A 66,059-nucleotide genomic window follows, 5' to 3' on the forward strand; every position below is an offset into this window, starting at 1 on the left:
TTGGTGGAGGTGGAAGCAAGTCGGAGTTGAAACAGGCCTGAGGTGTCGCTTCCGAGTGAAGGCCCAGGTTAACACAAGTGAAAGTGACTCCCCAGTGGGGATCCCACAGCCTGAGAGGCCCGCCTGAATGTTACAGCCAGAAGAACCTCGTTAGAATTTAACTGGTGATTTCAGCACTCCACAACCTTGGAAGTTAGTCGTATTTCAGTAGAACTTTAACCCCTATCATTTGACCCCTTTCCCTTCCCCTTGTCTGTCTTGTGTTTAGGTCAACAGTAAAATGTGGAGTAATAGATTAAGTGACCGTTGTTCTATCAGAATTATCGCATGTCTTATCTCTCTTGTTACAAATAAACCGTTGTTGTGTTTTACTTACAGATCTATAAGTCATTGGAAGAGTCAAGGGTCAAAGATCACACAATCCTTGGTTAATTCCCTTCTGTTGGGAATCCGGGGCCTGTGGGACTAGAATTGACCGCCTAGGATGTCAAACAGCAGCGAGATGGGGCAAACAGAGAGAGTGAGGGAGAGAGAGAGACAGAGGACGCAAGAAAGTGAGAGAGACATGAGGGAGGGATAGAGAGATAGTGAGAGAGAGGGAGAGACAGTGAAAGAGTGTCAGTCAAACAGGTATGGAGAGGAAGAGCGAGACACAGAGAGGGAGGGAGAGTGAGACATGGGAGTGAGGCAGAGGGAGTGAGGCAGAGAGAGGGACAGAGGCAGACAGACCAATTCAGATTGAGAGAAAGACAGACTTAGTGAGAGACAGAGAACAAGACAGACATAGAGAGTGAGACAGAGGGAGAGAGAGAAAGAGATAGCGATAATAGAGAGTGAGGCAGAGAGAAGCAGTGGGACAGAGCAAGGGACAGATAGAGAGAGAGAGTGAGAGACAGAGAGAAAATGGGAGAGAGGGACAGAGAGGTCTACAGTGTGGAAAAGAGTGGGATTATGCACTTTTCCTATTTTCTAAATGGGGAAAAGACTTCGGAAATCAGAAGCACAGAGGGACTTGGGAATCCTTGTTCACGATTCTCTTGAGGTTAATGTGCAGGTTCAGTCGCCAGTTAGGAAGGCAAATGCAATGTTAGCATTCATGTCGAGAGAGCTGGAATACAAGACCGGGGTGGACTTCTGAGGCTGTATAATGCTCTGATCAGACCCCATTTGGAGTATTGTGAGCAGTTTTCGGCCCTGTATCTAAGGAAGGATGTGCTGGCCTTGGAAAGGGTCCAGAGGAGGTTCACAAGAATGATCCCTGGAATGAAGAACTTGTCTATTGAGGAACTGTTGAGGACTCTGGGTCTGTACCCGTTGGAGTTTAGAAGGATGAGGGGGGATCTTATTGAAACTTACAGGATACTGCGAGGCCTGGATAGAGTGGACGTGGAGAGGATGTTTCCACTTGTCGGAAAAACTAGAAGCAGAGGACACCATCTCAGACTAAAGGGACGATCCTTTTTTCAGCCAGAGGGTGGTGAACGAGGAAGAACGAGTGAGTAAGTGAACACAGAGAGAGGAGAGAGACAGAGAGGAGAGAGAGAAACAAGAGACAGAGACAGACAGAGAGAGAGAGACAGAGAGAGCAGCATGGTAGCACAGTGGTTAGCATAGTTGCTTCACAGCTCCAGGGTCCCAGGTTCGATTCCTGGCTTGGGTCACTGTCTGTGCGGAGTCTGCACATCCTCCCCGTGTCTGCGTGGGTTTCCTCCAGGTGCTCCGGTTTCCTACCACAGTCCAAAGATGTGCGGGTTAGGTGGATTGGCCATTATAAATTGCCCTTAGTATCCAAAAAGGTTAAGTGGGGTTACGGGGATAAAGGAGATAGCTGGAGGTGTGGGGCTTAGGTAGGGTGCTCTTTCCAAGGGCTGGTGCAGACTCGATGGGCCGAATGGCCACCTTCTGCACTGTAAATTCTATGAGAGACAGTGAGAGAGACACAGAGAGAGACAGAGAGAGAGAGCCAGAGAGAAACAGAGAGAGAGCCAGAGAGAGATAAACAGAGAGAGAGACAGAGAGAAACAGAGAGAGACAGAGAAACAGAGAGAGAGCCAGAGAGAAACAGAGAGAGAGCCAGAGAGACAGAGGGAGAGACAGGGAGATCGAAAGAGAGAGAGAATGAAAGACTGAGAGATAGTGAGAGACATAGGGAGTGAGAGGACTGAAGCAGATGGAGAGAGTGAGACACAGAAAGAGAGAGACTGTGAGAGACAGAGAGAGAAACAGAGCCAGAGAGAGAGAGAGAGAGACAGTGAGAGAGACACACACACGGAGAGGGAGACCGAGAGAGACAGACAGAGAGAGAGACAGAGAGAAAGAAATAGAGAGACAAAGAGAGAGAGACAATGAGAGAGAGACAGAGAGAAAGAAATAGAGAGACAAAGAGAGAGAGACAATGAGAGAGAGAAACAGAGACAGTGCGAGAGAGAGAGAGACAGATATAGAGAAACATATAAACACAGAGAGACAGAGCGAGAGAGAGACAAAGAGAGATCTGACGGAGAGCAGCAGAGGGGCATTATGAGGTGCATTCTGGGAGGAGTCGACACAGTCACCACGATTGAACAGCAGATGGTGGAAGAGCTCGGTGTCAAGGAATTAAACCCCAAACGTTACATTACTGTCCTTCTCTAACTGAAAAATAGAGAGAGATTGAGAGAGGCTGTGAGAAAATCTGTTGTAGCCTAGGAGGTATTGGGAACCATGATATCACGGTCTGCAAGTTAATGATTGGATGCTGTCTGGTAAGTAGTTTTATTTTTATTTTATTTTCTCTTATTCACTCTTGGCTTTGTTGTCAAGTGAACTTAAGGGTTAAGTCATGGCAGGAGATCCCAGACTCGTGTAATGCTTCTCCTGTGCGATGTGGGAGTTCAGGGACCCTTCCGGCGTCCCTGACTCCTTCACGTGCAGGAAGTGTGTCCAACTGCAGCTCCCGTCAGACCGCTTGATGGTTCTGGAACTGTCGGCGGGTTCACTCCGGAGCATCCGCACAATGCTGAGGAAATCGTGGCTGGCACGTTCAGTAAGTTGGTCACACCCCAGGTGAACATTACTAAGGGAAATAGGGAATAGGTGACGGTCAGACAGGGGAAGAGTAGGGGGGGCAGTGGCAGGGGTCCCCTGCGGCCATCTCCCTCCAAAACAAAAATACCGTTTTGGGTACTGTTCGGGGAGATGGCTCACCAGGGGGACGGCAACAGCAGCCAGGTTCATGGCACCGTGGCTGGCTCTGCTGCGCAGGAGGGCAGGGAAAAGAGTGGCAGGGCTATAGTGATAGGGCATTCGATGGTTAGGGGAATCGATTGGGCTATTCTGCGGACCCAAATGAGACTTCAGGATGGTGTGCTACCTCCTGGGTGAAATGGTCCTGGATGCCTCGGAGCGGCTGCAGGACATTCTGGGGGGAGGGGGGAGGGTGAATAGCCAGCTGTCGTGGTGCACATAGGCACCAACGATATAGGTAAAAAACGGGATGAGGTCCTACAAGCTGAATTCAGGGAGTTAGGAGTTAAACTAAAAGGTAGGACCTCAAAGGTAGTAATCTCAGGATTGTTACTAGTGCCACCAGCTAGCCAGAGTAGGAATGTCAGGATATCTAAGATGAATGCCTGGCTTGAGATTGAGAGAGGCTGTGAGAAAATCTGTTGGAGCCGAGGAGGTATTGGGAACCATGACATCACGGTCTGCAAGTTAATGATTGGATGCTGTCTGGTAAGTAGTTTTATTTTAATTTTATTTTCTCTTATTCACTCTTGGCGTTGTTGTCAAGTGATTTAAGGGTGAAGTCATGGCAGGAGATCCCAGGGCCCGTGTAATGCTCCTCCTGTGCGATGTGGGAATTCAGGGGCAAGAGGGAGGGATTCAAATTGCTGGGACATTGGAACCGGTTCTGGGGGAGGTGGGACCAGTACTAACCGGACAATCTGCACCTGGTAGGAGTTCCTGGAAAGTATAAGGGATGGTTTTCTCGACCAACTAGCAAGCAGGCCATCCTAGACTAGGTTTTGTGCAATGAGGGAGAATTAATTAGCAACGTTAAGACGTGAGATCCTTTAGGGAAGAGTGACCATAATATGGTAGAATTCTTCATTGAGATGGAGAGTGACCCAGTTAAGTCTGAGACTAGGGTGCTGAACTTAAAGAAAGCTAACTTTGTAGGTAAGAGATGTGCATTGGCTCGGATAAGCTGGCAAAGGATACTTATGGGGTTGACGGTGGATAGGCAATGGCAAATATTTAAAGAACACATGGGTGAACTTCAACCATTGTACATTCCTGTCTGGGTGCAAGAGTAAGACGGGGAAGGTGGCTCAACCATGGCTAACAAGGGCAATCAGGGATAGTGTTAAAGACAAAGAGGAGGCAAAAAATTGGCCAGAAAAAGCAGAAAGCCTAAGGCCTAGGAGAAATTTAAGATTCAGCAAAGGAGGACAAAGGGTTTAATTCAGATGGGAAAATAGAGAGTAAGCTCGCAGAAAAGATAAAAACTGATTGCAAAAGCTTCTGTAGATATGTGAAGAGAAAAAGACTGGTGAAGATAAATGTAGGTCCCGTACAGTTAGAATCGGGTGAATTCATAATGGGCAACAAAGACATGGCAGACCAGTTGAACAATTACTTTGGATCTGTCTTTACTAAGGACGGCACAAATAACCCTCCGGAAATACGAGGGGACAGAGCGTCTAGCATGAAGGAGGAACTGAAGGAAATTCTTATTTGTCAGGAAATTGCATTGGGCGAATTGATGGGATTAAAACCTGAGCTGGGTGGCAGTGTGTGCTGTGAGGAAGATGCCGAGAGGCTGCAGGGTGACTTGGACAGGCTGGCTGAGTGGGCAAATACTTGGCAAACGCAATATAATGTGGGTAAATGTGAGGCGATCCACTTTGGTGACAAAACCAGAAGGCAGATTATTATCTGAATGGTGGCAGTTTCGGAGAGCCGGGAAGTGCAACGGGACCTGGGTTTTATAGAATCACAGAATTTACAGTGCGGAATGAGGCCATTCGGCCCATCGAGTCTGCCACCGCCTCTTGGAAGGAGCACCCTACCCAAGGTCCACACCTCCACCCTCATCCCCATAATCCAGTAACCTCACTCAACCAACACTAAGGACAATTTTGGGCGGCCATCCACCTAACCTGCACCTCTTTGGACTGTGGGAGGAAACCGGAGCACCCGGAGGAAACCCACGCACACACGGGGAGAACGTGCAGACTCCGCACCGACAGTGACTCCAGCCGGGAATCCAAACTGGGGCCCTGGAGCTGTGAAGCAATTGTGGTAACCACTGTGCTACCGTGTTCATGGTGGAACAGTCGCTGAAGGTTGGCGTGCAGTTACAGCAGGCGGTGAGGAAAGCTAATGGAATGCTGGCCCCTCATAACATAAGAACTAGGAGCAGGAGTCGGCCATCGGCCCCCCCCCCCCCCCGAGCCTGCTCCGCCATTCAATTAGAACATGGCTGATCTTTTGTGGACTCAGCTCCACTTTCCGGCTCCGAACACCATAACCCTTAATCCCTTTATTCTTCAAAAACTATCTATCTTTACCTTAAAAACATTTAATGAAGGAGCCTCAACTGCTTCACTGGGCAAGGAATTCCATAGATTCACAGCCCTTTGGGTGAAGAAGTTCCTCCTAAACTCAGTCCTAAATCTACTTCCCCTTATTTTGAGGCTATGTCCCCTAGTTCTGCTGTCACCCGCCAGTGGAAACAACCTGCCCGCATCTATCCTATCTATTCCCTTCATAATGTTAAATGTTTCGATAAGATCCCCCCTCATCCTTCTAAATTCCAACGAGGTACAGTCCCAGTCTACTCAACCTCTCCTCATAAATCCAACCCCTTCACTCTGGGATTAACCTAGTGAATCTCCTCTGCACACCCTCCAGCTGCCAGTACGTCCTTTCTCAAGTAAGGAGACCAAAACTGAAACACAATACTTCAGGTGTGGCCGCACTAACACCTTATACAATTGCAGCATAAACCTCCCTAGTCCTTAAACTCCATCCCTCTAGCAATGAGGACAAAATTCCATTTGCCGCCCTTAATCACCTGTGGCACCTGTAAACCAACTTTCTGTGACTCATGCACTAGCACACCCAGGTCTCTCTACACAGCTGCATGCTTTAATATTTTATCGTTTAAATAATAACCCCTTTTCATAGCGAGAGGATTTGAGTATCGGAGTAGGGATGTCTTGCTGCAGTTATACAAGGCCTTGGTTAGGCCGCACCTTGAGTATTGTGCGCAGCTTTGGTAGCCCAGTTTGAGGGCCGGACATTCTTGCGATTGAGGATGTCCAGTGAAGGTTCACCAGGCTGACATGTGAGAACTGGATCGACTGGGATTGTTCTCATTGGAGTTCAGAAGATCTCAAAGAAACATGTACAATCCTGATAGGACTGGATAGGCTCGATGCGGGAAGAATGTTCCCGATGTTGGGGGACGTCCAGAGCTAGGCGTCGCAGCCCGAGAATAAGGGGTCAGCCATTCAGGACTGAGATGAGGAAGAACCTCTCTCTCAGAGAGTTGCGAACTTGTGGAATTCTCCACCGCAGAAAGCTGTTGGGGGCAGTCTGTTGGACATATTCAAGAGGGAGCTGGACGTGGCCGTTGGGAATCAAGGGGTATGGAGAGAAAGCGGGAGTGGGATACTGAATTTGCACGATCAGCCGCGATAAGGGCAGCACGGTAGCATTGTGGATAGCACAATCGCTTCACAGCTCCAGGGTCCCAGGTTCGATTCCGGCTTGGGTCACTGTCTGTGCGGAGTCTGCACATCCTCCCCGTGTGTGCGTGGGTTTCCTCCGGGTGCTCCGGTTTCTCCCACAGTACAAAGATGTGCAGGTCGGTGGATTGGCCCTTGCTAAATTGCCCTTAGTGTCCAAAATTGCCGCTTAGTGTTGGGTGGGGTTACTGGGTTATGGGGATAGGGTGGAGGTGTTGACCTTGGGTAGGGTGCTCTTTCCAAGAGCCGGTGCAGACTGCGATTGGGCCGAATGGCCCTCCTTCTGCACTGTAAATTCGTATGATCATATTGAATGGTGGTACAGGCTCGAAGGGCCAAATGGCCTCCTCATGCCCCTATTTTCTATGTTTCCACGTTTCTATGAGAGACAGAGAGACAAATACAGAGACAGATAGAGGCAGAGACACAGAGTGAAAGAGAGAGAAAGAGAGATAGATACACAGGCAGAGAAACAGATGGAGAGAGAGACAGAGAGAGAAACAGAAACACAGAGCGAGCTAGCGAAAGAGAGGCACAGAAACAGAAAGAGTGTGAAAGAGACACACATGGAGATAGACACAGAAGGAGACTGTGAGAGAGGGAGAGAGACAGACAGAGAACGAGGAAGTGAGTTACAGAGGGAGACACACACATGGAGAGACAGAGAGTGGGAGAGGGTCAGTGAGTGAGGGACAATGAGAGGAGACATAGAGACAGTCAAAGAGTTACAGACAGAGAGAGACACCGCACATGGAGAGAAAGACACAGAGAGACTGAGACAGTGAGAGAGCGAGATACAGGAGAGAGAGAGAGACAGTCCGCTGAAGGTGAGATGGAGGTACAGCAGGCGGTAAAGAAGGCAAATGGTACATCGGCCTTGATTGCGAGACGATTGGAGTGTGTGAACAGGGATATCTTGCTGCAATTGTACAGGGCCTTGGTGAGGTCACACCTGGAGTATTGTGCGCAGTTTGGGTCTCCTTATCTGAGGAAGAATGTTCTTGCTCTCGAGGGAGAGCAGGGAAGGTTTACCAGACCAGCTTCCTGGGATGATGTAGAAATTTCATACATATATATTGCATTTGGAGCAGGAAGAGTTAAAAGCCCTGGGCTAGTGTGTGTGCGACTGCTGCAGTCACGTTTTCTTTAAATCCTGGTTTGCATGACCAGCAGACACTTTGGCCACAAAGATTCAATTAAAGTGTTGTTTAAAAATGATCTCATCATTCATTCCAACCATGTATGTTCTTTACCTGAAGCAGGGCTAATGAAGTTTTGTTTTGCATAAAAAAGATTCCCTGGGGAGTAGATAATTTGAGATATTGGGCGGGAGTCTCCCGAATGCCCCAATGGCCCAATGCCGGCGTAGAAAAATGGCGCAAACCACTCCTGCCTCGGGCCAACGGAAGTTCCGGAATCCTCCGCGCCTCCCGGGGGCGAGGCCGGCGGAGGAGGTGTTGGCGCCGTGGCAACCATGCCGAAGGGCCGGCGCGAGTTAGCGGGGGGGGGGGGGGGGGGGCGGAGAATCCCGCTTATTTCGTTTCAGCTTTTAATAAGATGATGTAATTAAGGAGGAGCTAGGCGCTGAAGCAGTCCGCCATTGGGATTTGGAGTTCTGTATTTTCCCCTCAAAGCCGTTTAGTGAAAAAAGATTTTGGGCTGTAACAGAACAGCAGTTTCTGAAGGGCTGCAGGTTAAACAGCAGTTTGACACAGGCAAGAATCTGCAGGCTGGCTCCTGAAACACCTATCTCTCCCTCTCTCCCGCCCTCAAAAGAGGTCTATCCGAGGCATCTCTGCACAGCAAGTGTTTCTAGATTGGCTAACTGTACTCAATAGTGTATTTTAACCTGAGGTGGGTTTTGCCCGAGTGCGGATAACAAGAAAACAGTTAGGAATCTGTCTCCCATTTCATTGTTAAGAACTGGTAATTATGCGCTATTTTCTTTATGATGTTAAAATTAGTTTTAAGACTGTGTTGAAAATTAAGTTTTTTTTAAAAATCACTATTACTCCACTTGTGTGTGGAGCAAGATATACTTTTCTCTCAGTTTAACAAATTAAATTAAATATGGGGTTTTCTGTCCAGAATGTTGGGGTCGTGTCTGGGATCACGTGGATGGATTGAGGAGAGATTGAAATGAAATGAAATGAAAATGAAAAATGAAATGAAAATCGCTTATTGTCCGAGTAGGCTTCGAATGAAGTTACTGTGAAAAGCCCCTAGTCGCCACATTCCGGCGCCTGTCCGGGGAGGCTGGTACGGGAATTGAACCGCGCTGCTGGCCTGCCTGGGTCTGCTTTAAAAGCCAGCTATTTAGCCCTGTGCTAAACCAGCCCCCGATTGAATCGGTGCGGATCAATTTGCTGGGGTTCAGACGAACAAGGGGGGAAATCTCATAGAGACCGATTGAGTTCTAAGAGGACGAGACAGGGTAGATGCAGGAAGTATGGGCGCGATTCTCCCAAACCGGGGAGAAATCGTAAGGCTGGCGTCAAAACGGGCGGGTTTGACGCCAGCCTCCGCCCCCCCCCGACCGGGAACCGATTCTGGTCCCCGGTCGGGGCTAGTATGCCGCGGCCGTGAACTCCGGCATCGCGGGCTAACGAATTTCGTTAAGCCCGCTAGCCAGAGTTTGCGACGGCTGACGCGTCACATGACGTCATCGCGCATGTTGCGCGAACACCCGCGCATGCGCGGGCTGGTATGCCCCTCAGCCACCCGCGAATGGATACAGCGGGGCGGCGGAAGGATAAAGAGTGCGCCGGGAATCGGACCCGCTGACCGCGATCGGTGCCCACCGATCGCGGGCCCATGGCACCCTTGGCACGGCCGTGGTACTGCCGTGCCAATCGGTGCCATGGTTGCCAAGATCCCAACTTTACGGCCGTTTTTACTAACGGTCAGACCAGGTGTGTTTGACGTTCCTAAAAACGGTCGTAAAGGGCTGGGACTCGGCCCATCGGCCAGCTGAGAATCGCTGCTCGCGTAAAAAAACGGCGGCAGCGATTCGTGTCGGAGTCGGGCGTGGGGGGGGGGGGGGAGAGAATAGCGGGAGGGCGTCAGACTAGCGTGGCCGTAAAAATTTACGACCCCCGCTATTCTCCGCACCGTCGTGAGTGCTGAAGTTCCTGAAGAAATCTCTTCAGGAAGAGAGTGGCGTGCCTTTGGGATTGTTCACCCCAGAAAGCACTTGAGGCCAAAACCTTGTAGGTTTGTCAAGAAGGAGTTAGACGTGGGGTCCTTGGGGAGGAAAATGCGACGTGGGTGGGGGAAATCGGGGGGCAGGTTACTGAGATGCATCAAAATGAATGGCGGGGCAGCGCTCGAAGCACAGGAATGGCCTCTTTCGATTCCTATCTTTCTATGAATCATCCTGTGTGGAACCACCACAAGACTGTACAAACGGCAGCGGAGGGGGAACCTCTGAGCAAAGGGCTGCCCAGCGGATAGCACAATTACTTCACAGCTCCAGGGTCCCAGGTTCGATTCCCCGCTGGGTCACTGCCTGTGCGGAGTCTGCACGTTCTGCCCGTGTGTGCGTGGGTTTCCTCCGGGTGCTCCGGTTTCCTCCCACAGTCCAAAGATGTGCAGGTTAGGTGGATTGGCCACGATCAATTGTCCTTAGTGCCCAGGGTGTACAGGTTAGGTGGATTGACCGTGGTCAATTGTCCCTCAGTGCCCAGGATGTACAGGTTAGGTGGATTGGCCATGATCAATTGTCCCTTAGTGCCCAGGGATGTACAGGTTAGGTGGATTGACCGTGGTCAATTGTCCCTTAGTGCCCAGGGATGTACAGGTTAGGTGGATTGGCCATGATCAATTGTCCCTTAGTGCCCAGGGATGTACAGGTTAGGTGGATTGGCCACGATCAATTGTCCCTTAGTGCCCAGGGATGTACAGGTTAGGTGGATTGGCCATGATCAATTGTCCCTTAGTGCCCAGGGATGTACAGGTTAGGTGGATTGGCCACGATCAATTGTCCCTTAGTGCCCAGGGATGTACAGGTTAGGTGGATTGACCGTGGTCAATTGTCCCTTAGTGCCCAGGGATGTACAGGTTAGGTGGATTGACCGTGGTCAATTGTCCCTTAGTGCCCAGGGATGTACAGGTTAGGTGGATTGACCGTGGTCAATTGTCCCTTAGTGCCCAGGGATGTACAGGTTAGGTGGATTAGCCATGATCAATTGTCCCTTAGTGCCCAGGGATGTACAGGTTAGGTGGATTGGCCATGGTCAATTGTCCCTTAGTGCCCAGGGATGTACAGGTTAGGTGGATTAGCCATGATCAATTGTCCCTTAGTGCCCAGGGATGTACAGGTTAGGTGGATTGGCCATGGTCAATTGTCCCTTAGTGCCCAGGGATGTACAGGTTAGGTGGATTGGCCGTGGTCAATTGTCCCTTAGTGCCCAGGGATGTACAGGTTAGGTGGATTAGCCATGATCAATTGTCCCTTAGTGCCCAGGGATGTACAGGTTAGGTGGATTGGCCAGTCAATTGCCCCTTAGTGCCCAGGCACTGTACAGGTTAGGCGGATTGGCCATGACAATTGTCCCTTAGTGCCGGGATGTACAGGTTAGAGGATTGGCCATGATCAATTGTCCCTTAGTGCCCAGGGATGTACAGGTTAGGTGGATTGGCCATGGTCAATTGTCCCTTAGTGCCCAGGGATGTACAGGTTAGGTGGATTGGCCATGATCAATTGTCCCTTAGTGCCCAGGGATGTACAGGTTAGGTGGAATTGGCCATGATAAATTGCCCTTAGTGTTGGTGAGTGGGGTACTGGGTTATGGGGATGGGGTGGTGTGGGCTTGGGTAGGGTGCTCTTTCGAAGAGCCGGTGCAGACTCGATGGGCCTCCTTCTGCATTGTAAATTCTGCGATAAGACGTTGGGCGGAAACAACAAATAAAGTCACGAGATGCCATTCTTTAGACACACGGTTTTAATCTTGAATTAAGTGGACAACCCTTCAATAGAGGTATCTTGCGCCAGCGATGGCTCTGGGGAGAAATTGGACACCGGGGTGAGGGAGCAGGGGTTAATGGCGGGGTTCATGTTGCTCCACAGGGTGGAGTTGACGGTCGATCTGGCCTCTTCTGTCCTCCCGTGCTCAGAAGGTGGCCCTTCGCTGCCGTTTGTACAGGCGGAACCTCAACAGGCCCCTCGCCCGCTCCACCCCGCCGAAGTAGAAGGTGGACCAGAACTCTTTGTCCTCTTCGGGCACCTCCATCATGTCATTGTTGGAGACCACCAAGGGAGGAAGGAGGTGGGGGTACAGAATGCCGAAGAGGATGTGGTCGTAGCCATCGGGGTCGATGAGGGCAGCGGGGCTGGTGGTCGAGGGGGGGGTCCCCGCATCCCGCTCCTCCGAGGTCTCCGTGCTGGGTGCCTGGATGGGTGAAGGGCAGGGGCAGAGGCCCGAGACCGCCTCCACGCCGGGGGAATCGGTGCCCGGCCCCTCGGAGCCGGTCTTGGAGGAGGAGGTGGCACTGGAAGGGCTAGCTTTGGTCTCTCCGCTACTGGTCAGGTGAGAGAAGAGAGTGACGATGACCAGGGGGTCGCAGGAGGGAGGCGGGGCGCCGGCGGCGGCATGGGGGGCGCCCAGCCCCGAGCTGGTCGAGGAGGCCTCGCCTCCGTCTCTCCGCCCTCGTCGCCAAACGAGTCGCGCTGGCTGGGGCTCTCCGAGTCCGTGCTGGGGCCCGAGGAGGCTGTCGTCGAAGGGGTTGAAGACCGCCGGGGTCATGCCCGAGGACGGGCCCTCCTCGGGGTTGTCCGGCGTCCCGCTGCCAATCCCGCCCCGCTTCTCCAGCGTTTGACTAGCCGCCCCGGCTCCACCCAGGGGTGAACGCAGGAGCCCGATCCCCGGCGTGGCCAACTGGCGCTTGCCGCCGGGACCATACCGTGGGCCCGAGATCGAATCCGTGGTCAGCATCTCCTCGCTCGAGGGCGTCAGGCCTCCGTCCGTCTGCGTGCAATCTGAGGGCCCCGCCTCCTCTTCCCCCTCCTCTCCGTCCTCGGCCAATGTAGCCGGCTCCTCCTGCGAATCTCGTGTGGAAAGGCAGTCCCAGGGCAGCGGCCCATCGGGCACCAGAGCCGCGTGCATTGGATCAGCGGCGATGTCCGCCTCGGGCAGAGCCGTGCTCTCTGCCGGAAGGTCTCCACACCGGGCGCCGGCGATGGTGGAGGGCTCCGACGCGCTGTCTGTTCCGGTGCTCTCCGAGCTGAGCGTCCGCCCGGAATTTTGGACGAGGCTGCCTGAGACGTACCCGCCCGCAGATCGGGTTTCGGAATCGGAGCCCTCCGTGGTCAGTGTCCGCTCCGAAGCTGAATCCGAGCCGGTGGGACCTGACGAGCACCAGTGCTAATTGCTCGCCCGTGGATGGGGTCGCCACATGGCGGGGGACCGTGTCCGCAGAGGGGGTCCGCTCCGTGCCGGATGGGTCCCACGTGGTGAAGCTCAGCTCCGCGGGAGATATCTCCGCTATTGTAAGGCTCAGTTCCGGGGTGAAAAGCACACTTCCAGGAAGGGTCACGTCAGCTGGAGATATCCCACCTGTAGTGATAGTCAGCTGTGCTGAGAAATTCCCGCTATCCTCAACGTCTGCTCCGAACGCGAGAACTCTCCCACATTCGGTGTCTGCACCAAGGGAGATGTCGGCGTCTGTTCTGCGACCAAGATCCCCCAATAGTTAGGAGTCTCTTCGGAGAGTGAGAGCTCAGCTATAGTCAGCGTCGGTTCTACTAACAGTATCTCCCCTTTACTCAATTCTGAACGAGGAAGATGTGTCACCTGTAGTCAGTGTGTGACCTGCTCGCAGTGTCTCTCCTGTAGTCAGCATCTCTTCTGAGAGAGAAATCTCAGCCACAGAACGTGTCTGTTCTCCTGGTGATATCTCGCCTGTAGTCCGTGTCTCTTCGCATGGTGATCTCTCGCCTGTAGTCAGTGTCTGTTCTTGTGGTGATATCTCGCCTGTAGTCAGTGTCTGTTCTGATGGTGATATTTCACCTGTAGTCAGTGTCTGTTCTGGCGGTAATATTTCAGCTGTAGTCTGATCTGATGGTGATATCTCGCCTGTAGTCAGTGTCCTGTTCTGGTGATATCTCACCTGAAGTCAGTGTCTGTTCTGGTGGTGATATCTCACCTGAATCAGTGTCTGTTCTGGTGGTGATATCTCGCCTGTAGTCAGTGCCGTTCTGGTGACATTTCACCTGAAGTCAGTGGCCTGTTCTGGTGGTGATATCTCGCTGTAGTCAGTGCCTGTTCTGGTGGACATCTCACCTGAAGTCAGTGTCTGTTCTTGTGGTGATATCTCGCCTGTAGTCAGTGTCTGTTCTTGTGGTGATATCTCGCCTGTAGTCAGTGTCTGTTCTGATGGTGATATTTCACCTGAAGTCAGTGTCTGTTTCTGGCGGTAATATTTCAGCTGTAGTCTGATCTGATGGTGATATCTCACCTGTAGTCAGTGTCTGTTCTGGTGACATCTCACCTGAAGTCAGTGCCTGTTCTGGTGGTGATATATCGCCTGTAGTCAGTTGTCTGTTCTCCTGGTGATATCTCGCCTGTAGTCAGTGTCTGTTCTCTTGGTGATATCTCGCCTGTAGTCAGTGTCTGTTCTCCTGGTGATATCTCGCCTGTAGTCAGTGTCTGTTCTCTTGGTGATATCTCGCCTGTAGTCAGTGTCTGTTCTCTTGGTGATATCTCGCCTGTAGTCAGTGTCTGTTCTGGTGGTGATATCTCAACTGTCGTCAGTGTTGTTCTCTTGGGATATCTCGCCTATAGTCAGTGTCTGTTCTCTGGTGATATCTACGCCTGTCGTCAGTGTATGTCTCTTGGTGATATCTCGCCTGTAGTCAGTGTCTGTTCTCTGGTGATATCACGCCTGTAGCAGTGTCTGTTCTCCTGGTGAATCTCACCTGTAGACAGTGTCTGTTCTCCTGGTGATATCTCGCCTGTAGTCAGTGTTGTTCTGGTGGTGATATCTCGCCTGTAGTCAGTGTCTGTTCTCCTGGTGATATCTCGCCTGTAGTCAGTGTCTGTTCTGGTGTTGATACCTCGCCTGTAGTCAGTGTCTGTTCTCTTGGTGATATCTCGCCTGTAGTCAGTGTCTGTTCTCTTGGTGATATCTCGCCTGTAGTCAGTGTCTGTTCTCCTGGTGATATCTCGCCTGTCGTCAGTGTCTGTTCTCGTGGTGATATCTCGCTGTAGTCAGTGTCTGTTCTCCTGGTGATATCTCGCCTGTAGTCAGTGTCTGTTCTCGTGGTGATATCTCGCCTGTAGTCAGTGTCTGTTGCGGCTGCGTTAACCTCTGCTGTTGGCATCAGTTTTTGTGTCCAATGATTCACCTGCACACACAGACTGTACTGATGGAGATATCTCACCTGTAGTCAGTGTCTGTTCTCGTGGTGATATCTCACCTGTAGTCAGTGTCTGTTCCAGAGGTGATATCTCGCCTGTAGTCAGGTGTCTGTTCCGGAGGTGATATCTCGCCTGTCGTCAGTGTCTGTCCGGAGGTGATATCTCGCCTGTAGTCAGTGTCTGTTCTCGTCGTGATATCTCTCCTGTAGTTTGTGTCTTTTCAATTGGTGATATCTCGCCTGTCGTCAGTGTCTGTTCCGGAGGTGATTCTCGCCTGTCGTCAGTGTCTGTTCTGGTGGTGATCTCTCGCCTGTAGTCAGTGTCTGTTCAATTGGTGATATCTCGCCTGTAGTCAGTGTCTGTTCTCTTGGGGATATCTGACCTGTAGTCAGTGTCTGTTCTCCTGGTGATATCTCGCCTGTCGTCAGTGTCTGTTCTCGTGGTGATATCTCGCCTGTAGTCAGTGTCTGTTCTCTTGGTGATATCTCGCCTGTAGTCAGTGTCTGTTCTCTTGGTGATATCTCGCCTGTAGTCAGTGTCTGTTGCGGCTGCGTTAAACTCTGCTGTAGTTTGGCATCAGTTTTGTGTCCAATGATTTCACCTGCACACAACAGACTGTACTGAAGGAGATATCTCACCTGTAGTCAGTGTCTGTTCTCGTGGTGATATCTCACCTGTAGTCAGTGTCTGTTCCAGAGGTGATATCTCGCCTGTTGTCAGTGTCTGTTCCGGAGGTGATATCTCGCCTGTCGTCAGTGTCTGTTCCGGAGGTGATATCTCGCCTGTCGTCTGTGTCTGTTCTGGTGGTGATCTCGCCTGTAGTCAGTGTCTTTCAATGGTGATATCTCGCCTGTAGTCAGTGTCTGTTCTGGTGGTGATCTCTCGCCTGTAGTCAGTGTCTGTTCTCTTGGGGATATCTGACCTGTAGTCAGTGTCTGTTCTCTTGGTGATATCTCGTCTGTAGTCAGTGTCTGTTCTATTGGTGATATCTCACGTGGAGTCAGTGTCCATTCTGTTGGTGATACCTCACCTCTAGTCAGTGACTGTTCTATTGATGATATCTCGTCTGTAGTCAGTGTGTCTTCTGGTGTTGATATCTCATCTCGAGTCAATCTCTCTTCTCGTGGTGATATCTCGCCTGTAGTCAATGCCTGTTCTGATGGTGATATCTCACCTGGAGTCAGTGTCCATTCTGTTGGTGATATCTCACCACTAGTCAGTGTCTCTTCTCGAGGTGATATCTCGCCTGTAGTCAGTGTGTGTTCTGTAGTGATATCTCGCCTGTAATCAGTGTCTGTTCTGGTGGTGATATCTCACCTGTAGTCAGTGTCCGTTCTGTTGGTGAAAACTCGCCTGTAGTCAGTGTCTGGTCTCGTGGGATATCTCGCTTGTAGTCAGTGTCCGTTCTGTTGGTGGTATCTCGCCTGTAGTCAGTGTCGTTCTGTTGGGAGTATCTCACCTGTAGTCAGTGTGTGTTTCGTTAGTGATATCTCGCCTGTCGTCAGTGTCTGTTCTATTGGTGATATCTCGCCTGTAATCAGTGTCTGTTCTATTGGTGATATCTCGCCGTAGTCAGTGTCTGGTCTCGTGGTGATATCCGCCTGTAGTCAGTGTCCGTTCTGTTGGTGTATCTCGCCTGTAGCAGTGTCCGTTCTGTTGGTGATATCTCACCTGTAGTCAGGTGTGTTCTGTTAGTGATATCTCGCCTGTCGTCAGTGTCTGTTCTATTGGTGATATCTCGCCTGTAATCAGTGTCTGTTCTATTGGTGATATCTCGCCTGTAGTCAGTGTCTGTTCTGGTGGTGATATCTCGCCTGTAGTCAGTGTCTGTTCTGGTGGTGATATGTCGTCTGTAGTCAGTGTCTGTTCTGGTGGTGATATTCGCCTGTAGTCAGTGTCTGTTTCTGGTGGTGATATCTCGCCTGTAGTCAGTGTCTGTTCTGGTGGTGATATCTCACCTGTAGTCCCGTGACTGGTTCTGGTGGTGATATCTCACCTGTCGTCAGTGTCTGTTCTGGTGGTGATATCTCGCCTGTCGTCAGTGCCTGTTCTCCTAGTGATATCTCACCTGTTGTCAATGTGTGTGCCGATGATGATGATGATGATGATGACGAAAATGATGATGAAGATGAAGTCTCACTTAATTCAGGTTGTCTTCTGATGGTGATGTCTTGTCTGTCGCTAATGTCAATTGCATTGCATCATTGTAGAATAGTCAGTTCAAATTGTGATATCTTATCTGTCATCAGTGTATGTCTCTTGGGGATATGTGATCTATAGTGAGCGTCTGTTCTGGTGTGATATCTCACCTGTAGTCAGTGTCCATTCTGTTGGTGAACACTCGCCTGTAGTCAGTGTCCTCATCTCTTGGTGATATCTCGCCTGTAGTCAGTGTCTCATCTCTTGGTGATATCTGTCTGTAGTCAGTGTCTGTTCTATTGGTGATACCTCGCCTGTAGTCAGTGTCCTGTTTTATTGGTGATATCTCGCCTGTAGTCAGTGTCTGTTCTATTGGTGATATCTCGCCTGTAGTCAGTGTCTGTTCTATTGGTGATATCTCGCCTGTCGTCAGTGTCTGTTCTATGGTGATATCTCGCCTGTTGTCAGTGTCTGTTCTCTTGGTGATATCGCGCCTTGTAGTCAGTGTCTGTTCTGTGGTGATATCCACTATAGTCAGTGTCTGTTCTGGTGGTGATATCTCACCTGTAGTCAGTACTGTTCTCTGGTGATATCTCGCCTGTAATCAGTGTCTGTTCTGGTGGTGATATCTCACCTGTAGTCAGTGTCTGTTCTATTGGTGATATCGCGCCTGTAGTCAGTGTCTGTTCTATTGGTGATATCGCACCTGTAGTCAGTGTCTGTTCTGGTGGTGATATCTCACCTGTAGTCAGTGTCTGTTCTATTGCTGATATCGCGCCTGTAGTCAGTGTCTGTTCTGGTGGTGATATCTCACCTGTAGTCAGTGACTGTTCTATTGGTGATATCGCGCCTGTAGTCAGTGTCTGTTCTGGTGGTGATATCTCACCTGTAGTCAGTGTCTGTTCTGGTGGTGATATGTCGTCTGTAGTCAGTATCTGTTCTCTTGGTGATATCTCATCTGTAGTCCGTGCTCGTTCTGTTGGTGATATCGCGCCTGTAGTCAGTGTCTGTTCTGGTGGTGATATCTCGCCTGTCGTCAGTGTCCTGTTTTCTTGGTGATATCTCGCCTGTAGTCAGTGTCTGTTCTGGTGGTGATATCTCGTCTGTAGTCAGTGTCTGTTCTGTTGGTGATATCTCGCCTGTTGTCAGTGTCTGTTCTATGGTGATATCTCGCCTGTAGTCAGTGTCTGTTCTGGTGGTGATATCTCCGCCTGTAGTCAGTGTCTGTTCTGGTGGTGATATCTCCCCTGTAGTCAGTGTCTGTTCTCTTGGTTGTATCTCACCTTTAGTCAGTGTCTGTTCTCTTGGTGACATCTCTCTGTTGTCAGTTTCTGTTCTGGTGGTGATATCTTCCCTGTAGTCAGTGTCTGTTCTGGTGGGTGATATCTCGTCTGTAGTCAGTGTCTGTTCTCTTGGTGATATCTCGCCTGTTGTCAGTGGTCTGTTTCTGGTTGTGATATCTCACCTGTAGTCAGTGTCTGTTCTCTTGGTGATATCTCGCCTGTAGTCAGTGTCTGTTCTGGTGGTGATATCTGACCTGTGGTCAGTGTCTGTTCTATTGGTGATATCTCGCCTGTTGTCAGTGTCTGTTCTGGTGGTGATATCTCACCTGTAGTAAGTGTCTGTTCTCTTGGTGATACCTCGCCTGTAGTCAGTGTCTGTTCTGGTGGTGATATCTGACCTGTAGTCAGTGTCTGTTCTGGTGGTGATATCTGACCTGTTGTCAGTGTCTCTTCTCTTGGTGTATCTCACCTGTAGTCCAGTGTCTGTTTCTCGTGGTGATATCTCGCCTGTAGTCAGTGTCTGTTCTATTGATGATATCTCACCTGTAGCCAGTGTCTGTTCTGGTGGTGATATCTGATCTGTGGTCAGTGTCTGTTCTGGTGGTGATATCTGACCTGTTTGTCAATGTCTGTTGAGTGGTGACATCTGACCTGTAGACAGTGTCTCTTCTCTTGGTGATATCTCACCTGTAGTCCAGTGTCTGTTTGATTGGTGACATCTGGACCTGTAGTCAGTGTCTGTTCTCGTGGTGATATCTCGCCTGTAGTCAGTGTCTGTTCTGTTGGTGATATCTCACCTGTAGTCAGTGTCTGTTCTCTTGGTGATATCTCGCCTGTAGTCAGTGTATGTTCTCTTGGTAATATCTCGCCTGTTGTCAGTGTCTGTTCTGGTGGTGATATCTCACCTGTAGTCAGTGTCTGTTCTCTTGGTGATATCTCGCCTGTCGTCAGTGTTATCTCGCCTGTCGTCAGTGTATGTTCTGGTGGTGATATCTGACCTGTAGTCAGTGTCTGTTCTATTGGTGATATCTCACCTGTTGTCAGTGTCTGTTCTGGTGGTGATATCGCCTGTAGTCAGTGTATGATCTGGTGGTGATATCTGCCTGTGTCAGTGTCTGTTCTCTTGGTGATATCTCACCTGTAGTCAGTGTCTGTTCTCTTGGTAATATCTCGCCTGTGTCAGTGTTGTTCTGGTGGTGATATATCACCTGTAGTCAGTGTCTGTTCTCTTGGTGATATCTCGCCTGTAGTCAGTGTATGTTCTGGTGGTGATATCTGACCTGTAGTCAGTGTCTGTTCTATTGGTGATATCTCGCCTGTTGTCAGTGTCTGTTCTGGCAGTGATATCTCGCCTGTAGTCAGTGTCTGTTCTGGTGGTGATATCTCGCCTGTAGTCAGTGTCTGTTCTCTTGGTGATATCTCGCCTGTTGTCAGTGTCTGTTCTGGTGGTGATATATGACCTGTAGTCAGTGTCTGTTCTCGTGGTGATATCTCGCCTGTAGTCAGTGTCTGTTCTGTTGGTGACATCTTGTCTGTTGTCAGTTTCTGTTCTGGTGCTGATATCTGACCTGCAGCCAGTGTCTGTTCTATTGGTGATATCTCACCTGTAGCCAGTGACTGTTCTGGTGGTGATATCTCGCCTGTAGTCAGTGTCTGTTCTATTGATGATATCTCACCTGTAGTCAGTGTCTGTTCTATTGATGATATCTCTCCTGTAGTCAGTGTCTGTTCTATTGATGATATCTCACCTGTAGTCAGTGTCTCTTCTATTGATGATATCTCTCCTGTAGTCAGTGTCTGTTCTATTGATGATATCTCACCTGTAGCCAGTGACTGTTCTGGTGGTGATATCTCGCCTGTAGTCAGTGTCTGTTCTATTGATGATATCTCACCTGTAGTCAGTGTCTGTTTCTATGATGATATCTCACCTGTAGCCAGTGACTGTTCTGGTGGTGATCTCTCGCCTGTAGTCAGTGTCTGTTCTATTGGTGATCTCTCGCCTGTAGTCAGTGTCTGTTCTATTGGTGATCTCTCGCCTGTAGTCAGTGTCTGTTCTATTGGTGATATCTAGCACTGTAGTCAGTGTCTGTTCTATTGGTGATCTCTCGCCTGTAGTCAGTGTCTGTTCTATTGGTGATCTCTCGCCTGTAGTCAGTGTCTGTTCTATTGGTGATCTCTCGCCTGTAGTCAGTGTCTGTTCTATTGGTGATCTCTCGCCTGTATTCAGTGTCTGTTCTATTGTGGATCTCCTCGCCTGTAGGTCAGTGTCGTTCTGGTGGTGATCTCTCACCTGTCGTCAGTGTCTGTTCTATTGGTGATCTCTCGCTGTAGTCAGGTGTCTGTTTCTGGTGGTGATATCTGACCTGTAGGTCAGTGTCTGTTCTATGGTGACTATCGCCTGTTGTCCGTGTCTGTTCTGGTGGTGATATCTAGCCTGTAGTCAGTGTCTGTTCTGGTGGTGATATCTCGCCCTGTAGTAAGTGTCTGTTCTCTGGTTGATATCGGTCTGTAGTCCGTGTCTGTTATTTGGTGATATCTGACCTGTTGTCAGTGTATGTTCTGGTGGGATATCTGACCTGTAGTCAGTGTCTGTTCTATGGTGATATCTTGCTGTAGCCAGGTCTGTTCCTCTTGGTGATCTCTCGCCTGTAGTCAGTGTCTGTTCTATGGGTGATCTTCTCGCCTGTAGTCAGTGTCTGTTCTATTGGTGATCTCTCGCTGTAGTCAGTTTTTGTCTATTGGTGACTCTCGCTGTAGTCAGTGTTGTCTATGGTGATCTTCTGCCTGTAGTCCGTGCTGTCTATTGGTGATCTCTGCGTAGTCAGTGTCTGTTTATTGGTGATCTCTCGCCTGTAGTCAGTGTATGTTATATTGGTGATCTCTCGCCTGTGGTCAGTGTCGTTCTGCTGGGATTTTGAATGCCATCTCCATCTGATGTTTGGCTGGTATTTGATCCTCTGTCAGCGTGGGTGCCGACTTTGAGACCCGGCCGTCGGTTCGAGTTGGTGCGCCAAGGCTCCTCCCCGTCATCAGAATGAGTTTGGGCAGAGCACAGGTCCCGGGGAGCCAGCAGGGCCGTTTGGAGGGGCTGAACTGCGCCCACTGGAGGGCCTGGTCTGAGTGGACAGCGCCTCGATTGTGAGGGCACTCATCTGAGGGTGTGAGAGCACCCGCGGGCTGGACGGCCCGGCCGAAGGTCCCACCAGCATGGCCGCCAGGTCAGCGTCGGAGGCGTCACCCCCTCTATCGTCAGGGCCTGATCGGAGGGCAGAAGGACTCCATTGACAGGGTCTTGTCCGAGGCAGTGAGCTCATCGAGGGGCAGTTTCGGGGTGGCGATCCATGCTGAGCTGTTGTGCCTCTTGCCCGGGTCTCTTCCTCACCCGGCTTCTCCTTCGCAGGTGGGCGGCCACCGGGAGAGGCGAGGCCCTCAGCCGCCAGTCGTCCGCGTCACGGATTTCCCAAGCGGGGTTCTCTTCTTCCCGGCGCCGGACCCTGACGTCCCAATCATCCGGGGCCGAGCGGGGTCCGTACAGAAGATGCGCGTCCCAAGGGGGCCGGGACCGTACTCCTGCTCCTGTGGCCTCAGGCCGGGGGTCCCCCCGCCAGGCCTCAGCCCGCCCTCCGACGCCACTTCCCCCCACTCCTTCTCCTCCTTCTCGGGGGGAGGGGCAAGAGCCCCCCAAATAATGCCGAGCCCCCCCCAGCCGTCGAGCAGTAAGCCATCGCGCCACGCGCTCTTCTCCTCCGCGGAGGATGAATCGGGGGGCGCCGAACGGGGGGGTCTCGTCCCAGTTGTCCAACCGGTCAGCACCCGCCCCCACACGGAGTGTTCATCCGTCGAGGACTCGACGGGCACCTGACCCGCAGACTTCTCCTCCCGGGTGTAGATGGTCAGGATCTCGCCCAGGCCGACTTCTCATCGGACGAGGGCCGGGGCGCTCAGCTCGCCCCCAAAGAATCCTTCCTCCCACCCCCGCCGGGGCCTGGTTTCCAGGGGAATTCCCCCTCCACCGAACTGGCAGCTGATCGTAGGGAGCGCCGTCTGGGCGGGACACAATCGCTTAACCTGCCCCAGGGCCCCAGCCATCTCGTCCTCAGCCGGCGGGGGAGGCACCGGCGGAGTGGATTCCGTCTCGTCCTGGCTGTAGATGGTCAGGATCTGCTCCCAGGCCGCGCTCTGGTCCTCCGCCGCGTCCAGGGTCCGCCCGAGGGCCGCGCCTGATTCTCCCGGGGCCGGGGGCTAGCTCAGGGATCAGCCAGCCTTGGATGGTTCGTCGGCGCGCGGACGCGGTCGCGCGTCGGCGAGGGCTGGGGAGTGGCGGGCGGGCAGGTCCGCAGAGCGCCGATGGTCAGCCGCCTCGGCCGGGCCGGCGTGGGCTCGGCGGCCCGCGGCGGGGGCACCTCGCTCAGTCCCGGCCGTTCCGCCAGCCAGGCGAGGATTTCGGGAGCCCCTCCGTCCGCCCGGCCGCTGGCCAGTCCAAGGAAAGCGGATCCTCCCGAGTGGGATCTTCCCGCAGCTTCTTGTCCTGTCTCGGTCCGGAAGGGGCGGCGATCCTTGAGGTCTTCGGTCGCCGGCATGCGCACGGCCGGTGCCCTGCGGTTCAGGGCCGGGGATCCACCCGGCCTGCGTGGCGTGTTCCTCTGTGGCGGGCTGGGCCGGGGTCGGGACATGGTCTCGGGGCTGTACTGGGTAGGTTTTGGTAGATGTGGGGCGGCTGGTTGTGCTCCTCGCCCCGTGGCTGCCACCGCCTGCTTCTCCGCGTCCAACATGGTGGCAGTGGGCCCATGAGGTGGGGAGGGCAGCGAGGAAGGGATGGACCCCCCCTTGGCCATGGTGGAAGGGGTATCCGGCATCCCCCTGTCAGGTTCCACCTGTCCGGCTGCATCTTCGCCGCTCAGGGACTCCGGCGACGCATCCAACTCCGGCACCCGCTCGACTTCAGGGGCGGCCAGGGCGTCGGGCTCGATGGTCGATTCTTGTTCCGTCCTGACATCCTTCGTCTCCTCGCTGATCGTGATCTGCTTCCGAATGTAATAGTAACTTTCGATGAGCGAATTGGTCCTCAGGGGATCGTGAGGGGGCTGGGCGGTGGGCGTCGCACCATCGTCATGTTTAGGACGATGACTTGAATCCTGCAAAAGACAGAGAGGGGGTTAAGTATTCTGGCTCGTAGACATTACAACTCTCACAAGATATTTGTCCATCACTTTGTTCTGCGTTTCGGGGACTAATTAACTGGAACGCACCATGCCGGGCAGGTGGTGGGGAGATGAATGAGGTTGGGGGAGCATCTCGGCAGTAGTGATCACAGTGCAGCTCCATTTGGAAAGGGATTACGGTAAGCCCAAAACAAAATAAAGTTTTCAATTCGGGCTAAGGGCAAAGTGATGAATGTTCAGATGTAGGGACTGGACAGTCAAAGATAAGGGGCGGGATTCTCTGATCCTGAGGCTAGGTGTTGACGCCGTCATAAACGACGGTGTCAACAGTCCCCATAGGATCAAGCCCTACAGGGGGGACAGCACGGCACTGTCGTGAATGCTGTGTCAGGGCCGACGAGGAGAAGGAAAATAGGGAGAGTCTGGGACCAGAGGGTAGAATGTCAGAGTCAGGAGGCCACCCATTTCACACACAGATGAGGAGGAATTCCTTCCCTCAGAGGGCAGTGAATCTGTGGAATTCTTCACCGCAGAGAGCTGTAGGGGCCGGGGCGTTAAGTATGTTCAAGGCTGAGAGAGAGATTTATAATCAGTGCGGGGATCGAGGGTGATGGGGGTGAGGTGGGAAAGTGGGAGAGAGGATCGTCACATCAGATCAGTCATAAACTCATTGAATGATGAAGAACAGCCAATGGGCCCAGTGGGGCTTTCTGCTCCGAGATCTGATTGTATGAGGGTCAGCACGTCATCATTTACTGACTACAGGCGAGATATCACCGCCAGAGCAGACACTGACTACAGGCGAGATATCACCACCAGAACAGACACTGACTACAGGCGAGATATCACCACCAGAACAGACACTGACTACAGGCGAGATATCACCACCAGAACAGACACTGACTACAGGCGAGATATCACCACCAGAACAGACACTGACTACAGGCGAGATATCACCACCAGAACAGACACTGACTACAGGCGAGATATCACCACCAGAACAGACACTGACTACAGGCGAGGTATCACCACCAGAACAGACACTGACAACAGGCGAGATATCACCACCAGAACAGACACTGACTACAGGCGAGATATCACCACCAGAACAGACACTGACTACAGGCGAGATATCACCACCAGAAGAGACACTGACTACAGGCGAGGTATTACCACCAGAACAGACACTGACTACAGGCGAGGTATCACCACCAGAACAGACACTGACTACAGGCGAGGTATCACCACCAGAAGAGACACTGACTACAGGCGAGATATCGCCACCAGAAGAGACACTGACTACAGGCGAGATATCACCACCAGAACAGACACTGACTACAGGCGAGATATCGCCACCAGAAGAGACACTGACTACAGGCGAGATATCACCACCAGAACAGACACTGGCTACAGGCGAGATATCACCACCAGAACAGACACTGACTACAGGCGCGATATCACCACCAGAACAGACACTGACTACAGGCGAGGTATCACCACCAGAACAGACACTGGCTACAGGCGAGATATCACCACCAGAACAGACACTGGCTACAGGCGCGATATCACCACCAGAACAGACACTGACTACAGGCGAGGTATCACCACCAGAAGGTACACTGACTACAGGCGAGGTATCACCACCAGAACAGACACTGACTACAGGCGAGGTATCACCACCAGAACAGACACTGACTACAGGCGAGGTATCACCACCAGAACAGACGGTGAATCGTTGAACCTTTACCGCCGCAGAATTTGCGCCGCGCCCAGAATGATTTAGTCCCCGTTAATGTGCGAACACGGGTGCCATGCGGAACACCAGCGATTCCAATAATAAATGGTGTTGGATTCGCCAGGGTCGGGATCGGTAATCGAGGGCCAACGAGGTGGCACTGTCTGCCACAGAGCGCGGCCACCGTGTTGATGGGTCGGCTTAGGCCGGAGGGTACCTAGTGGGTGGGGGGGGGGGGGAACACATCACCCATACCGCCCTGGCACTAAGTTCCCAGTGGGCATTCAGCGCCCCCCCCCCCGGAGAGCGGTACAACTGTCAGAAAACCACGTTGGACACCTTCCGTACCCCCCCCCCCTCTCTCCCACTGCAGCGCCCGTTTCCCGTTTCCCGAAACTACAAGTCAAACCCGCTGTCAGCTATTCCTCTAGGTGGAGCACGACGGAGGCCCCAGAGAATACCGGGATGGACCCGTTACTGGAGATGCCAACAGCACCAGATCGGGAACATCCTTCCTGCACCTACCCTGTCCAGTCCTGTTAGAGTTTTATCGGTTTCTATGACATCGACCCACCCTATTCTTCGGAACTCCAGCGAATACAATCCCTATCCGATTCAATCTCTCCTCCTACGTCAGCCCCGCCATCCCAGGAATCAGTCTGGTAAACCTTCCCTGCTCTCCCTCAAGAGCAAGAACATCCTTCCTCAGATAAGGAGACCAAAACTGCGCACAATACTCCAGCTGTGGCCTCACCAAGGCCCTGTATATTTGCAGCAACACATCCCTGCTCCTGTACTCCGAATCCTCTCGCTATGATGGCCAACATACCATTGGCCTTCTTGACCGCCTGCTGCCCCTGCCTGCTTACCTTCAGCGACTGGTGTACGAGGACACCCATGTCTCTTTGCACATTCCCCTCTCCTAATTTATGGCCTTTCAGATAATAGTCTACCTTCTCATTTTTGCGACCAAAGTGGAGAATCTCGCATTTATCCAGATTATACTGCATCTGCCATTCATTCGCCCACTCACTCAACTTGTCCAAATCACACGGAAGGATCTCTGCATCCTCCTCACAGCTCACCCTCCCTCCCAACATGGTGTCATCTGCAAATTTGGAGATATGACATTTAGTTCCCTCATCTAAATCATGAATATATATATTGTGACTAGCTGGGGTCCCAGCACCGATCCCTGTGGTACCTCACTAGTCACTGCCTGTCAATTGGAACAAGACGCGTTAATTACTCCTCTGTGTTTGCTGTCTGCCAACCAGTTTCCTATCCATCTCAATACACTGCCCCCAATCCCATGCGCTTTAATTTTGCACAATAATCTCTTTTCTGGGACTTTGTCAAAATCCTTCTGAAAGTCCGAATATATCACATCGACTGGCTCCCCCTCATCTACTCTACTAGTTACATCCTCGAAGAATTCCGGTAGATTTGTCAAGCAGGAATTCCCCTTCATAAATCCACGTCCTACCCTGCCACTGTTTCCCAAGTGCTCAGCTATAAAGTCTTTGATAATGGATTTCCCCACTACCGACGTCAGCTGACTCGTCTACAATTCCCTGTTTTCCCTCTACCCCTCACCCTTTTTAAATCGTGGAGTTACATTATAGAATCACAGAGTCACAGAATCACGGACTAATACAGTGCAGAAGAGGCCATTCAGCCCGTCGAGTCTGGACCAGCACACGTGAAACACCTGACCTGCCTTCCTAACCCCATTGGCCAGACCCGGCCCAGAGCCTCGAGTGTTAAGACGTGCCGAGTGCTCATCCAGGTACTTTTTTAAAGGATGTGAGGCAACTCGCCTCTACCCACCCTCCCAGGCCGTGCGTTCCAGACCCTCACCACCCTCTGGGTGAATAATCGTTCCTCAAATCCCTCCTAAACCTCCCGCCCCTCACCTTGAACTTGTGTCCCCCTCGTACCGACCCTTCAACTGAGGGGGAACAGCTGCTCCCCATCCACCCTGTCCATGCCCCTCATAAAATTGGGCAGCACGGTAGCACAGTGGTTAGCACAATTGCTTCACAGCTCCAGGATCCCAGGTTCGATTCCCGGCTTGGGTGACTGTGCGGAGTCTGCACCGTCTCCCTGTGCGTGGGTTTCCTCCGGGTGCTCCGGTTTCCTCCCGCAGTCCAAAGATGCGCTGGTTAGGTGGATTGGCCATGATCAATTGTCCTTAGTGTCCAAAATTTCCCTCAGTGTTGGGTGGGGTTATTGGGTTATGGGGATAGGGGTGGAGGTGTTGACCTTGGGTAGGGTGCTCTTTCCAAGAGCCGGTGCAGACTCGATGGGCCGAATGGCCTCCTTCTGCACTGTAAATTCTATGATTCCATTATCCTGTCCACCTCGATCAGGTCGCCCCTCAGCCTTCTCTGCTCCAGTGAAAACAGCCCAAGCCTATCCAACCTCTCTTCACAACTGAAACGTTCCATCCCAGGCACCATCCTGGTGAATCCCCTCTGCACCCCCTCCAGTACAATCACATCCTTCCTATAATGTGGTGACCGGAATTACACACAGTTCCTGCTGTGGCCTCACCAAAGTTCTCCAACTCCAACATGACCTCCCTGCTTTTGTAATCTATGCCCCGATTGATAAAGACAAGTGTCCCATGTTCCTTTTCCACCCCCTATTAACCTGCCCTTCTGTATTCAGAGATCTATAGACAAACAGGCCAATGTCCCCATGTTCCTCGGAGCTTCCCGCTGTCAGGCCATTCATTGAATACTTCCTGGTCACATTCCTCCTTCCAAAGTGGATCACCTCACACTTTTCAGGGTCAAATTCCATCCGCCACTTTTCTGCCCATTTGACCATCCCGTCTACATCTTCCTCCATCAGTAACACGCTTTCCCCCTAACTGCTCACACTGATCCTAAAGTCAACAGTCTCTCCAGAGTTCGGTACATGACATGGGCGACCAGAGGCGCTCCTTCTGGCCGCCATTGGTATGCGCTGTGATCACAGACTGTAATATAGGTTTTTGGTGCAGCAAGGGTTAAAAGCCAGGGCTCGCGTGTTTGACTGCTGAAGCCACGTTTTTTTTTCTCTTCAAATTACTGGTTGGTAAGACAGCTCGGCTTTTTGGGAGCCGGGGGTGTAATTAAAGCGTCGTAAAAGTTTGGGCTCTTGTTTATAGGAAGCGGATTCCCTGTGGGGTCATCCATTGGGGTGAATTCTCTGCCTCCCCAGCCGAGTGTTCCTCGGCGGTATGCCACCACTGGCAGCAGGATTCTCCAATCCCCCCCCCCCCCCCCCCCCCCCCCCCGCCGCCTTGGCCAATGGGAGTTCCCATTGCAGCCACCCCACACCGCTGACCGCTGGGATACCTCCGGGCGGTGGTACACTGTCGGCGGAACGGAGACTTCACCCCGTTGTGTTTCAGCTTGGTACGGTAATACAGAAACATAGAAAATGGGAGCAGAAGGAGGCCATTCGGCCCTTCGAGGCTGCTCCGCCATTCATTATGGATCATGGCTGATCGTCCAACTCCACAGCCTAATCCCACATTACCCCATATCCATTGACCCTCTTCACCCTAAGTGCGATATCCAACTGCTTCTTGGAAACATTCAATGTTTTGGCCTCAACTACTTCCTGTGGTACCGAATTCCACAGGCCGACCTCTCTCTGGGTGAAGACATTTCTCCTCATCTCTGTCCTAAATGGTCTACCCCGTATCCTCAGACTGTGACCCCTGGTTCTGGACACCCCCCACCATCGGGAACATCCTTCCTGCATCTACCCTGTCCAGTCCTGTTAGAGTTTTATAGTTTCTGTGAGATCCCCCCTCATTCTTCTGAACTCCAGCAAATACAATCCTAACCGATTCAATCCCTCCTCATACGTCAGCCCCGCCATCCCAGGAATCAGTCTGGTAAACCTTCGCTGCTCTCCCTCGAGAGCAAGAACATCCTTCCTCAGATAAGGAGACCCAAACTGCGCACAGTACTCCAGGTGTGACCTCACCAAGGCCCTGTATATTTTCAGCAACACATCCCTGCTCCTGTACTCCGAATCCTCTCGCTATGAAGGCCAACAGACCATTGGCCTCCTTGACCGCCTGCTGTACCTGCACGCTTACCTTCAGCGACTGGAGTACGAGGACACCCAGGTCCCGTTGCACATTCCCCTCTCACAGGCACCAGAAAAGACAACTGTCGACCCCGCAAAGTCCTCTTTACCAACATAGTTATCATAGTATCTACAATGCAGAAGGGGGCCATTCAGCCCAATGTGTCTGCACCGGCCCTTGGAAAGAGCACCCTACCTAAGCCCCACACCTCCACCCTATCCCCGTAACCCCATTTGGACACTAAGGGGCAATTTAGCACATCTGTGGACGGTGGGAGGAAACCGGAGCACCCGGAGGGAACCCACGCAGACACGATGAGAACTGTCCTCACGGGCAGTGACCCAAGGCCGGAATTGAACCCGGGCCACTGCCGCTGTGAAGCAACAGTGCTAACCACTGTGCAATCTACTCTTGGGGGCTTGTGCCAAAGTTGGGAGAGCTGTCTCACAGACTAGCCAAGCAACAGCCTGACATAGTCATACTCTCAGAATCATACCTTACAGACAATGTCCCAGACACCATCCCCGGGTATGTCCTGTCTCACGGGGCAGGACAGACCCAGCAGAGGCGGAGGCACAGCGGGATACAGCCGGGAAGAAGTTGCCCTGGGAGTCCTCAACATGGACTCTGAAGTCTCCTGGCTTCAGGTGAAACATGGGCCAGGGAACCTCCTGCTGATTGGCACGTGCCGCCCACCATCAGCTGATGAATCAGTCCCCCTCCAGGTTGAACGCCACTTGGAGGAAGCACTGAGGGTGGCAAGGACACAGAATATACTCTGGGTGGGGGACTTCAATGTCCATCACCAAGAGTGGCTCAGTAGTCACGCTAGGCGGCACGTCGGCACAGTGGTTAGCACTGCTGCCTCACAGTGCCTGGGACCCGGGGTCAATTCCGATCTTGGGTCACTGTCTGTGTGGAGTTTCCACTTTCCCCCCCCCCCCCCCGTGTCTGCGTGGGTTCCCTCCGGGTGCTCCGGTTTCCTCCCACAGTCCACAGGTCAGGCGGATCGGCAATGAATCGTTGTCCCTCAGTGTCCAAAGAGATCCGGGTTAGGTGGGGTGACAGGGAAACGGAGATGGAATAGACTTTGAACTAGCAACTCCAGACTGGGCAGCCAGGAGGCGCTGTGGGCCATCAGCAGCAGCAGAATTGTGTTCCACCGCAATCTGCAACCCCACATTGCCCCGTGTGGGCCAGACCGGGCAAGGGCAGCAGATTTCCTTCGCTAAAGGACATTAGTGAGGTGGGTTTTTACGACAATGGATTCATAGTCATCATTTCAATATCAGATTTTTATTGAATTGAAATATCACCACCTGCAGTGGGGGCGGGGCGGGGGGGGGGGGGGGGGGTTTGAACCTGGGTCGCCAGAGCATTACTCTGGGTCTCTGATTTCACGAGTCCTGTGACAATTCCACTATGCCACTGCAATGATAAAGAACAAAAGAACAAAGAAAATTACAGCACAGGAACAGGCCCTTCGGCCCTCCCAGCCTGCGCCGATCCAGATCCTTTATCTAAACCTGTCGCCGATTTTCAAAGGATCTACTTCCCTCTGTTCCCCGCCCGTTCATATATCTGTCTGGGTGCATCTTAAATGATGCTATCGTGCCCGCCTCTACCACCTCCGCTGGCAAAGCGTTCCAGGCACCCACCACTCTCTGCGTAAAAAACTTTCCACGCACATCTCCCTGAAACCTTCCCCCTCTCACCTTGAAATCGTGACCCCCTTGTAACTGACACCCCCACTCTTGGGAAAAGCTTGTTGCTATCCACCCTGTCCATACCTCTCATAATTTTGTAGACCTCAATCAGGTCCCCCCCCTCAACCTCCGTCTTTCCAACGAAAACAATCCTGATCTACTCAACCTTTCTTCATAGCTAGCACCCTCCATACCAGGCAACATCCTGGTGAACCTCCTCTGCACCCTCTCCAAGGCATCCACAGCCTTCTGGTAATGTGGCGACCAGAACAGCACGCAGTATTCCAAATGTGGCCTAACCAAAGTCCTATACAACTGTAACATGACCTGCCGACTCTTGTACTCAATACCCCGTCCGATGAATGCAAGCATGCTGTATGCCTTCTTGGCCACTCTATCGACCTGCGTTGCCACCTTCAGGGTACAATGGACCTGAACTCCCAAATCTCTCTGTACATCAATTTTCCCCAGGACTCTTCTATTGACCGTATAGTCCATTCTTGAATTGGATCTTCCAAAATGCATCACCTCGCATTTGCCTGGATTGAACTCCATCTGCCATTTCTCTGCACAACTCTCCAATCTACCTATATTTTGCTGTATTCTCTGACAGTTCCCCTCTCGATATGCAACTCCACCAGTCTTAGTATCATCTGCAAACTTGCTAATCAGACCACTTCTCCCTTCGTCCAGATCATTTATGTATATCACAAACAACAGTGGTCCGAGCACGGATCCCTGTGGAACACCACTAGTCACCCTTCTCCATTTTGAGACGCTCCCTTCCACCACTACTCTCTGTCTCCTGTTATCCATCTAGCTAGTACACCCTGAACCCCATACGACTTCATTTTTGCCATCAACCTGCCATGGGAAACCTTATCAAACTCCTTACTGAAGTCCATGTATATGACATCTACAGCCCTTCCCTCATCAATTAACTTTGTCACTTCCTTAAAGAATTCTATTAGGTTTGTAAGACATGACCTTCCCAGACCAAAGATGTGCGGGTTAGGTGGATTGGCCATGCTAAATTGCCCGTAGTGTCCTAATAAAAGTAAGGTAAAGGGGGGGGGTTGTTGGGTTACGGGTATAGGGTGGATACGTGGGTTTGAGTAAGGTGATCATGGCTCGGCACAACATTGAGGGCCGAAGGGCCTGTTCTGTGCTGTACTGTTCTTTGTTCTATGTTCTAAAACCATGCTGCCTATCACTGATAAGTCTCTTTTCTTCCAAATGTGAATAGATCCTATCCCTCAGTATCTTCTCCAACAGTTTGCCTACCACTGACGTCAAGCTCGCAGGTCTATAATTCCCTGGATTATCCCTGCTACCCTTCTTAAACAAAGGGACAACATTAACAATTCTCCAGTCCTCCGGGACCTCACCCGTGCTCAAGAATGCTGCATAGATAGCTGTTAGGGCCCCAGCTATTTCGACCCTTGCTTCCCTCAGTAACCTGGGATAGATCCCATACGGTCCTGGGGACTTGTCCACCTTAATGCCTTTTAGAATACCCAAAACATCCCCCTTCCTTATGCCGACTTGACTTAGAGTATTTAAACATCCATCCCTAGCCTCAACATTCGTCATGATCCTCTCCTTGGTGAATACCGATGCAAAGTACTCATTAAGAATCTCACCTATTTCCTCTGACTCCACGCATAAATTCCCAATTTGTCTTTGAGTCGGCCAATCCTTTCTCTAGTTACCCTCTTGCTCCTTATATACGAATAAAAGGCTTTGGGATTTTCCTTAACCCTGTTAGTCAAAGATATTTCATGACCCCTTTTAGCCCTCTTTATTGCGCGTTTGAGATTTATCCTACTTTCCCGATATTCCTCCAAAGCTTCATCAGTTTTGAGTTGCCTCGATCTTATGTATGCTTCCTTTTTCATCTTCGCTAGTCTCACAATTTCACCCGTCATCCATGGTTCTCTAATCTTGCCATTCCTATCTCTCATTTTCACAGGGACCTGTCTGTCCTGCACTCTAATCAACCTTTCCTTAAAAGACTCCCACATTTCAAATGTGGATTTACCCTTAAACAGCTGCTCCCAATCCACATTCCCTAGCTCCTGCCGAATTTTGTTATACTCTGCCTTTCCCCAATTTAGTACTCTTCCTTTCGGACCCCTCCTGTCCTTGTCCATGAGTATTCTAAAACTTACGGAATTGTGATCGCTATTCCCAAAGTAATCACCGACTGAAACTTCAACCACCTGGCTGGGATCATTCCCCAATACCAGGTCCAGTCTGGCCCCTTCCCGAGTTGGACTATTTACATACTGCTCTAAAAAAAACTCTCCTGGATGCTCCTTACAAATTCTGCTCCATCTACGCCTCCAACACTACATGAGTCCCATTCAATGTTGGGGAAGTTAAAATCTCCCATCACGACCACCCTGTTGCTCCTACATTTTTCTATAATCTGTCTACATATTTGTACCTCTACTTCACGCTCGCTTTTGGGAGGCCTGTAATAAAGTCCCAACAATGTTACTGCACCCTTCCTATTTCTTAGCTCTATCCATATTGCCTCAGTGCTCGAATCCTCCATCGTGCCCTCCTTAACCACAGCTGTTATATCATCTCTGACCAGTAATGCAACTCCTCCACCCCTTTTACCTCCCTCTCTGTCCCTCCTGAAGCATCTATACCCTGGGATATTCAGTTGCCAGTCCTGCCCATCCCTCAACCAAGTCTCAGTAATACCGATAACATCATACTCCCAGGTACTAATCCAAGCCCTAAGTTCATCTGCCTTACCTGCTACACTTCTCGCATTAAAACAAATGCACCTCAGACCACCTGTCCCTTTGCGTTCATCATCTCTTCCTTGTTGACTCTTCCCCTTAGTCACATGAAGTTTATTATCTCGTACCTTACTGGCTTTAGTTGCTGCCTCTTTACTGACCTCTAACTTCCTAATCTGGTTCCCATCCCCCTGCCACATTAGTTTAAAACCTCCCCAACAGTGTTAGAAAAAGCACCCCCTAGGACATTGGTTCCAGTCCTGCCCAAGTGTAGACCATCCGATTTGTAATGGTCCCACCACCCCCAGAACCGGTTCCAATGTCCCCAAAAAATCTGAACCCCCCTCCCTCCTGCACCATCTCTCAAGCCACGTATTCATTCTGACTATTCTTGAATTTCTACTCTGACTGTCTCGTGGCACTGGTAGCAATCCTGAGATTACTACCTTTGAGGTCCTACTTTTTAACTTATCTCCTAACTCCCTAAATTCTGATTGTAGTTGTAGGACCTCATCCCGTTTTTTTACCTATATCGTTGGTGCCTATATGCACCACGACAACTGGCTGTTCACCCTCCCCCTTCAGTATGTGCTGCAGCCGATCGGAGACATCCCTGACCCATCATCCGGGAGGCAATATACCATTCGGGAGTCTCGTTTTTGACCACAGAAATGCCCGTCTACTCCCCTTACGATTGAATCCCCTATGACTATAGCCCTGCCAGTGTTTTTCCCGCCCTTCTGTGCAGCAGAGCCAGCCATGGTGCCATGAGCCTGGCTCCTACTGCTATTACTGTATATAATATGAGTAGATCATCATCATCTGTATGTGTATTATGTTATTTTTTTTTTACTGTTATAGTTCCAGCATCCGACCACCAGGCAGCGTTAGTATGCAGGGACGTAACCCGGACGCACCATGTATTCCAGAACAAGGTGTTCGTGAGGAATTGATAGCAGTGGCATATTAGAGTAACTCTGTACTATCTTAGTGTAAGTTAGTGTTAGACCATTATTTCCAACTGTGTTAATCTTCACCATTTTAGTCATCGTTAGAGTAGCGTTAGTAATAAATAGTTTTGTTATTAAGTCTAATGTTCTTTGTTAACACTGCCACGTCAAGATCCATGATCAGCAGAATCGGAGAACATTACATGGTACCAGGGAGTGGGTGTCGAACAGTGAAGAGTTAGGGGAAGTTAGGTACGGCAAGAAGACACAATCGCAGACTCGGACAAAACCTGCTGTAAAACGAAATGCTACCAGGATCGTTGAAGCGAGATGGAAGCATTGAAGACTCCCAGCCAACTGCCCACGACTGGTAATGTCGATACGAACTGACTGGCTTTAAGCCGCAGTCACTTTTTACCTGCAGGCTCTTGGTCTCCAAGAAGGTTCGGATGGGGGAAAAATAGCGCTGCTAATGACACGAACCGGTCCCCAGCGGGAGAAATATTTGTCTGTTCTGTCACGGATCTTCGCCCCAAAGCGCAGTCCTGCAATTTTCCAGAACTCCATGATTGAGTGATTAAAGAGCAAATCTAATACGGTTGACGATGTGATAAAATGAAGGGGGCGATTGCTGAGGGAAAGCGAGTTAAAACGAGCCGACGCCATTAGAATCTGCAAGGCTTGCACAAAAGCAGGTGGCTGAGATCCAGACCTGGGAAAGTGGCGGGGGAAACGGGGGCGCGACCGACGCCGATTTTGCTGTCTCGCAGTCCGAGGGGCGGCCATTTTTAAAAATGGACATTTTGTGCCGGAGGGGCACGGTCCGAGAAAATGCCCTGCATTCGGCAAAAACTTGTGCCAGATAGAATCACAGAATTTACAGCGCAGAAGGAGGCCATTCGGCCCATCGAATCTACACCGGCCCTCGGAAAGAGCACCCTACCTAAGCCCATACCTCCACCCTATCCCCGTAACCCCACCTAACCTTTTTTTGGACACTAAGGGGCAATTTATCACGGCCAATCCGCCTAACCCGCACATCTTTGGACTGTGGGAGGAAACCGGAGCACCCGGAAGGAAACCCACGCTGACATGGGGAGAACGTGCAGACTGTGACCCACGCCGGGAATCGAACCTGGGACCCTGGAGCTGTGAAACAACTGTGCTAACCGCTGTGCTACCGTGCTGATATCGAATCCAGAGGCTAATCATGCAGCTACAGAGGTACGACTTTGAGCTCGTGTATTTGCCGGGCAAATCCATAGCGCTTTTGGATGCCCTTTCCAGAGACACTATGTAATAAGTCTGACAATAACCAGGTTAAAGTCCAACAGGTGTGTTTCGAATCACTAGCTTTCGGAGCACTGCTCCTTCCTCAGGTGAATGGAGAGGTAGATTCCAGAAACATTTATATAGACAAAGTCAGAGATGCCAGACAATGCTTGGAATGCGAGCATTTGCAGGTAAATCTTTACAGCTCCAGAGTTAGGGGGTAACTTCAGATAAAGAGGTGTGAATTGTCTCAAGCCAGGACAGTTGGTAGGATTTTGCAAGTCCAGGCCAGATGGTGGGGGGTGGATGTAATGCGACATGAATCCAAGATCCCGGTTGAGGCCGCACTCATGTGTGCGGAACTTAGCTATAAGTTTCTGCTCGGCGATTCTGCGTTGTCGCGTGTCCTGAAGGCCGCCTTGGAGAACGCTTACCCGGAGATCAGAGGCTGAATGCCCTTGACTGCTGAAGTGTTCCCCAACTGGAAGGGAACATTCCTGCCTGGCGATTGTCGCACGATGTCCATTCATTCGTTGTCGCAGTGTCTGCATGGTCTCGCCAATGTACCACGCTTCGGGACATCCTTTCCTGCAGCGTATGAGGTAGACAACGTTGGCCGAGTCGCACAAGTACCGCGTACCTGGTGGGTGGTGTTTCCACGTGTAATGGTGGTATCCAAGTCGATGATCTGGCACGTCTTGCAGAGATTGCCCTGGCAGGGTTGTGTGGTGTCGTGGTCGCTGTTCTGAAGGCTGGGTAATTTGCTGCAAACAATGGTTTGAGGTTGCGCGGTTATTCGAAGGCAAGTTGTGGGGATGACCTTGGCAAGATGTTCATCTTCATCAATGACGTGTTGAAGGCTGCAAAGAAGATGTCGTAGTTTCTCTGCTCCAGAGCCTTCAACACGTGGTACTGCCTGTATCGGACAACAAGTCCAAATTGATAAAGGCTGAGACAGAGAAAGATGAAACCTTGCAGAAGGTAGTCCAGCTTATTGAGACAGGGCCGGCCTACCTAGGGCGGCCTACAGACTCAGGCTCCAAGTTCAGGAATGTCAGGCCACGGACTGAGCTACATCAGTGGCTCTGTGCTCAGAAAAAACCCAGAATAGTTATTTCACAATCACTACGGCACGTGATCCTCGTGCAGGTTCACAAAGGGCACTTGGGGATCGAGAAGTGCAAGAGGCGGGCCAGAGAATCGGTTAATTGGCCCAGGATCAATCGGGATATTGAACAAACAGTGGAACACTACGAAACATGCCAAAGCTATCAGAACCATCAACGCAAGCAACCCATGATTGAAAGTGAGCTATTCAAGAAACCATGGATGAGGGTTGGGTTGATTTCTTTTACCTGGTTGACACTGAATACATGCCGCCAATTGATTCCTCCTCGAGCTACCCGGAGGAAATGAAACTGGCGAGTTTCCAGGATTGCCAGATTGATCCGAGGCGCAAAAGAAGTTTTTTTGCGCGTCATGGAAGACCGCACATTGTCATGAGCGACAACGGCCCCTGCTTTGACAGTTGGCAGTGGCAAGATCTCACCAGGAAGTAGGATTTCAATCACATCACCTCCAGTCCGCACTGTCCTCAATCCAACGAGTCAGCAGAAAAAGGGGTCCACATCACTAAGGCTCCGCTCAAGAAGGCCATTGCTTCACACAGAGAGCCGTATCCTGCGCTGTTGGCGTACTGTCCCACACCACTGAGTGGTGGGTCAGCTCCGGCTCAACTGCTCAGCTACGGACAACACTTCCCAGCATTCCTGGAAAAACTACGTGATAAGCCCATAACGCAAAGAACAAACGCGCAAACTACAACCGCTCCAGCTCAATGTTGGACCGTTTGGTACCAGACGATACCGGCACGGTTGAGACGCTACCAGGAATGGTCCATGACTGCCAAAGTCATCAGACAGGCAGATTCCCAACTCCTTTGTCGTTCTCCCGGATCAAGGCTCAATATTGCGACGCAATCGCAGTGCGTTGCTGAAGCTCGAGGTGAATCAACCGATTACTCTTCAATCAAGACTGGAGGATGGGGGTTCCTCCTCCTCGTACGCCTGAGACGACGCACTCGGCGGCAGGAACGCTGAACATTGAAGCAACCAATGGGAAGTTAGCTTATCGTACAATAACCAGACTACCCCGTCTTCATCTCAAGCACTGCGACGCTCCACCAGGGTTAGAAGACAGCATGATAGACTCAATTCATCAACATCAATCGCCTGATCGATTGAACCAATAAACAGGCAGTTTTACCTGACTAAAATCACTGTATATTTGTACAGTTTGAATGTACATGATTATGATTCAAAATCATTTTGAAAGGAAGGAGGATGTGATGATAGGTAGACAATCATCTGTATCTAATGTTCGTAGATCATCATCATCTGTATGTCTATTATAAGTTCTATGTTTTACTGTTATAGTTCCAGCATCCGACCACCAGGGGGTGTGAGTATGCGGGCACATTGAACATCTGGTGCAGAAGGAGGCCATTTGGCCCATCGAGTCTGCACCGACCCATTAAGCCCTCACTTCCACCCTATCCTCGTAACCCAATAACCCCTCCTAACCTTTTTATGGTCACTGAGGGGCAATTTATCACGGCCAATCCACCTAACCTGCACGTCTTTGGACTGTGGGAGGAAACCGGAGCACCCGGAGGAAACCCACGCACACACGGGGAGAACGTGCAGACTCCGCACAGGCAGTGACCCAAGCCGGGAATCGAACCTGGGTCCCTGGCGCTGTGAAGTCACAGAGCTAACCACTGTGCTACCGTGCTGCCCAGGACGCACCCTGTGTTCCACAGAAGGTGTAAGTGAGGAGTTGATTGCAGTTGCATATCAGAGTAACTCTGTCCTATCTTCGTGTAAATTAGTGCGAGACCATTATTTCAATCCGCGTTAATCTTAGACATTATAGTAGCCATTCAGAGTACTGTTGGTAAGAAATAGTTTTGTTGTAAAACTCATGTTTTTTGTTAACACTGCCACGTCAAGATTCAACATCAGCATAATCAAAGAACATTCCATCACCGCCTCCACGTGTCAGCCTCCAGCCAATACGATTCACGCCACGTGACATCAAGAAGCGGCTGAAGGCACTGGATACGGCAAAGGCTATTCACCCTGACAATATCCCGGCAATAGTAATGAAGACTTGTGCTCCAGAACTTGCCGCGCCCCGAGCCAAGCTGTTCCAGTACAGCGACAACACTGGCATCTACCCGGCAATGCGGAAAGTGGCCCAGGTGTGTCCTGTGTGTTGTGTTTGGTCTTCTATTCCTTGCAAAGGAATCCACCTTGACTTGTCCAAACCAGGATCTTTATTGAGTCTCCTGTGATCTGTTACAGAGTCTCCTTGTCGTGGAGTCTCCTTATCCTCCTCTGGAACTACCCCCAGCACCGACTGATCACCTGTATGTCTCACTACCATCTCCTGCAACCATCTGCCAATGGCCGGATGTGTCTCCACTTATGTGGGAGTCCCCGGTCACATGACCACGGTCCTGAGACCACATGGTGTGTCTGCACCGCCATCTGCTGGTTGGAGGTCGCACACCATCCATCTATGGTATTGCCCACAGGCCGATCACCACACTCGACACAAGAAACAGGACAAATCCAACCCGGCCAATTACCGCCCTATCAGTCTGCTCTCCATCATCAGCAAAGTGATGGAAGGGGTCATTGACAGGGCCATCAAGTGGCACTTACTCAGCAATAACCTCACTGTCGCTCAGTTTGGGTTCCGCCAGGGTCACTCAGCTCCTGACCTCATTACAGCCTTGGTTCAAACATGGACAAAGAGCTGAATGCCAGAGGGGAGGTGAGAGCGGCTGCCCTTTGATATCAAAGCAGCATTTGACCGAGTGTGGCATCAAGGATTCCTCGCTAAACTGGTCAATGGGAATCGGGGGGAAAACTCTCCGCTGGTTGGAGTCATTCCCGGCACAAAGGGAGATGGTTGTGGTGGTTGGAGATCAATCATCTCAGCTCCAGGACATCACAGCAGGAGTTCCTCAGGGTAGTGTCCTCAACCCAGCCATCTTCAGCTGCTTCATCAATGCCTCCCTCCATCATAAGGTCATAAGTGGGGATGTTCGCTGCTGACTGCACAATGTTCAGCCCCATTCACAACTCCTCAGACACTGAAGCCGTCCATGTCCAAATGCAGCAAAACCTGGACAATATCCAGGCTTGAGGCGGAGAGTAACTCACCTCCTGACTCCCCCCAAAGCCTGTCCACCATCTACAAGGACACAAGTCAGGAGTGTGATGGGACCCTCTCCACTTGCCTGGATGGGTGCGGCTCCCAACAACACTCGAGAAGCTCCACACCATCCAGGACAAAGCAGCCCACTTGATTGCTCCCCCTAGCACAAACATTCAAACCCTCCCCCACTGAACAGCGGCAGCCGTGTGTCCCGTCTACAAGATGCACTGCAGTAACTCACCAAGGTCCCTTAGACAGCATCTTCCAAACCCATGACCATCTAGAAGGACAAGAGCAGCAGATACCCAGGAACCCCACCACCTGGAGGTTCCCCTCCAAGTCACTGACCACCCTGACTGGGAAATATATCGGCCGTTCCTTCACTGTCGCTGGGGCAACATCCTGGAACTCCCTCCCTAACAGCACAGTGGGTGTACCTACACCTCGGGGACTGCAGAGGTTCAAGAAGGCAGCTCACCCACCACTTTCTGAAGGGCAACTCGGGATGGGCAATAAATGCTGGGCCTAACCAGCGACGCCCACATCCCACAAATTAATTATTTTTTAATTGAATCACCCAATCGATATGCAGATTAAAATCACCCATAATTACAGATGTTCCTTTATCGCACGTCTCTAATTTCCTGTTTAATGCTGGTCCCAACATCTGCACGGAACAGCCATGGGGACCAAATTCGCACCTCAATATGCCAACATCATGCACAAGTTTGAACAAGACCTCCTCACCGCACAGGACCTTCAACCGACGTTATACACCAGATACATCGATGACATTTTATCCTTTGGACCGAAGGCGAAGAATCACTGAAACGACGACACAATGACACCATGCTCCACTTCTCCACCTTCCACCCGAAACACATTAAAGAAGCCATCCCCTATGGACAAGCCCTCGGTATACACAGGATCTGCTCAGATGAGGAGGAGCGTAACAGATACCTACAGATGCTGAAAGATGCCCTCGTACGAACGGGATATGGCGCTCGACTCATCGATCGACAGTTCCAATGCGCCACAGCAAAAAACCGCACCGACCTCCTCAGAAAACAAACATGGGACACCACCGACAGAGTACCCTTCGTCGTCCAGTACTTTCCTGGGGCGGAGAAACTACGACATCTTCTTCCAGCCTTCAACACATCATCAATGAAGATGAACATCTTGCCAAGGTTATCCCCACACCCCCACTACTGGCCTTCAAACAACCGCGCAACCTCAAACAAACCATTGTTTGCAGCAAATTACCCAGCCTTCAGAACAGCGACCACGACACCACACAACCCTGCCAGGGCAATCTCTGCAAGACATGCCAGATCATCGACTTGGATACCACCATTACACGTGGGAACACCACCCACCAGGTACGCAGCACATACTCGTGCGACTTGGCCAACGTTGTCTACCTCATACGCTGCAGGAAAGGATGTCCCGAAGCGTGGTACATTGGCAAGACCATGCAGACACTGCGACAACGAATGAACGGGCATTGTGCGACAATCACCAGGCAGGAATGTTCCCTTCCAGTCGGGGAACACTTCAGCAGTCAAGGGCATTCAGCCTATGATCTCCGGGTAAGCGTTCTCCAAGGCGGTCTTCAGGACGCGCGACAACGCAGAATCGCCGAGCAGAAACTTATAGCCGAGTTCCGCACGCATGAGTGCGGCCTCAACCGGGATCTTGGATTCATGTCGCATTACATTCACCCCCCCCCCCCCCCCACCATCTGGCCTGGACTTGCAAAACCCTACCAACTGTCCTGGCTTGAGACAATTCACACCTCTTTATCTGGAGTTACCCCCTATCTCTGGAGCTGTAAAGATTTACCTGCAAATGCTCGCATTCTAAGCATTGTCTGGCATTTTTGACTTTGTCTATATATATGTTTCTGGAACATACCTCTCCATTCACCTGAGGAAGGAGCTGCGTTCCGGAAGCTCGTGTTTAAACAAACCTGTTGGACTTTAACCTGGTGTTGTCAGACTTTTTACTATTCCCAACATCACCACTGCAGTTTGGGGGTCAATATAGAACCTTCACTAACAGTTTTTGTTAAAGATTCCACATTGTCAGAGCTAACTTTCCTCTTTATTGTGTTAATTTCCTCTTTATCCAGCAGTGCCAAGCCACCACCTTTTCCTTTTCGTCCCTAGACATTCAGTTCCCATCCCTGGTCACCTTGCAACCATGTCTCTGTAATCCTGATTGTATCATGCCCATTTGCGTCTATTTGCACGATTAGCCCATCCACTCGATTACGCATTGCTCTGCCTGCTGAGGCACAAAGCCTTTAAACTTGTCTTTGTCACTTGTCCCGTGGCCCTATTTGAGTCTGGTCCTTGGTTTCTCGGCCGATCACTTTTCTTATTCCCCTTTCTGTCTTTTGTTTTTGTCCTTCGTTCCTCCTCCCCTGACTCCCTGCCATTTTAGTTTAAGCCCCCTCCAACCGCTCTGGCAAATATTCCTCCAAGTACACCGGGCTGGAGGGGCTGGAGGAGGTTACAGAGATAGGGAGGAGGGTTGGGAGGGACCGGTCCCGGTCCTGCCCAGGTGTAACCCGTCCAGTTTGTACAGGTCCCACCTCCCCCAGAACTGGCCCCAAGGCCGGAGGAAGTCTAACACCCTCCCCCTCGCACCACCCCTTCAGCCACACATTGATCCGGTATATCCAACTGTTCCTCCTCTGACTCGCACGTGGCACTGGTAGTAATCCTGAGATCACCGCCTTGTGAGGTCTGACTTCTCAACTTCCTTCCTAACTCCCTATATTCTGTTTCAGGACCTCATCCCTTATCTTTAAACCTATGCCGTTGATGTAAATGTTGGGAGGGGCGAGAGTACTGGGCGCGTCAGCAGATTGTTCAGTGGGTTCCTGGCAGTCAAGCCATGGAGATAGTTTCTGAAGACCTCAGCTGGAGATCCTGCATTGTTCTGACAGGATTTAGGTCTGTCTCTGAAAAGAGTCTCACAGAACATCTCTCAAGCAAGTTTGCCTGAGTGCTAACTGCATTTAAAAGTGGATTGAGAGCTGAGATGGTTGTGCTGTTTGATTGGGAGTAAAGATAGCAGTTGAGGGCTGTTGTGTCACTGTCTTGATTAGCATTGTTTAAGGGGGTAATTGGCAGCTATTTTTCTTGCAAGATGTTAAAGATATTTTAATACTGTGTTAGTAATAAAATTTTAATCTCCCACATCCCTATTTATTTGTGAAATCCTGGGGAACTGCCACCGACACAATTCTATCCCTGCCTTGGTACATCACTCGAGATGTTAATTCTGTCTCTCTCTCTCGGAAGCCTTGCTATATTGTCCCAGCTCTTTCTATTTGCCTTAAATGTTGAAGCCCCATCTACAAACCTGATGCTGAGAACATGTTGGAGGTTAAGATGACTGTAACGCGGAGAAGTAGACCATTCAGCCCATCGAGTCTGCTCCGTCAGTCAATGGGATTGCGACCAATCTGATCATCCTCCCCACTTTCCCACCTCGCCCCCATCACCCTCGATCCCCGCACTGATTATAAATCTGTCTCTCAGCCTTGAACATACTTAACGCCCCGGCCCCTACAGCTCTCTGCGGTGAAGAATTCCACAGATTCACTGCCCTCTTAGGGAAGAAATTCCTCCTCATCTCTGTGTGAAATGGGCGGCCCCCTGACTCTGAGATTCTGCCCTCTGGTCCCAGACTCTCCCACAGGAGGAAACATCCTCTCAGCATCGACCCTGTCAAAGCCCCCCTGAGAATCCGATATGTCTCAATCAGGCCGCCTCTCATTCTGCTAAACTCCAACGTACAGGCCCCGGCCTACTCAAACCTCCCCTCATGAGGAACCCCCTCCCTACCCGGGGTCAACCGAGTGAACCTTCTCTGGACTCCTTCCAATGTACAGGCCCCGGCCTACTCAAACCTCCCCTCATGAGGAACTCCCTCCCTATCCGGGATCAACCGAGTGAACCTTCTCTGGACTCCTTCCTTCCTTAGATACGGGACCCAAAACTGCTCACAATACTCCAAATGGGGTCTGACCAGAGCCCTATACAGCCTCAGAAGTACATCCCTGGTGTTGTATTCTCGCCCTCTCGACATGAACGCTAACATTGCATTTGCCTTCTTAACTGCCGACTGAACCTGCACATTAACCTTAAGAGAATCGTAAACAAGGACTCCCAAGTCCCTTTGTGCTTCTGATTTTCTAATCATTTCTCCATTTAGAAAATAGTCTATTCTTCCTTGTAAAGGGCATCTCCTCACACTGTTCCACATTGTATTTCATTTGCCACTTCATTGCCCATTTTCCTAGCTTGTCCAAATCTTTCTGCAGCCCCCTTGCTTCCTCAATCCCACCTGTCCCTCTACAGATCTTTGTATCAGCTGCAAACTTAGCAACAGTGCCTTCAGTTCCTTCTTCCAGATTATTAATGTATATTGTGAAAAGTTGTGGTCCCAGCACAGACCCCTGAGGCACACCACTAGTCACCGGCTGCCATCCTGAAAAAGACCCCTTTATTCCCACTCTCTGCCTTCTGCCAGTCAGCCAATCCTCTATCCAAGCCAGGATCTTACCCAAACACCATGGGTTCTTAACGTATTTAACAGTCTCCTATGTGGCACCTTGTCAAAGGCCTTCTGGAAATCTAAATAAATCATGTCTACTGGTTCTCCTTTGTCTAACTTCCTTGTTACTTCCTCAAAGGACTCTGACAGATTTGTCAGACACGACCTCCCCTTGACAAAGCTGTGCTCACTCAGAACTATATTATCATGCACTTCCATGAACCTACTCCGGAGTGCCTCAAATAAGTCAGGCCCCGGCCTACTCAAACCTCCCCTCATGAGAAACCCCCTCCCTACCCGGGGTCAACCGAGTGAACCTTCTCTGGACGCTCTCCAATGAGTACAGGCCCCGGCCTACTCAAACCTCCCCTCATGAGGAACCCCCTCCCTACCCGGGGTCAACCGAGTGAACCTTCTCTGGGCTCCCTCCAATGTTCAGGCCTCGGCCTACTCAAACCTCCCCTCGTGAGGAACTCCCTCCCTACCCGGGGTCAACCGAGTGAACCTTCTCTGGACTCCCTGCGATGCCTGAATATCTTTCCTGTGATAAGAAACCAAAGCGGCAGGCACCCGAGCTGGTGGGACGGTGAAAGTGGGAGGAGGGGGGGAGGGTTTACTTACTCTAGAAGACCCAGAACAGCACAGTAGCTTTCTCACGGACATGGTTGTGAGGTAACAAGGCGCATAGTCAGCGAAGTATCTCCCAGTCCCATTCTAATCTAGAGAAAACAGGGCAGAAAAACAGGCCGGTTAGCAGGGGTGAGAAAAGGTGGTGCGTGTGGAGGTGTGAGAGGTACATCTCCATCTGTGCCGACCGTCCTCCCTATCTCTGTAACCTCCTCCAGCCCCTACAGCCCTCCCTATCTCTGTAACCTCCTCCAGCCCCTACACCCCTCCCTATCTCTGCAACCTCCTCCAGCCCCTACACCCCTCCCTATCTCTGTAACCTCCTCCAGCCCCTACAGCCCTCCCTATCTCTGCAACCTCCTCCAGCCCCTACAGTCCTCCCTATCTCTGCAACCTCCTCCAGCCCCTACAACCCTCCCTATCTCTGTAACCTCCTCCAGCCCCTACAACCCTCCCTATCTCTGTAACCTCCTCCAGCCCCTACAACCCTCCCTATCTCTGTAACCTCCTCCAGCCCCTACAACCCTCCCTATCTCTGTAACCTCCTCCAGCCCCTACAACCCTCCCTATCTCTGTAACCTCCTCCAACCCCTACAACCCTCCCTATCTCTGTAACCTCCTCCAGCCCCTACAACCCTCCCTATCTCTGCAACCTCCTCCAGCCCCTACAGCCCTCCCTATCTCTGCAACCTCCTCCAGCCCCTACAACCCTCCCTATCTCTGTAACCTCCTCCAGCCCCTACAACCCTCCCTATCTCTGTAACCTCCTCCAGCCTCTACAACCCTCCCTTTCTCTGCAACCTCCTCCAGCCCCTACAACCCTCCCTATCTCTGTAACCTCCTCCAGCCCCTACAACCCTCCCTATCTCTGTAACCTCCTCCAGCCCCTACAACCCTCCCTATCTCTGTAACCTCCTCCAGCCCCTACAACCCTCCCTATCTCTGTAACCTCCTCCAGCCCCTACAACCCTCCCTATCTCTGTAACCTCCTCCATCCCCTACTACCCTCCCTATCTCTGTAACCTCCTCCAGGCCGTCCAGCCCTCCCTATCTCTGCAACCTCCTCCAGCCCCTACAACCCTCCCTATCTCTGTAACCTCCTCCAGCCCCTACAACCCTCCCTATCTCTGTAACCTCCTCCAGCCCCTACAACCCTCCCTATCTCTGTAACCTCCTCCAGCCCCTACAACCCTCCCTATCTCTGCAACCTCCTCCAGCCCCTACAACCCTCCCTATCTCTGCAACCTCCTCCAGCCCCTACAACCCTCCCTATCTCTGCAACCTCCTCCCTCCCCTACAACCCTCCCTATCTCTGTAACCTCCTCCAGCCCCTACAACCCTCCCTATCTCTGTAACCTCCTCCAGCCCCTACAACCCTCCCTATCTCTGCAACCTCCTCCCTCCCCTACAACCCTCCCTATCTCTGTAACCTCCTCCCTCCCCTACAACCCTCCCTATCTCTGTAACCTCCTCCAGGCCGTCCAGCCCTCCCTATCTCTGCAACCTCCTCCAGCCCCTACAACCCTCCCTATCTCTGTAACCTCCTCCAGCCCCTACAACCCTCCCTATCTCTGTAACCTCCTCCAGCCCCTACAACCCTCCCTATCTCTGTAACCTCCTCCAGCCCCTACAACCCTCCCTATCTCTGCAACCTCCTCCAGCCCCTACAACCCTCCCTATCTCTGCAACCTCCTCCAGCCCCTACAACCCTCCCTATCTCTGCAACCTCCTCCCTCCCCTACAACCCTCCCTATCTCTGTAACCTCCTCCAGCCCCTACAACCCTCCCTATCTCTGTAACCTCCTCCAACCACTACAACCCTCCCTATCTCTGTAACCTCCTCCAGCCCCTACAACCCTCCCTATCTCTGTAACCTCCTCCAGCCCCCACAACCCTCCCTATCTCTGCAACCTCCTCCAGCCCCTACAACCCCCCATATCACTGTAACCTCCTCCAGCCCCAACAACCCTCCCTATATCTGTAACCGCCTCCAGCCCCGACAACAGTCCCTATCTCTGTAACCTCCTCCAATCCCGACACCGCTCCCTATCTCTGCAACCTCCTCCAGCCCCGACAACCCTCCCTATCTCTGTAACCTCCTCCAGCCCCTACAACCCTCCCTATCTCTGTAACCTCCTCCAGCCCCTGCAACCCTCCCTATCTCTGTAACCTTCTCCAGCCCCTACAGCCCTCCCTATCTCTGTAACCTCCTCCAGCCCCTACTACCCTCCCAATCTCTGTAACCTCCTCCAGGCCCCTACAACCCTCCCTATCTCTGTAACCTCCTCCATCCCCTACTACCCTCCCTATCTCTGTAACCTCCTCCAGCCCCCGACAACCCTCCCTATCTCTGTAACCTCCTCCAGCCCCTAAAACCCTCCCTATCTCTGTAACCTGCTCCAGCCCCGACAACCCTCCCTATATCTGTAACCTCCAGCCCCTACAACCCTCCCTATATCTGTAACCTCCTCCAGCCCCTACAACCCTCCCTATATCTGTAAACTTCTCCAGCTCCAACAACCCTCCCTATATCTGTAACCTCCTCCAGCCCCTACAACCCTCCCTATCTCTGTAACCTCCTCCAACTACTACAACCCTCCCTATCTCTGTAACCTCCTCCAGCCCCTACAATCCTCCCTATCTCTGTAACCTCCTCCAGCCCCGACAACCCTCCCTATCTCTGTAACCTCCTCCAGCCCCTACAACGCTCCCTATCTCTGTAACCTCCTCCAGCCCCTACAACCCTCCCTATCTAACCTCCTCCAGCCCCTGCACCCCACCCTATCTCTGTAACCTCCTCCAGCCCCTGCAACCCCCCCATCTCTGTAACCTTCTCCAGCCCCCTACAACCCTCCCTATCTCTGTAACCTCCTCCAGCCCCGACAACCCTCCCTATCTCTGTGACCTCCTCCAGCCCCTACAACCCTCCCTATCTCTGTAACCTCCTCCAGCCCCGACAACCCTCCCTATCTCTGTGACCTCCTCCAGCCCCTACAACCCTCCCTATCTCTGTAACCTCCTCCAGCCCCTACAACCCTCCCTATCCCTGTAACCTCCTCCAGCCCCTACAACCTTCCCTATCCCTGTAACCTCCTCCAGCCCCGACAACCCTCCCTATCTCTGTAACCTCCTCCTGCCCCTACAACCCTCCCTATCTCTGTAACCTCCTCCAGCCGCTACAACCCTCCCTATCTCTGTTACCTCCTCCAGCCCCAACCCTCCCTATCTCTGTAACCTTCTCCAGCCCCCTACAACCCTCCCTATCTCTGTAACCTCCTCCAGCCCCGACAACCCTCCCTATCTCTGTGACCTCCTCCAGCCCCTACAACCCTCCCTATCTCTGTAACCTCCTCCAGCCCCGACAACCCTCCCTATCTCTGTAACCTCCTCCAGCCCCTACAACCCTCCCTATCTCTGTAACCTCCTCCAGCCCCTACAACCCTCCCTATCCCTGTAACCTCCTCCAGCCCCTACAACCTTCCCTATCTCTGTAACCTCCTCCAGCCCCTACAACGCTCCCTATCTCTGTAACCTCCTCCAGCCCCTACAACCCTCCCTATCTAACCTCCTCCAGCCCCTGCACCCCACCCTATCTCTGTAACCTCCTCCAGCCCCTGCAACCCCCCCTATCTCTGTAACCTTCTCCAGCCCCCTACAACCCTCCCTATCTCTGTAACCTCCTCCAGCCCCGACAACCCTCCCTATCTCTGTGACCTCCTCCAGCCCCTACAACCCTCCCTATCTCTGTAACCTCCTCCAGCCCCGACAACCCTCCCTATCTCTGTGACCTCCTCCAGCCCCTACAACCCTCCCTATCTCTGTAACCTCCTCCAGCCCCTACAACCCTCCCTATCCCTGTAACCTCCTCCAGCCCCTACAACCTTCCCTATCCCTGTAACCTCCTCCAGCCCCGACAACCCTCCCTATCTCTGTAACCTCCTCCAGCCGCTACACCCTCCCTATCTCTGTTACCTCCTCCAGCCCCAACCCTCCCTATCTCTGTAACCTCCTCCAGCCCCTACAACCCTCCCTATGTAACCTCCTCCTGCCCCTACAACCCTCCCTATCTCTGTAACCTCCTCCAGCCCCTACAACCCTCCCTATCTCTGTAACCTGCTCCAGCCCCGACAACCCTCCCTATATCTGTAACCTCCAGCCCCTACAACCCTCCCTATATCTGTAACCTCCTCCAGCCCCTACAACCCTCCCTATATCGGTAACCTCCTCCAGCCCCTACAACCCTCCCTATATCTGTGACCTCCTCCAGCTCCAACAACCCTCCCTATATCTGTAACCTCCTCCAGCCCCTACAACCCTCCCTATCGCTGTAACCTCCTCCAGCCCCTACAACCCTCCCTATCCCTGTAACCTCCTCCAGCCCCTACAACCCTCCCTATATCTGTGACCTCCTCCAGCTCCAACAACCCTCCCTATATCTGTAACCTCCTCCAGCCCCTACAACCCTCCCTATCTCTGTAACCTCCTCCAGCCCCAACAACCCTCCCTATCTCTGTAACCTCCTCCAGCACCTACAACCCTCCCTATCTCTGTAACCTCCTCCAGCCCCTACAACCCTCCCTATCTCTGTAACCTCCTCCAGCCCCGACAACCCTCCCTATCTCTGTAACCTCCTCCTTCCCGACAAACCTCCCTATCTCTGTAACCTCCTCCAGCCCCTACAACCCTCCCTATCTCTGTAACCTCCTCCTTCCCGACAAACCTCCCTATCTCTGTAACCTCCTCCAGCCCCTACAACCCTCCCTATCTCTGTAACCTCCTAACCTCGACCAGGTTTGATTCCCCGCTGGGCCACTGTCTGTGCGGAGTCTGCACGTTCTCCCCGTGTCTGCGTGGGTTTCCTCCGGGTGCTCCGGTTTCCTCCCACAATCCCCGAAAGACGTGCTTGTTGGGTGAATTGGACATTCTGAATTCCCCCTCCGTGTACCCGAACAGGCGCCGGAATGTGGCGGCTAGGGGCTTTTCACAGTAACTTCATTGCAGTGTTACTGTCAGCTGACTTGTGACAATGGAGATTATTATTATCTCCCTAAACAGAGCCAGTACCGAGAAACGAAAAAGAAAATGCTGGAATATCTCAGCAAGTCTGACAGCATCTGTAGGGAGAGAAAAGAGCCAACGTTACGAGTCCAGTGACTCTCAAATCTTTGACAAAGAGTCATCGGGCTCGAAATGTTCACTCTTTGCTCTCCCTACAGATGCTGCCAGACTTGCTGAGATTTTCCAGAATTTTCTCTTTCGTTTCAGATTCCAGCATCTGCAGTAATTTGCTTTTCTCCAGTACCGAGAAACTCCTTGGGCGGAATTCTCCGCTCCCGGGAAAAATCGGGAGGGCCGTCGTGAACTCGGCCGAGTTTTTTACGAAGGCCTCAGAGGCCGCTCCTCGCCCCCTATTCTCCCCTCCCGACGGGGCTAGGAGCGGCGCTCCGTAACACTCGGCCGGCGCGCCTAATGACGTCAGCCGCGCATGCGCAGGTTGGCCGGCTCCAACCCGCGCATGCACGGCTGCCATCATGTTGCTGACGGTGAAAACCCGCTCATGCGCGTTGGCCGTCTTTCCCATCAGCTGCCCCGCACGACGTGGCGGATTGACCTTGCGGGGCGGCGGAGGGCAAATTGTGCGTCCGATTTGGACGCCGGCCCGACGATCGGTGGGCACCGATCGCAGGCCTGTCCCCTCCCGAGCACCGTGCTCCTTCCTTTCTAGGCCACCTACAAGCCCCAAATGGGCATCTCACTCCCGTTTGACGACAAGTACAGCACGGGGTTAGATACAGAGTAAAGCTCCCTCTACACTGTCCCCATCAAACACGCCCAGGACAGGTACAGCACGGGGTTAGATACAGAGTAAAGCTCCCTCTACACTGTCCCCATCAAACACTCCCAGGACAGGTACAGCACGGGGTTAGATACAGAGTAAAGCTCCCTCTACACTGCCCCCATCAAACACTCCCAGGACAGGTACAGCACGGGGTTAGATACAGAGTAAAGCTCCCTCTACACTGTCCCCATCAAACACTCCCAGGACAGGTACAGCACGGGGTTAGATACAGAGTAAAGCTCCATCTACACTGTCCCCATCAAACACTCCCAGGACAGGTTCAGCACGGGGTTAGATACAGAGTAACGCTCCCTCTACACTGTCCCCATCAAACACTCCCAGGACAGGTTCAGCACGGGGTTAGATACAGAGTAAAGCTGCCTCAACACTGTCCCCATCAAACACTCCCAGGACAGGTACAGCACGGGGTTAGATACAGAGTAAAGCTCCCTCTACACTGTCCCCATCAAACACTCCCAGGACAGGTACAGCACGGGGTTAGATACAGAGTAAAGCTCCCTCTACACTGTCCCCATCAAACACTCCCAGGACAGGTACAGCACGGGGTTAGATACAGAATAAAGCTCCCTCTACATTGTCCCCATCAAACACTCCCAGGACAGGTACAGCACGGGATTAGATACAGAGTAAAACTCCCTCTACACTGTCCCCATCAAACACTCCCAGGACGGGTACAGCACGGGGTTAGATACAGAATAAAGCTCCCTCTACACTGTCCCCATCAAACACTCCCAGGACAGGTACAGCACGGGGTTAGATACAGAGTAAAGCTCCCTCTACACTGTCCCCATCAAACACTCCCAGGGCAGGTACAGCACGGGGTTAGATACAGAGTAAAGCTCCCTCTACACTGTCCCCATCAAACACTCCCAGGACAGGTACAGCACGGGGTTAGATACAGAGTAAAGCTCCCTCTACACTGTCCCCATCAAGCACTCCCAGGACTGGTACAGCACGGGGTTAGATACAGAGTAAAGCTCCCTCTACACTGTCCCCATCAAACACTCCCAGGACAGGTACAGCACGGGGTTAGATACAGAGTAAAGCTCCCTCTACACTGTCCCCATCAAACACTCCCAGGACAGGTACAGCACGGGGTTAGATACAGAGTAAAGCTCCCTCTACACTGTCCCCATCAAACACTCCCAGGACAGATACAGCACGGGGTTAGATACAGAGTAAAGCTCCCTCTACACTGTCCCCATCAAACACTCCCACGACAGGTACAGCACGGGGTTAGATACAGAGTAAAGCTCCCTCTACACTGTCCCCATCAAACACTCCCAGGACAGGTACAGCATGGGCTAGATACAGAGTAAAGCTCCCTCTACACTGCCCCCATCAAACACTCCCAGGACAGGTACAGCACGGGGTTAGATACAGAGTAAAGCTCCCTCTACACTGTCCCCATCAAACACTCCCAGGACAGGTACAGCACGGGGTTAGATACAGAGTAAAGCTCCCTCTACACTGTCCCCATCAAACACTCCCAGGACAGGTACAGCACGGGGTTAGATACAGAGTAAAGCTCCCTCTACACTGTCCCCATCAAACACTCCCAGGTCAGGTACAGCACGGGGTTAGATACAGAGTAAAGCCATCTCTACACTGTCCCCATCAAACACTCCCAGGACAGGTACAGCACGGGGTTAGATACAGAGTAAAGCTCCCTCTACACTGTCCCCATCAAACACTCCCAGGACAGGTACAGCATGGGATTAGATACAGAGTAAAGCTCCCTCTACACTGTCCCCATCAAACACTCCCAGGACAGGTACAGCACGGGGTTAGATACAGAGTAAAGCTCCCTCTACACTGTCCCCATCCAACACTCCCAGGACAGGTACAGCACGGGGTTAGATACAGAGTAAAGCTCCCTCTACACTGTCCCCATCAAACACTCCCAGGACAGGTACAGCACGGTGTTAGATACAGTAAAGCTCCCTCTACACTGTCCCCATCAAACACTCCCAGGACAGGTACAGCACGGGGTTAGATACAGAGTAAAGCTCCCTCTACATTGTCCCCATCAAACACTCCCAGGACAGGGACAGCACGGGGTTAGATACAGAGTAAAGCTCCCTCTACACTGTCCCCATCAAACACTCAACGGACAGGTACAGCACGGGGTTAGATACAGAGTGAAGCTCCCTCTACACTGTCCCCATCAAACACTCCCAGGACAGGTACAGCACGGGGTTAGATACAGAGTAAAGCTCCCTCTACACTGTCCCCATCAAACACTCCCAGGACAGGTACAGCAGGGTGTTAGATACAGAGTAAAGCTCCCTCTACACTGTCCCCATCAAACACTCCCAGGACAGGTACAGCACGGGGTTAGATACAGAGTAAAGCTCCCTCTACACTGTCCCCATCAAACACTCCCAGGACAGGTACAGTACGGGGTTAGATACAGAGTAAAGCTCCCTCTACACTGTCCCCATCAAACACTCCCAGGACAGGTACAGCACGGGGTTAGATACAGAGTAAAGCTCCCTCTACACTGTCCCCATCAAACACTCCCAGGACAGGGACAGCACGGGGTTAGATACAGAGTAAAGCTCCCTCTACACTGTCCCCATCAAACACTCAACGGACAGGTACAGCACGGGGTTAGATACAGAGTGAAGCTCCCTCTACACTGTCCCCATCAAACACTCCCAGGACAGGTACAGCACGGGGTTAGATACAGAGTAAAGCTCCCTCTACACTGTCCCCATCAAACACTCCCAGGCCAGGTACAGCACGGGGTTAGATACAGAGTAAAGCTCCCTCTACACTGTCCCCATCAAACACTCCCAGGACAGGTACAGCACGGGGTTAGATACAGAGTAAAGCTCCCTCTACACTGTCCCCATCAAACACTCCCAGGACAGGTACAGTACGGGGTTAGATACAGAGTAAAGCTCCCTCTACACTGTCCCCATCAAACACTCCCAGGACAGGTACAGCACGGGGTTAGATAAAGAGTAAAGCTCCTTCTACACTGTCCCCATCAAACACTCCCAGGACAGGTACAGCACGGGGTTAGATACAGAGTAAAGCTCCCTCTACACTGTCCCCATCAAACATTCCCAGGAGAGGTACAGCACGGGGTTAGATACAGAGTAAAGCTCCCTCTACACTGTCCCCATCAAACTCTCCCAGGACAGGTACAGCACGGGGTTAGATACAGAGTAAAGCTAACTCTACACTGTCCCCATCAAACACTCCCAGGACAGGTACAGCACGGGGTTAGATACAGAGTAAAGCTCACTCTACACTGTCCCCATCAAACCCTCCCAGGACAGGTACAGCACGGGGTTAGATACAGAGTAAAGCTAACTCTACACTGTCCCCATCAAACACTCCCAGGACAGGGACAGCACGGGGTTAGATACAGAGTAAAGCTCCCTCTACACTGTCCCCATCAAACACTCCCAGGGCAGGTATAGCACGGGGTTAGATACAGAGTAAAGCTCCCTCTACACTGTCCCCATCAAACACTCCCAGGACAGGTACAGCATGGGATTAGATACAGAGTAAAGCTCCCTCTACACTGTCCCCATCAAACACTCCCAGGACAGGTACAGCACGGGGTTAGATACAGAGTAAAGCTCCCTCTACATTGTCCCCATCCAACACTCCCAGGACAGGTACAGCACGGGGTTAGATACAGAGTAAAGCTCCCTCTACACTGTCCCCATCAAACACTCCCAGGACAGGTACAGCACGGTGTTAGATACAGTAAAGCTCCCTCTACACTGTCCCCATCAAACACTCCCAGGACAGGTACAGCACGGGGTTAGATACAGAGTAAAGCTCCCTCTACATTGTCCCCATCAAACACTCCCAGGACAGGGACAGCACGGGGTTAGATACAGAGTAAAGCTCCCTCTACACTGTCCCCATCAAACACTCAACGGACAGGTACAGCACGGGGTTAGATACAGAGTGAAGCTCCCTCTACACTGTCCCCATCAAACACTCCCAGGACAGGTACAGCACGGGGTTAGATACAGAGTAAAGCTCCCTCTACACTGTCCCCATCAAACACTCCCAGGACAGGTACAGCAGGGGGTTAGATACAGAGTAAAGCTCCCTCTACACTGTCCCCATCAAACACTCCCAGGACAGGTACAGCACGGGGTTAGATACAGAGTAAAGCTCCCTCTACACTGTCCCCATCAAACACTCCCAGGACAGGTACAGTACGGGGTTAGATACAGAGTAAAGCTCCCTCTACACTGTCCCCATCAAACACTCCCAGGACAGGTACAGCACGGGGTTAGATACAGAGTAAAGCTCCCTCTACACTGTCCCCATCAAACACTCCCAGGACAGGGACAGCACGGGGTTAGATACAGAGTAAAGCTCCCTCTACACTGTCCCCATCAAACACTCAACGGACAGGTACAGCACGGGGTTAGATACAGAGTGAAGCTCCCTCTACACTGTCCCCATCAAACACTCCCAGGACAGGTACAGCACGGGGTTAGATACAGAGTAAAGCTCCCTCTACACTGTCCCCATCAAACACTCCCAGGCCAGGTACAGCACGGGGTTAGATACAGAGTAAAGCTCCCTCTACACTGTCCCCATCAAACACTCCCAGGACAGGTACAGCACGGGGTTAGATACAGAGTAAAGCTCCCTCTACACTGTCCCCATCAAACACTCCCAGGACAGGTACAGTACGGGGTTAGATACAGAGTAAAGCTCCCTCTACACTGTCCCCATCAAACACTCCCAGGACAGGTACAGCACGGGGTTAGATACAGAGTAAAGCTCCCTCTACACTGTCCCCATCAAACACTCCCAGGACAGGTACAGCACGGGGTTAGATACAGAGTAAAGCTCCCTCTACACTGTCCCCATCAAACATTCCCAGGAGAGGTACAGCACGGGGTTAGATACAGAGTAAAGCTCCCTCTACACTGTCCCCATCAAACTCTCCCAGGACAGGTACAGCACGGGGTTAGATACAGAGTAAAGCTAACTCTACACTGTCCCCATCAAACACTCCCAGGACAGGTACAGCACGGGGTTAGATACAGAGTAAAGCTCACTCTACACTGTCCCCATCAAACCCTCCCAGGACAGGTACAGCACGGGGTTAGATACAGAGTAAAGCTAACTCTACACTGTCCCCATCAAACACTCCCAGGACAGGGACAGCACGGGGTTAGATACAGAGTAAAGCTCCCTCTACACTGTCCCCATCAAACACTCCCAGGGCAGGTATAGCACGGGGTTAGATACAGAGTAAAGCTCCCTCTACACTGTCCCCATCAAACACTCCCAGGACAGGTACAGCATGGGGTTAGATACAGAGTAAAGCTCCCTCTACACTGTCCCCATCAAACACTCCCAGGACAGGTACAGCACAGGGTTAGATACAGAGTAAAGCTCCCTCTACACTCTCGGGACAGACACTCTTTAACCACGGCACCATTGCAAACCTCCATCGTTTTCCTTCATGGTTCCTCTCCGGCAGCGTCTGTGTTGATTGGAGGTGTTTGGGGTTTCCTGTGCTGGGCGTGGTGGGGTGGGGTGGGGTGGGGTGGGGTGGTGCGGGTGTCTCGCGTGTGGACAGGTGCAGGGGTGAATGGGATGGATGGTGGGAACTAGCCACGCCCTCCTCCCTCTTCACAGCCTCCAGGGTAACCTGGGTGTCATTGTGACACCCCAGCTGCTAAACCTATTGTGAGGTGGGGGAGTACAGCCCAGTTTGACCCCCAACCCCCCTCCCACTGCTCCCGGTGTTGAACCCTACACTGAGGGGGGTGTCGTCCTTCAGGACGCGCTCCGCCCTGCCACCTGCCTGCCCTGTCCCCTGCCTGAGGTCCTCTCCCTCCCTCAATCGCCCTCCCTCGCACGCTCACCCACTCTCTCTTCATCTACCCCTCTCTCAATCTCTCTTTCCTTTCCTTCCTTCCCTTTCTCTCTGTCAGTCCCTATCTGCCTCTGTCTCTCTCCCTCTCTATTGCACTCTCCCCCTCCAGACCTCTCGCACTTTCTCTCTCTCTCAATGTCTCCCTTCTCTCAAACTCTGTCTTCCTCCCTCTACACCTCGCTCCCAAACTCGTTCTCTCTCTCACAAGGTGTCTACATTTCTATCTGTCTCTCTCTCTCTCTCCCCCCCTTTCGCTTATCCTCCGACTCCCTCTCTGTCTCTCTCTCTCTCTCTCCTTATCCCTCTCACTCTCTGTCTCTCTCTCTGTGTCTCTCTCTCTGCCTCTCTTTCTCTGCCTCTTTCTCTCTCTGTCTCTCTCTTTCTCTCTCTCTTACTCTCTCTCTGTCTCTCTCTCTGCCTCTTTCTCGCCTCCTCTCTCCCTGTCCTCTCTCTGCCTCTCTCTGCCTCTTTCCTCTCTCTGTCCTCTCTTTCTCTCTCCTACTCTCTCTCTGCCTCTCACTCTCCCTCCTCTGCCACTTCTCTCTGCCTCTTTCTCTCTCTGTCTCTCTCTTTCTCTCTCACTTACTCTCTGCTTCTCACTCTCTGTCTCTCTCTCTCTCTCTCTGACTCTTTCTCTCTCTGTCTCTCTCTCTGACTTTCTCTCTCTGTCTCTCTCTCTGCCTCTTTCTCTCTCTGTCTCTCACTCTCTCTCTCTGTTTATCCCTCTCACTCGCTGTCTCTCTTTCTCTCTCTGTCTCTGTCTCTCTCTTTCTCTCTCACTCTCTCTCTGCCTCTCACTCTCTGCCTCTCTCTCTCTGTCTCTCTGCCTCTTTCTCTCTCTGTCTCTCTCTTTCTCTCTCTCTTTCTCTCTCTTACTCTCTCTCTGCCTCTCACTCTCTGCCTCACTCTCTCTGCCTCTTTCTCTCTCTGTCTCACTCTTTCTCTCTCTCTTACTCTCTCTCTGCCTCTCACTCTCTGTCTCTCTCTCTCTCTCTCTCTGTCTCTCTCTCTCTCTCTCTGACTTTCTCTCTCTGTCTCTCTCTCTGCCTCTTTCTCTCTCTGTCTCTCACTCTCTCTCTCTGTCTGTCTGTCTGTTTCTCCCTGTCTCTTTATCTTTTTGTCTCTCTCCCTCCCTCTCTGTCGCTCTCTCTCCCTCTCTCTCATTCACTCGGTATCTCACTGTCTGTTCCTGTCTCTTCTCTCTGTCTCTTTGTTGCTCCCTCACGCTCTCTCCATCTCCCTCTGTCTCGCTCTCTCTTTTGCTTTCACTCTCTGTCTCTCTCTGGCTGTCTCTCCTTCACTGTCTCTATTCCTCCCTCTCTGTCTCTCTCTCTCCCTCACTCGCCTTTTTCGTTCTCTCTTTCTGCTCCAATCTCACTCTATATCCCAGTCGTTTAATCCTCCTCATCTCTAAAACACCCTCTCTCTCCCTCAGCATCTCTCAATCTCCCACCCCCCTCCACCCCACTGCCTCCCCTCTCCCCTAATCACTCTTTCACCATCTCCCCCTCTACACTCCGTCTCTGGCTTGTTTCAAACGTGGGGCTGGTTTAGCACAGCGGGCTAAACAGCTGGCGTTGAAAGCAGACCACGGCAGGCCAACAGCACGGTTCGATTCCCGTACCGGCCTCCCCGGACAGGGGATGGGGGGATGGGGGACGTCATGCGGATCTTGGGGGAAGTTGGCAATTTTTCAGCGTATAAGTTGAACTTGGGGAAGAGCAAGATGTTTGTGATTCAGGCTGTGGGGCAGGAGGAGAGACTGGGGGAGCTGTTGCTCAGAATGATAGCTTTCGTTATCAGGGAATGAAGGTGGCTCGGAAGTGGGATTCGTTGCATAAGCTTAATCTATCCGGGTTGGTGGAGCAAATGGAAGGGGACTTTAAGGGATGGGACATGCTCCCGCTATCGCTGGCGGGGAGGGTACAGACCGTGAAAATGACGGTCCTCCCCTGATTTCTGTTTGTCTTTCAGTCCCTCCCCACCTTCATCCCAAAGGCCTTTTTCAAGCGGGTGAACAAGATCATCTCGGGATTGGTATGGGCGAATAAAACCCCGTTGGGGGTTCCCGAAGAAAATGTGGTTGGAGATTAGTCGGGGGGGGGGGGGGGGGGGGGGGGGGGGGGGGGGTTGGCCCTGCCGAACTTCTGCAAGTACTACTGGGCGGCTAACATAGCCATGATTAGGAATTGGGTAATGGGGGAGGCATGGGAGCGGATGGAGGCGGCGTCTCGTAAAGGCACCTGTTTGGGGGCATTGGTAACGACACGCCCGCCGTTCACGCCGGCCCAGTACGCCACTTGGCCGGTGGTAGTGGCGGCTCTGAGGATCTGGGGGCAGTGGAGGAGGTACAAGAAGGTGGAGGGTGCGTCGGTCTGGACCCCGATTTGTAACAACCACAGGTTTGTACCGGGCAGGCTGGATGGCGGGTTCCAGAGTTGGATGGCGGGTTCCAGAGCTGGATGGCGGGTTCCAGAGCTGGATGGCGGGTTCCAGAGCTGGGTGGCGGGTTCCAGAGCTGGGTGGCGGGTTCCAGAGCTGGGTGGCGGGTTCCAGAGCTGGATGGCGGGTTCCAGAGCTGGATGGCGGGTTCCAGAGCTGGATGGCGGGTTCCAGAGCTGGATGGCGGGTTCCAGAGCTGGCAGAGGGCAGGAATTAAAAGGATGGGGGATCTGTTTATAGACGGGAGCTTTCCCATCTTGAAGGCGCTGAAGGATAGATTTAAATTGCCAACAGAGAATGGTTTTAGATATTTGCAAGTGCGAGACATCCTGAGAAAGCAGGTGCCGGCCTTTCCGCTGCTGCCGCCAAGGGGGATACAGGATAGAGTAGTCTCTGGTACCTGGGTGGGAGAGGGGAGAGCGTCGGATATCTACCAGGAGCTGTTGGAGGTGGAGGAAACCCCGGTGGAGGAACTGAAGGGCAACTGGGAGGACGAGCTCTGAGCAGAGATAGAGGAGGGTCTATGGGCGGACGCCCTAAGCAGGGTCAGTTCCTCCTCTTTGTGTGCCAGGCTTAGCCTGATACAATTTAAGGTGGTCCACCGGGCAAACATGACGGCAGTGAGGATGAGGAAGTTTTTCGGGGTAGAGGATAGATGTGTGAGGTGCGCGGGAAGCCCAGCAAACCATGTCCACATGTTTTGGGCATGCCCGAAGCTTAAGAGGATTTTGGCAGGGGTTTGCCAGGGCAATTGATGTGTTATCTGTGTTGGTCTAACAGCGACTGCAACTGGATGCAGTAAAACGGGAAACAGGCTTCCGACACAGGAGATGGTCCAACACTGTTTTATTGAACCTGTTGATTGCTGTACATAATCTGCTGTGGGTTGACACTCTATTAACCTAACTGATAACCTCCTACTGGCCTGACCAGACTAACTCTCTACCACATGGTGATGATGTTCATTGGCCTGTGCACTGCGACTATCTCCCTGGCCGTGTCCTGTGAGAGTGAGAGAGCCTTAATGTCCTGTGGGCTTTATAGTGGTGGTGTCCTGTCTGATGATTGGTTGTTCTGTGTGTGTGTGTTCATTGGTTATCCTGTGTGTCAATCACTGCCTGTCTGCATCTCATTATCTACATGAGTGGATATTATGACATCTCCCCCCTTTTAAAATAAAGTTTGGAACGTGGCTGTATATGCATAACTATGTACAAGTGGGGAATGAATGAACATATGTACAGGGGAAGGTGTCTATTGTGCAGATACAGAGCAAACTGAACAAGATTTACAAGATGTAAGTCTATAGATTCAGTCTTTGTGGTGGGCGACAAATTCTTGTTGATCGCCGCAGAGGTGGAGGGGGGAATGCCGGCACCTGGACAGGTGTGATGGCTGCCATCTCAGCGGCCCTTGTGGACAGGTGGGATGGCTGCCATCTCAGCGGCCTTGTGGCAGGCGGGATGGCTGCCATCTCGGTGGCCTTGTGGCAGGCGGGATGGCTGCCATCTCGGTGGCCTTGTGGCAGGTGGGATGGCTGCCAGATCGGTGGCCTTGTGGACAGGTGGGATGGCTGCCATCTCAGCGGCCTTGTGGACAGGTGGGATGGCTGCCATCTCAGCGGCCTTGTGGACAGGTGGGATGGCTGCCATCTCAGCGGCCTTGTGGACAGGTGGGATGGCTGCCATCTCAGCGGCCTTGTGAACAGGCGGGATTGCTACCAGATCGGTGGCCTTGTGGACAGGTGGGATGGCTGCCAGATCGGTGGCCTCATGGTTCAAGACGTCCGGAGGAGGCATGATGACATGCGGAGAGGTGCGGTCGGGTGATGGGCAGGGAACTTTACGCAGCGCCCTCCTGTTGTGCCGTAAAATGGAGCCATCAGCCATTTGGACAACGAAAGATCTGGGAGCAGCCTGTCTGACGACAGCAGCTGGGGCTGACCAACCTCCCTCAGGCAGCTGAACACAAACAGCATCGTCTGGGGCCAGTGCAGGCAGATCCGTGGCATGAGCATCATACGTGATCTTCTGCTGGTCCGTGGATCGCTGCACCTTCTGCAGCACCGTGAGATGGTCAAGGTCTGGAACATGGATGGCTGGAACAGTCATCCTCAGGTTGTGGTTCATGAGCAACTGCGCCGGAGACAAACCAGTTGACAGAGGGGTTGCCCTGTATGCCAATAGCGCCAGGTTGAAATCCGAGGCTGAGTCTGCAGCCTTGCACAGCAACCGCTTGACAATATGGACCCCTTTCTCGGCCTTCCCGTTTGATTGCAGGTAATGGGGACCGGATGTGATGTGACTAAAGTGGTAGGATCGTGCAAAGTCGGACCACTCGTGGCTGTAGAAACATGGACCATTGTCACTCATTACCGTGAGTGGTATCCCATGCCTGGCAAACGTCTCTTTGCAGGCTTTGATGACGGACTTGGACGTGAGGTCCAACAGTTTCACCACGTCCGGGTAGCTGGAGAAGTAGTCGACCAGGAGTACGTAATCACACCCATTGGTGTGAAAGAGGTTTATCCCCACCTTGGACCACGGAGAGGTCACGATCTCGTGCTGTTGCAGCGTTTCCTTGGGCTGAGCTGGTTGAAACTTCTGGCATGTTGTGCAGTTGAGGACTGTGTTGGCAATGTCCAGGCTGATGCCAGGCCAGTAACTGCCTGCTGAGCTCTGTGTCGACATTTCCCGACCCCCATGTCATGGATCTGTCTGAGCACCATGGTTTGCCTGCTTTGGGGAATGACGAGTCTATCTAGTTTAAGAAGGATCCCCTCAACAACCGTCAGCTCGTCCTTAACGTTGAAGAACTGGGGGTACTGCCCCTTTTGCCAGCCATGGGCGAGGTGCTTCATCGCACACTGCAGTAGGGGATATTTGGCAGTTTCTTCGCGTATTTGGACAACTCATTCATCAGTGGCTGGGAGGTTGCTGGCACACAGCTGCACCTGTGCTTCAATGTGGCGAATGAAGTCGCCCTGTTCACACGGCGTGGCGATGGATCGGGATAGGGCATCCGCGACGATCAGCTCCTTACTCGGTGTGTAGACGAGTTCGAAGTCATATCGGCGGAGACGAAGAAGAATTTGCTGCAGCTGAGGTGTCATGTCATTTAAATCCTTTCGGATTATGTAGACTAAAGGCCTGTGGTCTGTTTCCACCGTGAACTTTGGCAGGCCGTATACATAAACTTGACTATTCCTGTCAGAGACCCAAGCACTCCTTTTCGATCTGGGCATACCGTTGTTCGGTCGGAGTCATGGCCCTGGAGGCGTATGCCACTGGAGCCCAGGAACAGGAGTCGTCTCGCTGGAGGAGCATCGCCCCAATGCCATCCTGGCTTGTGTCAGTGGATATCTTGGTATCTTCGGTTGGGTCAAAGAATGCCAGTACTGGTGCTGTGGTGAGCTTTGCCTTCAGCTCAAGCCACTCCGCTTGATGTGCGGGAAGCCACTGGAACACTCGATTTGTTTACGAGATGCCGGAGGGCTGTTGTGTGGGATGGCCACGTTGGGAATGAATTTCCCGAGAAAATTCACCATCCCGAGGAAACGGAGGACCGCCTTTTTATCCTCTGGGGGTCTTCATGGCATTGATTGCCAGCACCTTGTCAGTGTCAGGTTGCACAACCTGCTGTGAAATGTGGCCACCCAGAAACTTGATAGCGGACCTACCAAAGGAGCATTTGGCCCTGTTGAGCTGGAGGCCGTTTTCATGTATTCTCTGGAAAACTTGTTTGAGGCGAGCGATGTGATCCTCGGGGCATCGTGGACCAGATGATCACGTCGTCCACATATACTCGCACCCCCTCGATGCCCTCCATCATTTGTTCCATTATGCGATGAAATACTTCGGAAGCTGATATGATAGCGAAAGGCATGCGGTTGTAGCATAGCGGCTGAACGGAGTGTTAACGTGCACAGCTTCCGACTGGACTTGTCCAGCTGTATCTGCCAGAACCCACGGGAGGCGTCCAGCTTGGTGAAGAATTTGGCATGAGCCATCTCACTGGTTAACTCTTCCCGCTTCGGGATCGGGTAATGCTCGCGCATGATGTTGCGATTCAGGTCTTTGGGATCGATGCAAATGCGGAGTTCACCAGAGGGCTTCTTGACGCGGACCAGGGAGCTGACCCAGTCTGTTGGTTCCGTGACCTTTGAGATGATACCCTGGTCTTGGAGCTCTCGTAGCTGCGATTTCAGACGATCCTTGAGAGGAGCCGGTACCCGGCGTGGTGCATGGATCACTGGGATGGCATTCAGTTTGAGCAATATCTTGTAGCGATATGGGAACGTGCCCATTCCATCAAACATGTTGTGGTATTGCGTGAGAATGCCGTCTATCTCAGCCTGGAGATTTACATTGGGCGAGGCAGTCGCCGGTGTCGAGGACATGGCATGGACGCACTGGACCAGATTTAGGAGTTTGCAATGCGCGAGCACCGAGCAGGGATGCCTTGTCAGGCCGGAGGATCTCGAATCGTAACATCACTTTGATTGCCTTGTGAGATACACCTAGCTGACACGATCCACTGGCAGCTATGGCATTGCCATTGTAGCCAAGGAGCTGGCAGGCTGGGGGAAGAATGCTGGGTTGGTCTCGGATGCTGTCGAGGTCCGACTGTGATAGGAGGTTTGCAGATGCGCCAGTGTCCAATTTAAAATCAGATGCGAGACTGGTTACCGTGATGACAGGACACCACTCGTCGTCAGGATCCACAGTGAGGATTGAAAGGCGGTTTGGAGGCACGGTGGAGGACAGCTCGCGCGTGGTGATTATGCCCACCCGGTATGGAGACTCGAGGCAGTCAGCATCGGGGTCCGTTGGGCTGTCGGGATCCGAATCCTGCGGACACGTCTGCGCTGCAGCTGGGATCGCTGGCTGTTGGTCGGTGGAGGGGACCTGCAGAAGGCCGCGTAATGCCCAGGCTTTCCACACTGTAGACATCGCCTGCCTTTGGCTGGACATTGCTGCTTTAAATGGGGCGGAGCCACAATTTGGACATGTCATGACGCTGATGTCAGCGCGTTCTGTGCACCGTCGCGCATCGCGCAGTGCGGTTGGCCGACGTTCGCACATGCGTATGCGGGGTCTTCAGCCTCTCCGTCCACCCGGTCGTGGCACACATCGTAGGGACCCTGGAAAAGTGCGTGAAACGGCCACTCTCCTCGATGCTCAGGCCTTGCATTTTTGCGATGGCCTGCACCCTTTCTGCCTCCTGGGAGGCTAGTTTTGCATTTTCTGCCGCCTGATGCGGGAGTAACGATTTCTGGCCTGGCATGCTCATGGACAACGCACGTTTCGATGGCGACAGAGAGGGTCAACTGTTTGATTTTGAGGAGCTGCTCCCGCAGGGTGTCGGACTGGACCCCGAAAACGATCTGATCCCGGATCATGGAATCAGCAATTGAGTCATATTACATGACTGCGCTAGGATGCGGAGATGGGTCAAGAAGGACTGAAAAGGTTCATCCTTACCCGGAAGCCTCTGCTGGAAGATGTACCGTTCAAAGCTCTCATTCACCTCAATGTCGCAGTGGCGTCTAATTCAGCAGAACCACCTTGAACTTCGTCTTGTCTTCGCCATCGGCAAACGTGAGCGAGTTATAGATGTGGATGGCGTGATCCCCCACAGTCAACAGGAACAGCGCGATCTTTCGGGCATCCGTGCTGCCTCGAGGTTCGGAGGCCTCGATGTACAGGAGGAACTTCTGTTTGAAGACTTTCCAGTTGGCGCCGAGGTTGCCGGAGATCCAGAGTTGCGGAGAGGTTGGATCTTTTCCATGTCGCTGGATGGCTGCGTGCTGGTCGTTGCAGATTCACTCGAGGTAGGTTCGTTAGAGTTAATAGCTCCCTGGCACCATGATGTGTTATCTGTGTTGGTCTAACATCGACTGCAACTGGATGCAGTAAAACGAGAAACAGGCTTCCGACACAGGAGATGGTCCAACACTGTTTATTGAACCTGTTGATTGCTGTACATAATCTGCCGTGGGCTGACACTCTATTAACCTAACTGATAACCTCCTACTGGCCTGACCAGACTAGCTCTCTACCACATGGTGATGATGTTCATTGGCCTGTGCACTGTGACTATCTCCCTGGCCGTGTCCTGTGAGAGAGGGAGGGCCTTAATGCCCTGTGGGCTTTATAGTGGGTGGTGTCCTGTCTGGTGATTGGTTGTTCTGTGTCGTGTATGTTCATTGGCTATCCTGTGTGTCAATCACCGCCTGTCCTGCATCTCATGATATACATGAGTGG

General features: G+C 52.1%; 2 protein-coding genes across 2 annotated transcripts; both read right to left on the reverse strand.

Annotated features, from left to right (window-relative positions):
* Positions 1-14,637: 14,637 nt before the first annotated feature.
* LOC119955204 (agglutinin-like protein 3) lies at positions 14,638-20,578 on the reverse strand. Its single transcript, XM_038781212.1, has 5 exons — positions 20,445-20,578; positions 19,725-20,264; positions 19,314-19,457; positions 15,369-15,620; positions 14,638-15,010 (listed from the first exon to the last, which is right to left on the reverse strand). The coding sequence occupies exons 2-5, from the start codon at positions 20,041-20,043 to the stop codon at positions 14,910-14,912; spliced, it is 816 nt and encodes a 271-aa protein (XP_038637140.1). The 5' UTR covers positions 20,044-20,264; positions 20,445-20,578; the 3' UTR covers positions 14,638-14,909.
* A 2,185-nt stretch (positions 20,579-22,763) lies between these two features.
* Positions 22,764-57,011, reverse strand: LOC119954807 (translation initiation factor IF-2-like). The gene is made up of 2 exons (XM_038780348.1): positions 56,918-57,011; positions 22,764-23,651 (listed from the first exon to the last, which is right to left on the reverse strand). The coding sequence occupies exons 1-2, from the start codon at positions 56,921-56,923 to the stop codon at positions 22,764-22,766; spliced, it is 894 nt and encodes a 297-aa protein (XP_038636276.1). The 5' UTR covers positions 56,924-57,011.
* Positions 57,012-66,059: the final 9,048 nt, after the last annotated feature.

The sequence above is a fragment of the Scyliorhinus canicula genome, chromosome 20, assembly GCF_902713615.1.
Source record: "Scyliorhinus canicula chromosome 20, sScyCan1.1, whole genome shotgun sequence".
NCBI classification, from domain to species: Eukaryota; Metazoa; Chordata; class Chondrichthyes; order Carcharhiniformes; family Scyliorhinidae; genus Scyliorhinus; species Scyliorhinus canicula.

Bases quoted from the DNA above. Each gene is read 5' to 3' on its own strand.
- LOC119955204 (XM_038781212.1), bottom strand. From the start codon at position 20,043: ATGTCACCAACAGAACAGACACTGACTACAGGCGAGATATCACCACGA. The intron at 19,458-19,724 runs GTGATATATCAC...CACTGACGACAG, and splicing joins AGAACAGACACTGACTACAG to GCGAGATATCACCAAGAGAA. The intron at 15,011-15,368 runs GCGAGAATCACC...CACTGACTACAG, and splicing joins AGAACAGACACTGACGACAG to GCGAGATATCACCACGAGAA.